Raw genomic sequence first — 72089 nt, forward strand, 5'->3', positions numbered from 1 at the left:
TTTTATTTTGTTTTTATGAGTTGGAGTCTTGATCTGTTGCCCAGGCTGGAGTACAATGGTGCTATCATAGCTCTCTGCAGGCTTAAACTCCTGGGATCAAGTGATCCTTCCACTTCAGCCTCCCAAGTAGATGGTGCATGCCACTACACTTGTATAATTTTTAAAATTGCTTTAAAGGTGGAATCTCAGTATGTTTTTCTTTGTTTTGCACCATTTCATGGATGCCAAGGAGCTTAGCTGATGTATCCAAATATGTATGTATGTGTATGTGTATGTGTGTGTGTAACTGTCCTATATATTTTTGAAGGTTGGTCAGCAGAGTATATAGACACTTGTGAGGATGGAGAATATAAACCAAAAATAAAATTATAAGCACCCCAACTTACTGAATGAACCCCTTCTCTTAGCCAAGGGCATTCCAAAGTTAACCTGAAAAACTAGTTCAAACCATGATGGGAAGGGGGCTTGAGCAAGCCTCATTATACTCTCTTCTTTTTGGAATTCGGTCACAGCTGACCAGCCTGAACATTAAAACAGAGATCTTAACACTGACAAAACATACTCTGTAGCAATAAGGTACCAAATTCTAACCTGACTCTCTAGTATAGCATCACATGATAGATAACAGACCCTGAAAGAAAGCAAAGTATGTTACCTCAAAACATATTTCTTTGACATATCTTAAAATGACCCTGCAAAGCTGTCTATTATGGGGGGAAATTTACATTTTGTAGAGAATCTCCTTCACTTACTAGGTCTTTTCAGGAGAGTCTAGCACCTTTTAAGGGCTGATAAGAAGACCTAAACCATCTATTGTCTCTGAAGCCTGCTTCCTGGAGGCTTCATCTGCATGAGAAGAATCTTGGCTTTCACAACCTAACTTATCTTAACCCCATGTATTTCTTTCTGTTGACTTGAACTCTTTAGGCAAAACTTAACTCTTTCAGCAAATTGCCAGTCAGGAATCTTTGAATCTCTCTAACACCTAGAAACCTCCTTACCTCCCCGAATGCCCTTCTTAGAGATGTCCTGCCTTTCCACCCTGAATGAATGTACACCTTACATGTATTCACTGATGTCTGCCTGTAACTTCTGCCTCCCTAAAGTGTACCAAATAAAATTGTGACCAAGCCACCTTGGGCAAATGTTCTCAGGACTTCCTAGGCTGTCTCATGGGCATGTCCTTAACCTTGGTAAAATAAACTCCCAAACTGATTGAGACTTGTCTTAGATACGTTTTGGGTTACACAGTAAAGATTTTTATGACTGGCCAAATCTTTATTTCTTGAAGGAGATATGACCCACTTTTTTAGGAATCCATGAAAAATTTTGGAGATCTGCAAATGCATTTACCATCTGTAAACATAGAATGTTATCTTCTATTGTGCATAAACATTTCTCAAAATGTTCACACCCTATTTCTTTAAAGAAAATATATATCCTCTACACCTGTTTGTGTTCCTTAATAACTTATATAATTGTCTCCTTGTGAAATCATGCACTTCTAGACTCTCCAGATATTCCTCACCTTCTGAACTTTTATATTGTGTTTTCTTGAATTATTAATCAACTCTCCAATATTCCTAATATTTCACAAATTTATTATTTATTGTTAATTTCCCTAAGTGTGACCTGGCTCTGCCTGTGTTAAGTTATATATTGCTGCAAATGATCTCAAATGCAGTGGTTTATGAGAACAAACATTTATTATCATCCAATTGCTGTGGTCAGGAATTTGAAGCTGGCTTAGCTAGGCAACTCAATGTCTTTCATTTGGTTGCAATTAGGATGTTAGCTGGGGCTGCTGTGCTCAGAAGGCATGACTAGGGCTGGCACCAAGGAGTCTCTCTCACGTGGCCATTGGCATAGAGCTCAGTCCCTTGCCACCGAGATCTGTCCACAGGCTGCTTGAATGATGTATTAGTTCATTTTCACACTGCTAATAAAGACATACCAGAAGCTGGGTAATTTGTAAAGAAAAAGAAGTTTAATGGAATCACAGTTCTACATAGCTGGGGAGGCCTCACAGTCTCAGCAGAAGGCGAAAGCGACATCTTACATCATAGCAGGCAAGAGAGAGAATGACAGCCGAGTAAAAGAGAAAACCCCTTGTAAAACCATTGGATCTCATTAGACTTATTCACTACCACATGAACAATATGGAGGAAGCCGCCCCAATGATTCAATTATCTCCCACTGGGTCCCTCTGAAAACATGTGGGAATTATGGGAACTACAATTCAAGATGAGATTTGTTTGGGGACACAGCCAAACAGTATCAAATGGCCTCTCAACATAGCAGAAAGAGCATGGCAGAAAGAACAATACAATGGATCATGTTGGAATTTGCAGTAATGCAATATTAATAATAATAATGAAGTCTCTAAAGTCACACACACCTTCACTTCTACTTTGTCCTACTCATTAGTAGTGAGTTACTAAGTCCAGCCCACTTTCTAGGATAGGGACTTAGGTTCTATCTCTTGAAGGGAGAAGCATCAGAGCTTTGGGGGTGTATTTTAAAGCCACCACACTGCCTATACTCCAGTGTGGGATCCTCGTATTTATACATCTAGGGCATCTGAAACTCTGTGATAGAAAGTTGTGAGGAAGAAGGTGATACAAGAGAAGATGGGCCCTCTCCTGGCTTCCTTCCATGTATTCCATAATTAATTTCTTTCAATTACATGAAATCCTTCTTTTGGGTCCATATGATTGTACTTAGTACTTTTCTAATCTTTTGCATCCATACTTTCTAGAAATGTCCCTTCCACTGAGAGAAGATTTTAAGTAGCTCCCTACTATGGGCGCATTCCAACTTCTACAATAATCTTGGGAGAGTTTAATGTCTCAGAAAACTCCTTAAAGGGAATGACTTTTCTTAATTTTAGTAGCCTAGATTTCTATTCCATTTGATTCACAAAGTAGATTTTCTCATGTAAATGATTCCGCCTCAGAAATTATAAAGTGTGGTATTCCTCTCTCAGGACACAACCTCTCTGCTGCTTCAGATATCTCCTTCCTTCACTTCCTCCACACCTGATCTTTAGGCTGGCTCTTACATATTCTCCACAATGCTACCAAGAAAAGAGAGCAGAAGCATTTAGAACAGGAGTTACTTTTAAAAAGAAAGTTACTTTTGTCAAATGGTGCCCCAACCTATAGACAAGATGAACTCTTTGTGGATAACTGAGATGCTCAAGTTAAAGCAAAACCAGGAGGCCCTAGCAGGATGGGGTGGGGAGGGTTGGGGGTGGGCAGTTACACTCCATGTGTGCTCACAAAATGCTGCAAAAATATCACAAGACTTCCATTCGTTTCTGCCATCAAGTTAAACCAAAATAGGCTACAGTGGGGAATCTCCCAACTGACAAAGAACTGACCACCTAGAGTCAGCCAATAAAGAGAGACTTCTGGTTTTAGGCTTAAGGGTTGTCCAATCAAGGCTCTGATCCCACTCCTCAGTCTTGCAGTTTTTGTCTTTATAATCTCTAACTCTCCAAGGTCCCCTTGAAGAGCTTTTAACTTTGTCCTGAAGGCTGCATCTCCCCATCCTATAGATTGCTTTCAGAAAATAAGGTCCGCGCCCTCTCTCTCTCTCTCTTTTTGTCTCTGCAGATTTCATGGTCTTTTGTTAACACTTTTAGAGAATGTAAGGCAATCAAACAAGAAAGTCTGGTTCACCAAATAAAAGAATACAACAACATTTAAAGAAAAAATATCTGAAAAAATATGACTAAGGTTATGAAATTTATAGTATACTCATGGTAGAAAGTGGTAATATTTTATTCACAAAGATCATGCTATAAATTCAGATATTGTCAAAGCAAATAAGGAAATTGAGGAGAAATGTCTTTGTTAAGAAGTTCAGGTTTATTGTTTCGTGTGCAAAATTTCTCCCTTTCACCTGCAACTTGGCTATGTAAGTTGTGCTTAATGATGTTGGAAGTAGAAAAAGCTACCAGTTGTTGTTTCTTCAGTGCTAAAACCACTTTCTTTGGAGTCCTCTTCACCTACCTCATGATTCATGGTATGAATTGTTGAGTCACGAGGTCTCTTAATCTTCTTAAAAAGAATCTATCACTCCAGTGTCAGTCACCAGCAACCTCAAAGCAATAAACATATGTAATATACTGAAGTGATCAGATACACCTGCTGCTGCCCTGTTCCACCTGAGACCTGAATAGATAAAAGTGAAACATCACAGAGATAAAATAAAAACAGACCCACCTGGGGAATCATGAAAGCAGCCAGGTCCTGACCTTGTTCGAGAGGCCTTGGGAGGCTCTGCCTGAGAGAACACTGAGGACTTCTTTCAATATGGGCAGCTGCTGCTAGAAGCTCTGCCTGAGAGAGGCAGCAATCGCCCAGTTGACTGATGTCTGAAGGACTTCCAGACATTTTCAACTCTTTTATTAGCATGTTGACCTTCCAAACCATGCTGTGTTTCACCACCCTAGTCTTCTTACTGCCTGTGTACTGAATACTAGTTGCACGACTGGTAGTGTGTGAAGGTCTTGCAGCAAACAATGAATTTGAGTATATATAATTGGCTTTGAGTCACTGGGAAATCCGACAACTTAGTTAGGTCAGAGTTAGCACACCTAGAAAGTGGTGAACCTAATTAACATATCAATTGGTGTGGCTAATAACAGAGATCATCCTAGATTTAGATCATCTTAAACCTAACAAGTATCTTTATAAGAGAAGCGAAGACAGACACAAATGGAAAAAAGCCAAGTGAAGATGAAAGCAGATTAGAGTGATCCTGCCACAAGCCTGGAGCCATTAGGAGCTGAAAGAAGCAAGAAAGCCTTCTCTAAAGCCTTCAGACACAGTGTGGTCCTGTCAACACATTCATTACAGACTTTGGCCTCCAGAATTGTGAAAGGGTACACTTCTGTTGTTTTAACCCACTCACAATTTGTAGTAATTTTTTATAGCCAACCCCAGGGTACTAATACAGAGTGCAAAGTGGGGGTAGGGCACGTGACTATAAGGTGAAAAGTGGTTGGGTGGGGAGGATTCTAGCTGAATCTTCTAAGGCTAAATCCTCTAAGGTTATTTAAAAGTAAATAGGCTTTTCTAATGGGTAGATATTTCACGATATTTCATCTGTTGCTGACTGTTTTTATTTTTTTTTCTGAAAATATTTTCCAAACCCAGAGGTGAGACAGAGTTTATATGCATGTCAGAGAGAATTCTGGGAGCATACCCCAGCAACATTCTGGAAGTGCCTGGGAGCGCACAAGAGCCAATGTAAAGATATTTACATATGCCCCTATTTTCGGTCCATTGCCTCATCTTTGTCTGCTTCTGTGCCATATACCCTGAAGTCAGGACCATTCTGGTTCAATATTTCCAGAGACTAAACTTCTGGTCCTCTTAGAATCCTGGGGGAAGAAATGATTCAGCCATTCATCCAGTTCTTCTAACTTCAGCCCCAAATTTTTCACCTGACCTCCACAGTCCCTCCAAACTCAAAACACCTTAAGGAGTCAAGTGAATGGGACTAGTTTTATCTCTATCATTACCCCTCTTTATCCTTAGGTTCCAGCTTTCTCTGCTCTGCTAGAGTCCATTTCCTCCCTTTCTTTTAAAATACATAGTGACATTGTTTCTTCAAGGTGTTTTCTTTTCTATTTTTTTTCTCATGGACCTGTATGCCTCTTGCCATTTCAGTTGATGTTCTAAAATGCAACAAAAATAAACAAACTTGTTCAGTCTGATGGTCATACCATCATTCTCCTCTTTATATTTTATCTAATTTACTGATACTGCTGTCCATCAACTTACCACAGCTACAAAGCTGAAATTCAAATGTATTTCTTCTCCCTTGTCTCCCATACAACTTAATCACAAAGACAGACATATCTTGCCTCATTAAAAAAAAATCAGTACACTAATCTCTGATGCTAATGATACTGCTTTAAAGGCTTCTCATCATCTGTCAGTTAACTACTGGGACCCAATGTCCCTCCTTCTAGAATGCATCCTCAAATCCATCATCCACCAATCTGCAGGGTCATCTCTCTCATATGCACAGCTGATGGTGTACCTTCTCTTTTCAAACCCTTCAAAAGCTGATCTCATGGGTCTAGATCAATGTGCAGCTTAGCATGGAACACAGGGCCTTTGTGGGAGGATCTCTTGACATTATCTCATCCATAAATTTTCACTGCTCCCAGGCTTATACTCAATGTTCTAGAATTATCTACAATCTCCATAACTTTGCCATTTCCTCAGATTAAAATGACTTTCTTACTTCATCTTTTCAGTCTCTTTCTGATTTTCCAAAACAAATCAGGCCATTTGTTTTCTCCACCATGAAGCCTTCTTTGTTCCCTGCCTCCCCTACCCAGCCTATCTTGCTCAACCTTGCAGACTTAGCCATTGATTATTTTCTTTGATCCTGGAAGCTACCTCCATTATTATCTTTATCATAATTATTTTTAAATTCTCTTTTTTCCCCCTTTGAGATGTAGCTGTTTTACAGTAGGTACTGTTCTTTATTTAAAGTTTAATTATTGCTTTTAGCGTAGTGATAAATACATAATTGAATTTAATAAAAAATTAACAGATCTCTGTGTCCTGAATAAGGAAGCAGCCAGAGAGGTGAGAGTATACTCTGACATTAAAGTAGGTAGTAATGTGTATTCCAATTCATTTTTGTCTTTTTCTAGTACTAACGATCTTCATTGCTCAATGCTATTACTTATTAGTTCTTGAAATGTTGTTTCCTACCTTCTCCTACTAAATATTCCAACTCAGGTCAGATACAATGCATTTTCAAAGCTCCCCATACAAAAAGTCTTATATTAATATGATCCATCAGAAATAATGACATTCAGAACTTATTCCTTTTCTGTGCTGCAAAGTCAATTTTCCTACCTCTATTGAAGCATTCATCACTCTAAGCAGCAAAGCAAAATCCTCTCAGAACATAAGAAGAGAATTATGGTAATATCAACTTGCAGTGGTTGACCTAGCCTTGCATAAAGTAGAATACTTCCAAGCAATAACAGACAAATGGGTGATTAAACATTTTCTTTCAAAAAAGAGGTCAGGATCTTGCTTTAGAAAAAGACTACCTGTATTTACAGGCTTAAGTCTGTTGTAAAATTAATGTCTAAAATGAGGAATGTTTCAATCAGGAACCAATGAATGTTTAGTGGAGAAAAAAGAGAAACTGTGGAATTCTAATATGCATCTAGCATTGATTGGGGAGATGACTGTGCTGAAGAGTACAGACTTTCTATAAAATTTGGAGGAGACGCACATATCATACACACAGACATGCACACACACACGTTCATTCTCAGATAGGTTGATGATATCACTGATGAATTTTGGTTCTGTTTACATAGCTCTTTCTTTCATTATCCTGAGAAAATAAAGTTGTTCTTTCCATTTGTATATCCAAGCGTATGTTAACTGCTCAAGAACTTTTATTAAGTGGGTGTGTATATGTACAATATTTTAAACACAAACATATGTTTGTATATTGATTATAAATCTCAGTTACAAACTGTGATTACATCAGTTCAATTCTTAGGTTGTGATTTTATAAACCTTATGAAAAACTATGTTGATAGTGAGATTGCTTGACAGTTTCTTTTATACTGTTTTTCTTTCTCACTTTGATTGCTATTGTGCATTCCAAGGTAACCCTTTCATAGAAGCAGAGCCAAGAGTAGCAACATTATTAATCTTCTCTATTTTCAAGTTGAAGTGTGATGTATCAGTCACTAATATTCCAAACAATATGAAATAAGTTGTCTGGAGCTTTGTGGCTCCTTCTTATTCCTACCTCCTTTGTTTTATTTGCTTTGTGGTGTATAATAACCCTTGACGTTATATTTAATTATTTTAAAACATGGTGCATCACGTGTGTCACGTCCCAGGAGGTCATGATTTAACATGGAGGACAGGAATATTCTTTGGAAATAAAAGCAGATGCTAGAGAATTGAAGATGTCCACACAATTACCCAGTGTAACAAAAATAAACTATATATATATTCTTCCTGCCTTTTCTGTCTTCATTGTGTGGAGGAGAGTTTCATGTCTAATTTTCTCTTTGGGTTCATCATTTTCATGAGCATGTTATGTGCCAAATGTGAATACATCTAGCAGATGCAGTAAAAGATGCTAATATTCTGAATATACTCCCCGAACAGCCTTAAGAATTCAATCCTTTATTACTATATCCCATTATACTTGCAATGTTGTAAATAGAGAAAAAATAAAATGGACAAGATCAAAACTGTAAATTATTGAAACTACCTCCCCCCAAAATAAGTGCTTAAACATGATAAGAATATTTCCTTTGTGTTTTAGAAACAAATGTTGCACTGTAATTCATACAATTTGTTCTAAGTCTAAAAGAGTCCCAAAATACTAATATTTAGATATTTAAAATGGAAAATAGATAGACCTATATCACTGTAAAAATATAAACACTGGACTTTGCAAATCATGAATCAACATTGGGAAACAGTCATTGTACACATCAGTGAACATATGAAATTCAAGGAGGACAAAAGAACAAACTCAATAGTAGGGATCATAATTCAAATCAACAAGTCAACAAAGTCTCACATTGCCTTTTAAATTTTTATTTACAAAAATTTTCTCACTTACTACCTTCGGTTTGCTCTGGCCTCTTGTTTTCCTTTCCTGTTTATCTTTATTCTTTTTGTATACCCTTTAAACTCATATCCTTCACCATTTTCCACAAAATTACTTTGTCTTTCATATTTAGAATAAACTTTAAATTGAAAGCCATAGGATTATTAAAAAATGTTTAAGGTGCACAGAAAGATACAGACACCTGATCATTAGGAAAACATAAACAAGAGGTCTTGAATTGGAAGGAGTCATGGAAGATCTGCAAACCCAGTAGTCTTCTGTCTGTTTCTGTCTTGCTTTCTCCATTTCTAATCCCCCATCCTTTGTCCCTTCCCCCGCTTCTCTCTCTCTCTCTCTTTGCTTTGTGGTGTGTAATAGCCTTTGACATGATATATTTAATTATTTTAAAACATGGTGCATCACATATGTCATGTCCCAGGAGGTCATGATTTAACACGGAGGAGAGGAATTTTCTTTGGAGAGGAATTTTCTTCTACCCCTCCTTCTCTCTCTCTCTCTTTCTCTCCCCCTACCTCCTTCCCTTTCTGTTTCTTTCTTCTTTCTCTTTCCCTCACTCCAGTCTCTCCCTGCAAGTGTGTCTCCATCTGGAGCATCTGCCTTTGATTTCTCTACCTTGCTCGAGGTCCAGTGTGTGATCATGCCATAAAGCACATGCCTTTCCAGCTTTAGCGCTGTCATCAGGTGACTCAATTTCTTAGCTTTTCAAGTCCATTGAGTACCATACGATTTGTCTAGCTTATCTATTTAACGGAAGCCACAAACCAAATGTAGTTAACCATGTTATTGAATGGTTGTCATTGAGTAGGATTTATACCACTTTATCAATTATCAACAGCTGCGGAGGACAGAAACACAAAGAACAAAAAAATGCAGCTTTCTTTTGAGGTGGTGATAACAAGATCTAGTACACATAGAAATCCTTCACTGCTTTATTTTCTCTATATATTTGATTTCCAGTCACAACTTGCCTTTATATCAATTCAATCAACACAGAGACTATTGACTTTATACAAAGCGATTATTCATTTCCCCATCCTCACATTTATTTCACATTGTTAAGCTGAATTTACCTTTGATATCAAATAAAGTTTATGTTCTTAATAATATTTTCAAAACAAATTATTCAAACATGTAGAGTGTGTGTCTTCAAAAAGTGACATTCAAAACAAATGGGGCTGGGTGCAGTGGCTCATGCCTGTAATCCCAGCACTTTGGGAGGCTGAGGCAGGTGGATTGCATTAGGTCAGGAAGGAGTTCAAGACCAGCTTGACCAACATGGTGAAATCCCATCTCTACTAAAAATACAAAAGTTAGCAGAGCTTGGTGGCACATGCCTGTAATCCTAGCTACTTGGGAGGCTGGGTCAACAGAATCACTTGAACCCAGGAGGCGGAGGTTGCGGTGAGCCGAGATCACGCCACTGTACTCCAGCCTGGGCGACAGAGCGACTCCCTCTTGACAACAACAAAAATTGACATTATTTTATTTTAACCCATTATACAATCTTTACCTTCAAAACGATTCCTTGATGTTTTTCACTGCAGTCAGTGATCTGGTGTTGGTTGAATATTTGACTTCTGCATCATAGAATGCATGACACTAAGGTAAGACTCTGCCACACTGTCTGATTACTTTATCCCTGCCCTTCCCTATTGGATAGGTATTTTTGACTAGTTACCTCTTGATTTCAACAGGGAGCCAATAGAAATTCAACAATTAGAAAGCCATGTAGAAATCATTAACAGCTATGTAAGTATAATACCTTGTCTAAGAAGTAGAACTAAATCAACTGCTAGCTACTACCCAGGACTTTATAACTTAAATGTAGCCCAAAGTAATCAAACAATTAATAGTGTCAACTCAGCTAAACTTCTTTCCCCCTGTGTTTTGTGAACATCAGAAGATTTTAGTCTGGGCGTGGTGGCTCGTGACTATAATCCCAGCACTTTGGGAGGCTGAGGCAGGTGGATCACCTAAGGCTGGGAGTTCGAGACCAGACTGACCAACACGGAGAAACCCCATCTCTACTAAATAAATAAAAATTGTAAAACCCATTAAATCCCACATCTCATTTCAGTCATCTTTCCCTTTCACAATTAAATCTCTTAAAAGACTTAAGTCAGTGATTCCAGGCCTTTACCACATATTGTTTATGCTACTGCAATCTGATTTCCTGCCTCCACCACTGTATTTTGCTCTTGTCCAACAGAACAGTGCTAACTTTTCTGTAAAGGGTAACTTTTCATACCTTATCTATCCTGACTTGTCAGCATTAGTTCTATTGATTGAGGACCCTTCTTCTTAAATGATTTTTTTTTCCATCCTGGATGTCCACTTTTGCTTACCGGAAATTAACCATTCATCCACCCATAGAATTTGCTGTTTCTTCAGAATTCTGTCCTAGGCTTTCATCTCTTCTCACTTGAACCCTTGTACTAGGTGATCTCCATTATTCCCATTACTTCTGTTACCATCTCTATGAGGCTGTCTTCGAAATACATCTCCAGCTCAGCCCACCTTAATGAGCTCCAAGTCCATGTATCCACGAGGCTCCTGCAGATCCCAAAGCACCATAAATATCAACTAAGTTCTTTACATGTTTCTTCTAATTTGGTTTTGTTCGTGGTTCCTGTATTTGGCAGGGCTTCCTGGAAATGGACTTATAGATGGAAATTTGTAGCTAGAAAATTTCAGGGGAACGCTGCTGGTAGGAGAGTAGGGAGAGTGGGCTTAGAAGAAAGAGGAGCTGAATTTCAATGCAGTTGCAAAATAGGCTTTAGTTAATACCACAGTAAGCTCTAAAGCTGAAACGGCCCTTCTTAGTTGTTCCAAATTGAGGCAAAACAGTTGTGTCTTTATACCAAGGCATTCACCATTTTGCCTGACCATTAAAGGATGGTTAGGAACCTTGAAAAATGTATTCCCTTTTGGAAAGACAAATCTTTAGGAAAGCCTCAGATGAGCCAACAGCTGGCCTTAGTGAGCTAGCTGGCATCATTCCTGATAGCTGGATGAATGAATGCCTCATTTCCAAAGAGTGATGTTGGAGGCTCAAGAAGTATCTATTGCAGTACACAATATCCAAAACATGAATCAACCCCAGCTTGGTACAGATTCCCTAAGATTCTTATTCTCTTTCATGGAGAAACTTAGAAGAGGAAGATTAATTGGACAGAGTAATGTTTTACAGTGGTGTAGCAATTCTGCAGGCAACTCTTATCATGTCTACCTAGTTTAGATGACCCACACCCTCTCTTCACATCTCTGTTAGCCTAAGTGCATTAGAAGGTAGAGTGAGTCATATACGCATTCCAGAGGTGTCTGGGCTTATCCATCTTCAGCATGCATTTCTCAGTATGTGACTACTGCACTTGTCCATTTGAAATACAAGTTGGACAGGAGAGTAGCAAGAGATACCCCAATGTTTCACCCAAATATGAAATTAATTCTTCACAGCCTCCACTGTATAATATCACCCCTAGTTCCTCCCTTGCTAATGGTGACACTCTTTTTTGACATGGAGGGATAAAATCACTAGGTGGCAATCACAAATTAAAGTTCAGTGGTACCCTTACTATGCTTCCTGGTGAAAGCATTCCTTCTCAAGAAACTAGAAACTTTTGACCCATGGAACCTAAAGACTTGGAGACAGGAAACATGAATTTCCCGTGTTGGAAGGGACAATGGGTGAAACACTTCTATTTTCATTCTTTGATATCTGCACCTGTGTATTCTACCTACTGGGGACACAACATCATAAAATGATAATTCCTTTAGAATGAATGCTTCACTATGGAACATGGAACCATGGAACCCCATCATTTAAAAGTATCACTTCCAAAAGGGTGCATCACCTGCAGCTTTAAAACATATTTCTTTGCTCTATCAGGATAGTAGCTTCTGGGTGTTATGACTTGCAATGCGACCAGCAGATTCCATGGTCATGAGTTCCTTGTCAAAAAAGACAGTTTTAAAAAATCAAATGTGAAATTACACATCTGCAAATCTATAAATTTTATATGACCAAAGCCCTGTGGGCAGGAAAGACAAACTCTTAGCTGGAATAGATACTGATCTCAATCAAGAAGAATCACTGACCTTTCAGATTAAAAGTAGTAATACCTAATAAATGTGCCAACAGGTTTTGGGGGTTCAACATTGATTTATTCTATTAGATATTTGAACATTAGGCTTGGGCAGTAGAAACCAATGCTGTTGGTGCCATGAATAGCTATGATTTCTGCTACTATGGCTACTCTGTTATGAATTATTTAGCCAATATGCAATGACAGAGGTTTGCTGATGCCTGTCAACTATGCCATTCTGTTTATATGGTTGCTTAGTGTCTGTATTAGTCCATTTGCATACTGCTATAAAGAACTTGCAAAGATCGGGTAATTTGTAAAGGAAAGAGGTTTAATTGACTCCCGCAGGGCTGGGGAGACATCAGAAAACTTACGTTCATGGTAAAAGGGGAAGCAAACACATCCTACTTCTCATGGTGGCAGGAAGGGGAAGAATGAGTGCTGAGCTAAGGGAGAGCACCTGATAAAATGATCAGATCTCTTGAGAACACACTCACCATCATGAGAACAGCCAACCACGCCCATGATTCAGTTACCTCCCACAGGGACCCTCCCATGACACGTGGGGATTATGAGAACTACAATTCAAGATGAGATTTGGGTGGGGACACAGCCAAAGTGTATTAGTGCCCACTCCAACTCTGAAAATTGTGTATCATCCCAATTGGTGTTCTTATCTGAATTGCAGAAAAAAACAAAAACAAAAACAACTCTACAGAAAGAGCAGAATTATTAGGTTGAGAACCCAACCTGTCCTGGAAATATTCTACACTTATAATTAAATTTTGTGCCTTATTTTAAAGTTTCTGCCCTTTAAGTACCAAAGATAAATATCTTTTTCAAGGCAGCCTTCTCACTTTCACAGTCACTTAAACTTTGATTAAAAATGTCAGTTTCTCCTTATCTTTCTCCAGTATATATTTGTAGGACTTAATAATAGCCATCTGATACCACAGTCCTTATGACTGCCAGTTCCCACCACAGCTCACAACTGTTCTGAGCTATTGCACAATTCAGTTCATTTCATTCCGTCAGTATCGCATCTGAATTCCTCAGTAGTCAATTGTGGTACAACTGTAGTGAGGGGCTATCACTACTCCATGTGCCCTCCAATTTTGAATTCTCTCTGTCTGGGTAGTTTAATGGATCCAATGAACATGAGTCAGCTTTAGAAACAGTGCTCCATATTTTATTATTGAATGCATGGTGATGCCCATGCATCAGTGACAACTTCAATAGTTTTTGAAATGTCTGAGTGCTCTAATTTTTCTACCGTATGGTTGCCATGTAATTGGCATTAGGTGCATTTTGGGGAGAATTATTGTGACAACATTTTTTTTTCAAGAGGGCCTCTACTTCAATCAAAATTTCCAAGTCTGCGTACTGGCTCAGTTCCAGAAACTGAGCAAGTAATGATGAATTTTATTGTATCTTCTGCCCTTACCTCCTGATCATTCATCTTTAGTGTATGTATATGTTTATCCTATACATTGAGAAATACTCTCATTGGCTACCCATCTCCCTCCCTCTCAGAACATTATGTTCTAATCATTATTTCCATAACCCTCTGCAGTTGAGAATTTCTGTCTCGACATTGTTTATTGCTTAATTGTACTCCTGCTTTTTCCTGTATTTAAACATAGCCAGCTGGTCTCTATTATTTTGAGATCCAATTATTCCTATTGTTTCCTGTTGTTTTTAAGAAGACCAATTCTATAATGAAATCCCTTATTGTCAGTCATGTCCTAGGGAGGACAGCCATCATTGAGCCTTGCAGCAATGCTGTTGTCCCTAATAATAGAGTGCCTTCCCAGTTCTTATGTAAAACATCATCAGCTGGTGAGTTTTCTGATCTTATGTCACATGTCTACTCTACAATGATCATTTTCTAACAAGATATTTCTGCTCCACTTTTGACACAGCCCTGACAGAATCCAGTCCCTAGATACTCTGCTGGCTTTTCCTAGTATATACTACTAGGCCCCTTTCTTCCTTTAGCAGGACCAGAACTAATTTTACTTAACCCTCATTAATAATCTGATGACCAGGAAAAGAAGAATGGATAGATCTTTAAAAAGTGGTGGGCTCTATTATCAAGGAGGAGGTATGTAATTATGCCACATAAGGGGCAAGATTCAGACTTATATGAAAAGAGTGAGCCACTCCTTCAGGCCCAGGGAGTTCTGGAGATCTGGGGTTTTGTTGTTCTCAAGGACATTGACTCAGAAGTTCCCCATTCCAACTCTGAAAATTTTGTATCATCCCAATCGGTGTTCTTATCTGAATTGCAGAATTAAAAAAAAAAAATAAAACAACTCTACAGAAAGAGCGGAATTATTAGGTTGAGAACCCAACCTGTCCTGGAAATATTCTACACTTATAATTAAATTTTGTGCCTTATTTTAAAGTTTCTGCCCTTTAAGTACCAAAGATAAATATCTTTTTCAAGGCAGCCTTCTCACTTTCACAGTCACTTAAACTTTGATTAACAATGTCAGTTTCTCCTTATCTTTCTCCAATATATATTCGTAGGACTTAATAATAGCCATCTGATACCATAGTCCTTATGACTGCCAATTCCCATGACAGCTCACAACTGTTCTGAGCTATTGCACAATTCAGTTCATTTCATTCCGTCAGTATCGCGTCTGAATTCCTCAGTAGTCAATTGTAGTACAGCTGTAGTGAGTGGCTATCACTACTCCATGTGCCTCCAATTCTCTGGTCCTCGTGGCCCATCAGCCAGCAAGGAAGTGATCCAGTTTCAAAAATTACCTCTTTACAGATTGTCTCCCAATACAGTCACAGTCTGAGGTCTTAGGACTTCAACATATAAATTTTGGTGAAATACATTACTTCTAAATGTGGATCACTCTAATGTAGGCTTATCTATATATTATTTCCTGGGTTTAACTCTCCCAGTCTTTCAGGTTTGGAATGGAATTCCATTCTCACTTTCCTTATATTTGTAAAATTGAATTAAGTGGCTTTCAATTGAATTCCCATTGCATTCTTACCATTCATGCCGTAAAACTTTTCAGATGTTATTTAATTATTTTCATACTCATTTACTTCCCCATTATACTGTAAATTCTAAAAGGAAAGAACTGTTATCTTATTTACTATCAAACCCTCAGGACCTAACACAGTACCTAACATCTATTAGAATCACCATAAATAATTTGATGATATCTTTTTATTGCATTATCAGTTACTTGAAGGCAGAGTGTGTGCATTGTTCAACATTGAATGCCAAATACTGTATTAGCCTGTTTTCATAATGCTATGAAGAAATACCCAAGACTGAGTAATTTATAAGAAAAAGAGGTTTAATGAATTCAAAGTTCCACATGGCTAGGGAGGCTCACAGTCATGGCAGAAAGCAAAGGAGGAGCAAAGGCACATCTTGCATGGTGGCAGGCAAGAGAGTGTGTGCAGGGGAACTGCCCTTTGTAAAACCATCAGATCTCATGAGATTTATTCACTCTCATGACAACAGGATGGGAAAATCTCCTCCCATGATTCAGTTATGTCCCACCAGATACCTCCCATGATACACGGGGATTATGGGAGCTACAATTAAAAATGAGATTTGATTGGGGACACAACCAAACCATATCACATAGCATCCAAAAAAAATTCCTATTTACCCAATGGTAAGTATATAACAATTGTTTATTCAAATTTACTTAACTGATTGCTTAAAATATTTTGTCAATTTTTGAAACATTTACAGAAATTTGATTGCTTCAGGGATATAGTCATTAACTCACTTTACTTGTGTACTTTTTTATAAGTTCTGATTATACTTAATTTTGTTTTCAAAAATGGGTCTTAAATGCTAGGTGAGTGAAAGAGTTGAATTTCATAAAACATTTCTTAGTGTCAATCTTTTAATATTAATTATTTTCCTCAAACTAGTGTAATGAACCTTAATAAACTATTTGTATTAAGAACCGTTTTTTCATTAAATTTTACTGAGTTTAAAAAAACACTTTAAAGGGTTTTTTTGAAAGAGTAACATAGTACACCTAAAAAGTTATTTATAATATAATAAAATAAGATATCCAGGAAAGCTGGAAGAAAGGAAGTAACTGGAAATATGGGAACAAATATCTTTGAGCATCATTTTTTTTTAACCTCTGAACTTTTTATTGGCCTCCTGCTCCCCAAAGGTACCCTGCTTCTGCAGGCTTAATGTCTGAGAACTTTGGTGTCATTGGTCTCAGACACCACTTTGCCATCCACTATCTGGCAGGTGGTGGTCTTTTGGATGGTTTGCATAGAGCTGCTGCGGTCCAGAGCATTACCAAGATTGAAGTCCTCACCATCTTCCAGCAGGGGGTGGTAGGTGGCGATCTCAGCCTCCAGCTTGACCTTATGTTCAACAGCGCCTCCTACTCCTGGGCCTGGTGCTGCGCCTCTGCCCAGGTCTGTGGCAGCTCAGACTCCAGGTGCATCAGGGTCCCGTTGAGCTGCTCCATTTGCAGGGCGTAGCGGGCCTCCACCTCCCTCAGGCTGTTCTCCAAGCTGGCCTTCAGATTTCTCATCGAGTCCAGGTCGATCTCCAAGGACTGAACTGTATGTCTCAGCTCCATGAGTATCATCTCAGCAGCTCCAACCTCGATGAACTGTGTGGTGACCACTGTGGTGCTCTCCTCAATCTGCTGAGACTAGTACTTGTCCAGCTCCTCTCAGTTTTTCTGAGCCAGCTCATCGTATTGGGCCTGGATGTCTGCCATGATCTTGGTGAAGTCCTGCAATTTGAGGGCATCTACTTCCATGGTCAACCCAGAGCTGGCAATCTGGGCTTGCAGGCCTTTTACTTCCTCTTCGTGGTTCTTCTTCATGAAGAGCAGCTCCTCCTTGAGAGCCTCCATCTCTGTCTCCAGCTGCAGCTGAGTGACATTGGTGTCATCGACGACCTTGCAGAGCCCATGGATGTTGCTCTACACAGACTGGAGTATGGCCAGCTCTGACACATAGGTGACTCTAAAGTCATTAGCAGCAATACAGGCATTGTCGATCTGCAGAACGACGCAGGAACTATCCACAGTATTTGCAAAGATATGAGCACTCAGGTCCTCGATGGTCTTGAAGTAATGGCCCCAGTCTCTGACCCGGGGTCCCTTCTTCTCCAGGGGCTCCTGGATTTTGCTCTCCAGCTTCCAGTTCTCCATCTCCAGGCTCCTCACTCTGTCCAGGTAGGAGGCCAGCCAGTTGTTCAGGCTTTGCATCGTCTCCTCATTCTGGATGCCTCCCATTCCTGCCAGAACCCCAGCCATTCGGGCAGCCAGGACCCTGGACCCCAAGCCGAAATGGAAGCTGGTGGAGCAGGACACCAAGATCCGGGAACCAGAGCCCCGGTGCCTGCATAGATCGTGGAGAAAGTGAAGCGAGTGGTGAAGCTCATGCTGTCTGGGAGGAGAGCGAGAGGAGAGGACTCAGGCTTTTTTGAGCATCATTCTAAGAAATTAATCATAGAAATTAAAAGGTAGGAATAATTTAAATAAAAACCTAAATTAATATGCTAATTTTAGACATGAATGTATGAATTAGAAAAATGTAAATATTTTCTCCTCTGAGCTACAGGTTTCATAACAGCAGCAAATCATACCCTCATACGTTTTCTATAACCCTATATTCTCAAACAAAATACATCTTGTTTTAAATACTTGAACCCCATATGCATTTATGAGACAATGCAAATCCATATCACCTTTTAGAAAATAGTTTGTTCAAAGCCTCATATTGAACATTTCTTGACAGGTAAAAATCCTGTAAAAATGAGATTTAAAGTGCAATAGATACTCCATTGGAAAGATATAAATGACATGGTTTAAAGGGAAAAGGTTAGTAAAATAATTCCTATTAACTCTCAGAAGTTTTATCTTTATTTTTAAAACACGGAGTATGAGCATCTAGATTAATGTAAGTAAGAAAAAAAAAAAAAAAAAAACAAGACCAAAAAGCATAGCAAATGGTTGTTTAATAGAGTCTATCGACAAAAAGAAAAGGTGCATGGAATGTCAACTGTTAATAATAATAGAAGATATATTATATTGCATTGTTTTTAATCCTTTACCAATTTTATGGTACTTCTGACATAATGATCTCCTATTTGAGTCACAGTCTAACGAGGCAAATGGGCCAATTAATATAACCGTTTTTATACATTTAGACTCAAGCTCAGAGCTTTTGTGATTTGTCCAAATTTACCTAAGTAAACTGCCTCTGGTCAAAATCACCAATGAATTCTGCATTGCTAAACCATTGGTTAGTTCTCCATCCTAGTCTCACTTGACCTAGAAGTCATTATGACCAGCAACTCATTATTACTCCCATATCTTTGCCACACCACTTTTATCAGCCAAGACACCACTTGCTTTTCATTTTATTCCTTCCCCACTAGCCGCTACCCCTTCTCATTCTTTTGGTTGCTTTTTCCTGTCTTTCTGATTTCTTAATATCAAATGCCCCTGCCTTAGTCTGTTTTGTGTTGTTAAAAGGGATATAGGGGCTGGGTAATTTATTAAGAAAAAAAAATGTTGTTCATTTGGCTTGCAATTGTGATGTCTGAAAAAGTTAAAGACTGGGCAACTGGTAAGGGCATCAGGCTGCTTCCACTTATGGCAAAAGGAGAAGGGGAGCCAGCATGTGCAGAGATCACATGTGGAGAGAGGAAGCAAGAGAGAGATGCAAATGCTGCCAGAACTTTTTAACAACCTGTTTTCCTGGGAACTAATAGAGTGAGAACTCACCCTTGAGGAAGGGCATTAATCTATTCATGAGGGATCTGCCCCCCCATGACCCAAATACCTCCCACTAAGCCCCACCTACCAACACCAACATGTTGGGCTTAAATTTCAACATGGAGTTTGTAGGGAACAAACATCTAAACTGTAGCAGCCCCCTTTGCTTCCTCTGAGATACTCACCCCTTATTGATTTCATTCTGTTTCCTCACTAAAAGTACCAACCATATCACTCTAAAATGTATCTCTCTAACTGAATTTTCCTCTTATACTCTGGATTTATATATTTGACTACCTATACAATATATCCATCTGTGTATCCTATAGACATCTCAGGTTACACATGCCCGGAACTGAATTCCTGATTGCCTTCCCATGACCTTTTGTACCTATTTGCTTTGTCATCACTATAGATGGATAATCTACCTTTTAATCAGGCAGCAGATCCTATGAGATGAGGGGTGAGATTTGATCACTGGCTTTAGTAATGTACAAGTCATTGCTGAATTTGACAAGAGGTAATTTACTTATGCAAATGCATGGGTTAAATATCACTAAATTTCTGTAAGAGAATATATAAAAATATTTTAAAGTACTGCTAAATGTTGTTACTTCCACTCCTCACACCCTAGTCAAAGCCACATCGTCTCTCACCTGGATTATTGCAGTAAACTCTCTCTTATTAATTTAGTGTTCTGCTTCTACATTTGTTGATCCTCCACGTAGGCTATAGATGCTCCTTAACTTACAATGGGGTTGTGTCCCAATATGCATATTGTAAGGTGAAAATCTCATAAATTAAAAAAAAAAACACGTTTAATATACTTAACCTATGAAACATCATAGCTTAGCCTAGTCTACCTTAAATGTGCTCAAAATCCTTACATTACCCTACAGTTAGGCAAAATCATCTAACACAAAGTCTACTTTATAATAAAGTGCTAATTATCTCATGTAATTTATTGAACACTAAACTGAAAGTGAAAAATGGAATCGTTGTAGAAGTACTCACCATTAATGTACAGAGTTGAAAGCATGTTGGGCCTGAAGAACATCTGAGGTATTGAATTAAAATTAATTGCAGGGTGCAGAGGATGCTACAGTGACGGGATCATCAATCTCTGTCTCTTCTGATGAGGCTCTAGAATAGCTTGCAGAGGCACTGGAACATCCACACTTGTGGATGGTTTAACAGGCATAGTGTTCTTCAAAATTATTTTAAGTATTGGTTGTTCACCCTTGTGTTAGTCCATTTTCATGCTGCTGATAAAGACATACCTGAGACTGGGCAATTTACAAAAGAAAGTTTAATTGGATTTACAGTCCCACGTGGCTGGGGTACCTTCACAATCATGGTGGAAGGCAAGGAAGAGCAAGTCCCATCTTAATGGATGACAGCAGGCAAAGAGAGAATGAGGAAGATGCAAAAGTGGAAACCCCTGATAAAACCATCAGATCTCATGAGACTTATTCATGACCATGAGAACAGTATGGGGGACCACCTGCCCCCCCAAGCTGTGATTCAGTTATCTCCCAGCAGGTCCCTCCCACAACATGTGGGAATTATGGGGGTACAATTCAAGATGAGATTTGGGTGGGGACACAGCCAAACCATATCATTATGTCCCTGGCCCCTGCCAAATTTCATGTCCTCACATTTTAAACCAACCATACTATTCAAACAGTCTCCCAAAGTCTTAGCTTATTTCAGCATTAACTCAAAAGTCCACACTCCAAAGTCTCATATGAGACAAGGCAAGTCCCTTCCACCTATGAGCCTTTAAAATCAAAAGCAAGCTAGTTATTTCCTAGATACAATGAGGGTACAGACATTGGGTAAATACAGCCATTCCAAATGGGAGAAATTGGCCACAACAAAGAGGCCACAGGGCCCATGCAAATCCGAAATCCAGCAGGGAAGTCAAATTTTAAAGCTCCAGAATGACCTCCTTTGACTTCATGTCTCACAGCTATGTCACACTGATTCAAGAGGTGGGTTCTCATGGTCTTGGGCAGCTCCACCCCTGTGGCTCTGCAGGGTACAACCTCCCTCCCTGCTGGCATGGAGTCTGTGGCTTTTCCAGGTGCATGGTGCAAGCTGTCAGAGGATCTACCATTCTAGGCTCTGGAGGACGGTGGCCCTCTTCTCACAGCTCTACTAAGTGGTGCCCCAGTAGGGACTCTGTGTCCACACTGCCCTAGCAGAGGTTCTCCATGAGAGCCTTGCCCCTGCAGCAAACTTCTGCCTGGACATCCAGGCATTTCCATACATCTTCTGAAATCCAGGTGGAGGTTCCCAAACATCAATTCTTGACTTCTGTGCACCCACAGGCTCAACACCACATGGAAGCTGCCAAGGCTTGGGGCTTCCACCCTCTGAAGCCACGGCCCAAGCTCTACATTGGCCCCTTTCAGCCATGGCTGGAGCAGCTTGAACACAGGGCACCAAGTCCTTAGGCTGCACACAGCTCGGGGACCCTGGGCCCAGCCCACAAAACCACTTTTTCCTCCTAGGCCTCTGGCCAGTGATGGGGTGCTATGAAGGCCTCTGGCATGCCCTGGAGACATTTTCTCCATTGTCTTGGGGATTAACGTTTGGTTCCTTGTTACTTATGCAAATTTCTGCAGCTGGCTTGAATTTCTCCTCAGAAAATGGGAATTTTTTTTCTATCTCATTGTCAGGCTGCAAATTTTTCAAACTTTTATTCTGTTTCCCTTCTAAAACTCAATGCTTTTAACAGCACCAAAGTCACTGCTTGAACGCTTTGTTGCTTAGAAATTTCTTCCACCACATACCCTAAATCATCTCCATCAAGTTCAAAGTTGCACAGATCTCTAGGACAGGGGCAAAATGCTGCTAGTCTCTTTGCTAAAACATAACAAGAGTCACCTTAGTTCCAGTTCCCAACAAGTTCCTCATCTCCATCTGAGACCACCTCTACCTGGACCTTATTGTCCATATCGCTATCAGTATATTGGGCAAAGCCATTCAACAAGTCTCTATGAAGTTCCAAACTTTCACACATTTTCCTGTCTTCTGAATCCTCCAAACCATTCCAACCTCTGCCTGTTACCCAGTTCCAAAGTCGCTTCCACATTTTTGGGTATCTTCTCAGCAGTGCCCCACTCCCGATATGAATTAATTGTGTTAGTCCATTTTTGTGCTGCTGATAAAGACATACCCAAGACTGCTCAATTTACAAAAGAAGGAGGTTTAACTGGACTTACAGTTCCAAGGCTGGGGAAGCCTTGCAATCCTTGCACAAGGCAAGGAGGAGCAATTTCCATCTTACAGGGATGGCAGCAGGCAAAGAGAGAATGAGGAAGATGCAAAAGTGGAAACCGCTAATAAAACCATCAGATCTTATAAGACTTATTCACAACCACGAGAACAGTATGGGGGAAACTCCACCCCCGCCCTGCCCGGCCCCACGCTATGATTCAATTATCTCCCACCGGGACCCTCCCACCACATTTGGGAATTGTGGGAGTATAATTCAAGATGAGATTTGGGAGGGGACACAGAGCCAAACCATATCAACCCTTGTGATCATGTGGCTGATGGGCAGCTGCCACTCCTCAATGCTGCCCAGCATTGCAAGAGAGTATCACACTGTACATCATTAGTCTAGGAAAAGATCACATTTCAAAATTCAGAGTATGGTTTCAACTGAACGCCTATAGCTTTCATACCACACACCACTGTAAAGTCAAAAAAATCTTAACTTGAACCAACACGGAAGGAGTCTTTATTTGCAACACAGAAGTTCTTACAATCTTTTAAAATGTAAATCGGACAATCTCCTCTTCTTGGCAAAGCCCTCTGGTGGCCTCATCTTCCCCAGACTAAAGGCCAAAGTCCTTACTGTGGCCTTAGAAGACACTGCACGACCCCACTGCCACCTTGTAACTCCATGATATCATCTCCCGCATCTTTTCCTTGCTCACTCTGCTGCAGTCATATTGATCACTAGGCTACTCTAGAAACACAGCAGGCACACACCCATTGGGGGACTTTTGCACTGGTTATTTCTCTCTGGCTCCAGAAAATTTATTGTTCTAATTTTTAATTTCTTTTTGACCATCACAAATAGGACTTTTTATTTGACACATTATAAGTCTGAACTTTAAACAAATTCTTGGACTGGTGGTTTATATTCATCAGCTTATACATCTTTAGCACCTGTCTCATCCCCAGTGGCTTTTCCAGAGCTACTGCCTTCACCATGACGCTCCATGAGTTTTCCCAATTCAAACTAGGGCTTCTTCAGCATTTTTACTTTTCTAATGAGACATCATAAAGAGGATAAATAGACTGGCAAGGCTTTTCTATGTTTTTCCAGTGCTGCCTGGAATCAATTTATGAACCCTGTCTTTCAAGGCATTTGTCAGCACCTCTTCTTGGGTCATGATTTTCATCATCTTCTTCTTGATTTGGTGTACCTGTTGGTACTGAGCACAGGAGGTATATATATATATATGTAGCTACCCAGAAATAAATACATATATAAATATATACAGCTTTATTTACATAAATAACTATATATATAAATTTATTTACATATATACTTTATATGTACGCATATTTCCTTATATATAGTCATATATATGTAACATATATATGGAAATATACATACATATAAAGTATGTATGTAAATAAATTTATAGTCATATATATGTAACATATATAGTCATAGCTATATAAAACACATGTAGTCATATATATAACATATATAGTCATATATAACATATATAGTCATATATAACACATATATAGTCATATATATATGTATAACACATATATAGTCATATATATATATATATCAATCAGCTGGGCACTGTGGCTCATGCTTGTAATCCCTGCACTTTGGGAGACAGAGGTGGGTGGATCACTTGAGTCTAGGAGTTCAAGAACAGCTTGAGCAACATAGTGAGACCCCTTTCTCTACAAAACCTACAAACAAATATAGCTGAGCATGGTGGTGCCTGTGGTCCCAGCTACTCAGGAGACTGAAGTGAGAGAATCACTTGAGCCTATAGGAGGCAGAGGTTGCAGTGAGAAACGATTCCACCACTGCACACCAACCTGGGCAACAGAGTGAGACCTACTCTCTCTCTCTGTGTATACATATATAAATATATAACATATATTAATATATTATATAATATAAGTTTTCCCATTTATATTAATATATAATATAATATATTATACTATATTATATTATATTATATATTAATATATGTGTAATATAATATATGTAATATATTATGTAATATAATATATAATATATATAATGTAATATGTTATATATATAATATATATATTACATATATGTAACCCATGGATCATATATGGATTACATATATGTAATATAATATATTATGTAATATATGTGTTATATATTATATATGTAATATAACACATATATACATATAAATCTCCTTTACTCACATATTGCCATTCTCAATTAGCCCTATCCTGAAATTTTCATCTCCCTTCCCTTTTTAATTATTATCCATATGCCTATCATGTCCTAACACACTGGATCATTTATTTATTTCTTCATTTATTGGCTTATCATCCATCCATTATAATATGAGTTCTACGAAAACACACATTTTTGCTTGTTTAGTACAATGTAGCAATCCCAGTGCCCTATAACAGCTTCTGATATGGTAGGTGAATGAATGAGTAATAAGTGGCAGAGTGGTTGTATAAAAAGAAGCAGAATAATAGAAAGATAGAAAAATATATTTTATTCAGCAACTAAAGAAACTATGAAGTCTAGAATAGGATAAAAGCAGATAAGATAGTTATTTGTTCATCAATCATCTGCAGTAGAGATAGAGGGTATGATAAGATGCTGGAATAAGTTATACATAATAGTTAAAAGTTAAAGGCAGTACTCAGTGACTATTAGATAAAAATTGGCATATCTATAGAAAAGGAAAGAGTCATGTGTTATACTGGGTTAAATGATACAAACAGAAACTAGGATGACATCTTAAGAATTTAAGAAACACAAGAAAGTATAGATAAAGCAAAAAGGGTAATGTTTAAATGTACTTATCAGAGGGTGATATAAGGTATTAATTTATAATTATTAGAGAAAAAATTGTCAAGCAAATAAAGTACACAACACATAATGATTAACAATTGAGAACAAAATACAATAAACAAGTGGATAGGTAGAATAACAATTTTTTTCATACTTAAGAAGACAGAAGACAGTACTGGTTATTTCATTATTTTCTTCCAGGAAAGAGAAACTAGTTTCATGTTTGAAACTTAGAGAGTTACATCTTAATGGAAAAGATGGCTCTGTCAATGAAGCTTATTAACAAAGCACCTGAAATACTAAAAAGCCAAGTACAAATGGTATGGTTGCTTTCACCAATTATGCGAATAAATACTCATAAGCCAAAAGAAAGCAGATAGGGTACATAATGTCTTGGGAAAGAAAAAAACATGCTTAATTATCTTGCAATACATTTTTTGTTAATAATTAAGAGTAGAGTGGGGAGGGGTCAAGATGGCCAAATAGAAACAGCTACCATCGGAGGCTCCCACTGGGAAGAGTGAAAACAGCAAGCGAACCCTGCATCGGCAACTGAGGTATCCAGGTTCTCTCATTGGGATTGACCAGGCAGTTGGTGCCACCCACAGAGTGAGGAAAAGTAGGGTGGTGCGACGGCCTACCTGGGAGCTACACGGGGCTAGGGGAACTCTCACCCCCAGCTAAAGGGAGGCAGTGAGTGATCATGCTACTTGCCTGAGAAGCCACACTTTTTCCACGGATCAGGAGTTGCAACCCATGGATCAGGAGTTCCCCCTGTGAGCCCACGCCGCTGGGGCCTTGGGTCCCAAGCACAGAGCTGTGCAGATTCTCAATGGCCACTTGGCTGGAGACTGCCTAAGACTATGGAGTTCCCAGGGGGAGGGGCAGCCATCATTACTGTGGCTGCCTGCTGCCTAAAATGACTGAGCTCCCAGGGAGAGGGGCAGCCACCATCACTGCAGGTCCAGTTTGTCGTTTTTTCTCCTGCTGCTGCCGGAGAGATTGGATGCTTTAGACCTAGGAGGAATTCTCCACAGTGCAGCACACTGGCTGTCACAGAACACAGCCTGATTACCTCTTCAGGCCAGACTCTGACCCATCTCTTTTCACTGAGTGGGGCCTCCCTGCAGGAATTTCAGCTACTCTAGCAAGGGGTTTAGGGACAGAACCCTGATCTCCCGCATCTGAGCCCCTGGGGAGAGGGGAGGCTGTGGTCTCCACAGATCAGCAGACCTAGTCTTTCTCCCTGCTGGTCCTGAGGAATCCAGGCAGTTCAGATGAATGGGATTCCCCACAGCGCAGCACATCCCTCCACAAAGGGGCAGCCACAGTGCTTCATTAAGTGGGTCCTGGATCCTGTGCCTCCTGAATGGGTGAGAGACCCCCAACAGGGGCGGCCAGGCACTTTATACAGGAGCGTTCCTGTTGGCATCAGGTCAGTGCGCCTCTGGGACAGAGATGCCAAAGGAAGAAGCAGGTAGCTATCTCGGCTATCTTTGCTGTTCTGCAGCCTCCACTGGTGACACTTCCAGGTGAGGGAGGGACCCAGGCAAATAGGATCTGGAGTGGGCCCCCGGCAAACTGCAGCAGCCCTACAGAATAGAGGAAAACAAACAAACGGAAAGCAACCATGACAATAGCATCAACAGAAAAGTCCCCGCAAAACCCCATCCAAGTGTTAGCAGCCTCAAAGATTGAAGCTAAATAAACTCACAAAGGTGAGAAGGAATCCACAAAAACATACTGAAAACTTAAAAAGCCATATTTCTTCTTCTCCTCCAAATGATCTCAACACCTCTCAGCAAGGGCACAGAACTAGGAAGAGGCTGAGATGGATGAATTGACAGAAGTAGGCTTCAGAAAGTGGATCATAATGAACTTTGCTCAGCTAAAAGAGCATGTTCTAACCCAGTGCAAAGAAGCTAAGAACCATGATAAAACATTACAGGAGCTGTTACCCAGAATAACCAGTTAGTGAGGAACATACATGACCTGATAGAGCTGAAAAACACAACACGAGAACTTCACAATGCAACCACGAATATCAACAACTGAATAGACCAAACAGAGGAAAGAATTTCAGATCTTTAAGGCTGTCTGGCTGAGTAAGACAGGCAGAGAAAAAGGAATGAAAAGGAATAAATGAAGCCTCTGAGGACTATCGGGTTGTGTAAAAAGACTAAACCTATGACTGGTTGGGGTACCTGAAAGAGATGGGGAGAATGGAACCAAGCTGGAAAACATACTTCAGAATATCATCCAGGAGAACTTCCCCAGACTAACAAGACAGACCAACATTCAAATTAAGGAAGTCCAGAGAACCCCAGTAAGATACTCCATGAGAAGATCAACCCCAAGACACATAATCATCAGATTCTAAAGTTGAAATGAAGGAAAAAATGTTAAGGGCAACCAGGAGAAAAGCCAGGTCACCTACAAAGGGAAGCCCATCACACTCATATGGATCTCTCATCAGAAAACCTACAAGCTGGAAGAGATTGGGGGTCAATTTTCAATATTCTTAAAGAAAAGAATTTCCAACCTAGAGTTTCATCTCCAGCCAAACTAAGCTTCATAAGTGAAGGAGAAATAAAACCGTTTTCTGACAAGTAAATGCGAGGGAATTCGTCATCACCAGGCCTGCCTTGCAAGAGCTCCTGAAGGAAGCATTAAATATAGAAAGGAAAAACTGGTGCCAGTCACTGCAAAAACACACTGAAGTACAAGGACCAATGACACTATGAAGCTACTGCATCAACAAGTGTGCAAAATAACCAGCTGGCATCATGATGACAGGGTCTAATTCACACAAAACAATATTAACCTTAAATGTAAATGGGCTAAATACCCCAGTTGAAAGGCACAAAATGGCAAGCTAGATAAAGAGTCAAGACTCACTGGTGTGCTATATTCAAGAGACCCAGCCGGGCTTGGTGGTTCATGCCTGTAATCCCAGCACTTTGGGAGGCTAAGGCAGGCAGATCATGAGGTCAGGAGACTGAGACCATCCTGGCTAAAATGGTGAAACACCGTCTCTACTAAAAATACAAAAAAATTAGCCAGGCATGGTGGCGGGCACCTGTAGTCCCAGCTACTCGGGAGGCTGAGTCAGGAGAATGGCGTGAACCTGGGAGGTGGAGCTTGCAGTGAGCCGAGATCGCGCCACTGCACTACTCCAGCCTGGGCGACAGAGCAAGACTCTGTCTCAAAAAAAAAAAAAAAAGGGACCCATCTTATGTGCAAAGACACAATTTGGCTCCAAATAAAGGGATGGAGGAAACTTTATCAAGCAAATGGAAAGCAGAAAAAAGCAGGGGTTGAAATCCTAGTTTCTGACAAAACAGACTTTAAACCAACAAAGATGAAAAACAGACAAAGAAGAGCATTACATAATGGTAAAGAGATCAATTCAACATGAAAAGCTAACTATCCTAAATATATATCCACTCAATACAGGAGCACCCAGATTCATAAAACAAGTTCTTAGGGACCTACAAAGAGACTTATATTCCCACACAATAATAGCGGGAGACCTTAACACACCACTGTGAATATTAAACAGATCATCAAGACAGAAAATTAACAAGGATATTCAGGACTTGAACTCTGTCTGCCCTGGATCAAGTGGACCTGATAGATATGTACAGAACTCTCCATCCAAAAACAACAGAATATACATTCTTCTTGGCGCCACATGTCATTTACTCTAAAATTGATCACATAATTGGAAGTAAATACTTTTCAGCAGATGCAAAAGAACTGAAATCATAATAGTCTCTCAGACCACAGCACAATCAAATTACAACTCAAAATTAAGAAACTTACTTAAAACCACACAACTACATGGAAATAGAACACCCTACTCCTCAGTGACTCCTGGGTAAATAATAAAATTAAGGCAGATATCAAGAAGTGTTTTGAAACAAATGAGAACAAAAAGACAACGTTCCAGATCTCTAGGACGCAGCTAAAGCAGTGTTAAGACAGAAATTTATAGCACTAAATGCCCACATAAAAAAGCTAAAAAGATCTCAAATTGACACAACTAACATAACAACTAAAAGAACTAGAGAAGCAAGAGCAAACAAACTGCAAAATTAGCAGAAGACAAAAAATAACCAAAATCAGAACAGAACTGAAGAGGATACAGACATAAAAAAAAATTCAAAAAAATCAGTGAATCCAGGAGCTAGTTTTTTGAAAAAATTAATAAAATAGATAGACTAATAAAGAAGAATCAAATAGACACAATGCAAAATGATAAAGGGTGTATCAACACTGACTTTGCAGAAATACAAACAACCATATAAACACCTTCATGCAAATAAACTGGAAAATCTAGAAAAAAATTGATAAATTCCTGGACACGTACACCATCCCAAGACCGAACCAGGAAGAAGTTGAATCCCTGAATAGAATGATAAAAAGTTGTGAAACTGAGGCAGTAATAAATAGCCTTCCAGCCAAAAAAAAAAAAGCCCAAGACCAGATGGATTCACAGCCAAATTCTACCAGAGGTACAAAGAGGATCTGGTACCATTTCTTCTGAAACTATTCCAAACAATTGAAAAGGAGGGACTTCTTCCTAACTCATTCTATGAGGCCAACATCACCCTGATACCAAAATCTGGCACAGGTACAACCAAAAATGAAAACTTAAAGGCAATAACCCTAACGAACATTGATGCAAAAAATCCTCAATAAAATACTGGTAAACCAAATCCAGCAGCACATCAAAAAAGCTTATCCACCATGATCAAGTCAACTTCATCCTTGGGATGTAGGTCAACATACGTAAATTAATGAACATAATTCATCACATAAACAGAACTAAAGACAAAAACCACATGACTATCTCAATAGATGCAGAAAAGGCCTTTGATAAAATTCAACATCCTTTTATGTTAAAAACTCTCGATAAACTAGGTATTTATGGAACATAACTCAAAATAATAAGAGCCATTTATGACAAACCCAGAGCCAATATCATACTAAATGGGCTGAAAACATTCCCCTCAAAAACTTGCACAATACAAGGATATCATCTCTCACCACTCCTATTCAACATTGTATTGAAAGTTCTGGCCAGGGAAGTCAGGCAAAGGAAATAAGTAAAGAGTATTCAAATGGAATAGAGGAAGTCAAAATGTCTCTGTTTGCAGATGACATGATGCTACATCTAGAAAACCCCATCATCTCTGCCCAAAAGGTTTGTAAGCTGACAAGCAAATTCAGCAATGTCTCAGGATACAAAATCAATGTTCAGAAAACACAAGCATTCCTATACACCAACAATAGACAAGCATAGAGGCAAATTATGAATGAACTCTCATTCACAATTGCTACAAAGAGAATAAAATACCTAGGAATACAGCTAACAAGGGAAGTGAAGGACCTCTTCAAGGAGAACTACAAAACACTGCTCAAGGACACAAATAAATGAAAAAAAAATTCCAAGCTCATGGATAGGAAGAATTAATATCACTAAAATGGCCATATTGCCTAAAGAAATTTATGGATTCAATGCTATTTTCATTAAACTACCATTGACATTCCTCACAGATTTAGAAAAAACTAATTTAATATTCATATGGAACCAAAAAAGAGCCTGTATAGCAAAGACAATCCTAAGCAAAAAGAAAAAAGCTGGAAGCATCACGCTACCCGATTTCAAACTATACAAGGCTACAGTAACCAAAACAGCATGGTACTGGTACAAAAACAGATAGACCAATAGAAAAGAATAGAGATCTCGGAAATAAAACCACACATCTTCAACCATCTTGTCTTTGACAAAACTGACAAAAAAAGCTATGGGGACAGGATTCCCTATTGAATAAATGGTGCTAGGAAAACTAGATAGCTACATGCAGAAAATTGAAACTGGACCCGTTCCTCACACCTTATACACAAATTAACTGAAGATGGATTCCAGACTTAAATGTAAAACCCAAAACTATAAAAACCCTAGAAGAAAATCTAGGCACTACCATTCAATACATAGTCTTGGGCAAAAATTTCATAATGAAAACATCAAAAACAATTCCTACAAAAGCTACAGTAGACAAATGGGATCTAATTAAACTAAACAGCTTCTGCATAGCAAAAGAAACTACTATCAGAGTGAACAGAGAACCTACAGAATGGGAGAACAATTTTGCAATCTACCCATCTGACAAAGGTCTAATATCCAGAATCTACGAGGACTTTAAATAAACTTAAATGAAAAAAAAAAACTCCATTAAAAAGTGGGCAAAGGACAAGAACAGACACTTCTCAAAAAAAGATATTTATGTGGCCAAGAAACATATGGAAAAAAGCTCAACATCACTGATCATTAGAGAAATGCCAATCAAAACCACAATGAGATATCATCTCTAGCCAGTCAAAATGGCAATTGTTAAAATGTCAAGAAACAACAGATGCTGGTGAGGATGTGGAGAAATAGGAACAGTTTTACACTGTTGGTGGGAATGTAAATTAGTTCAACCATTATGGAAGACAGTGTGACGATTCCTCAAAGACCTACAATGAGGAATACAATTTGACCTAGCAATCCCATTACTGGTTATATACCCAAAAGAATTTAAATCATTTTATTATAAAGATACATGCACACATATGTTCATTGCAGCACTATTCATAACAGCAAAGACATGGAATTAACCCAAATGCTCATCAATGATAGACTAGATAAAGAAAATGTGATACATATACACCATGGAATACTATGTAGCCATAAAAAACAAATGAAGTCATGTCCTTTGCAGGGACATGGATGGAGCTGGAGACCATTATCTTCAGCAAACTAACACAGGAACAGAAAACCAAACACTGCATGTTCTCACTTGTAAGTGGGAGCTGAACAATGACAACACATCCACACAGGGAGGGGAACCACCCACACTGGGGCCTGCTGGGGGTGGCGGAGACAGGGAGAGCATCGGGATTAATAGCTAATGGATGTGAGGCTTAATACCTAGATGATTGGTTGATAAGTGTAGCAAACCACCATGACAAACATATACCTATGTAACAAGCCTGCACATCCTGCACATGTATCCTGGAACTTAAAATAAAATAAAATTAAAAAACAAACAAACAATAAAGCTCAAGTTTCATGATAAAATAAAGAATAGAGCCAAAAAGCTTATATATCTTAGGGATTATTTAACAGAATAATATACTATCTTAACAATCTATAAAGCAATTATTGAGAACAGAGTAAGGTGTACTTCCTCCCATGAAGCTCTTTTAAAGGTTTATTTAATGATTATCTATTTTGGGGATGGGAAAAGTTAAACAAATTTATAATCTTATGAATTAGAATTTGAGTACCAGAAATCATTACAATTTCCTCCATTTCAAAGGAGAAAGCAAAACACGCACACTGATATTAAGAATGCCTTGGCTTAAATTTATCAAAAATTAAATTTATATTGTACATATGATTGAGACCTATCTGGAAAATATTCTCAAACTTCTCTTGCAAGTGTCAGTAAATACTTATCTGAGTCTTAGAAATAAGTTAGTTAACAATAATTTCTGGTGTGGGCAGGAAAGTTCAGGGAACATCACCTTGATATTATGGGAAGAAATTAAGAAAAGTCCGCTATAAAATATCTGAATGATGTCCTCAGATTGGAGCTCTGTCAACTGGCCTTATTGCTTTCTTATTTGGATATCATCTAGAGGTTGAATAGCTCCACTCTGACTCCCAGGAGAAACTTGGTAGGGATTTATCCAGCAGTATCAAGGGCCACAAATGGCTTAAACAAAGCAACATCCTTACTAAAAGTAGAAGAAGTAGAAGGGTTAGAACTTGAATCAATGTTCACCATGTCTAGATATATTTATTTTTCTCTTCATTTTTGAGTGGTTAGCATTGAAAAGCCCATCATATATTCCAAGTATAAATTTAGATTAAGAAGAACTGAAATAGATTATTTCTAATTTGCTTATCTTTTTCAGAAATCAACCAAGAAAGTCTCCTAAGACTTGAAATTAAAATATCCTCCCAACAGTGGTGAGCATACCTTAAAAATTAATGTCAATCAGAAATCTCAGAATGTGACCTTATAGAGGGACTCTGCAGATATGATTAGTTAAAATGAGGTCATCCCGAATTATGATGGACCCTAAATCCAATGACTGGTGTCCTATTGAGAAGAGAAGAGGACACATGAATACATGAATACTGAAAAAAAAAAAAAAGCGGGACGGAGGGGGAAATGAAAGTATGCTGCCAGGAACTAAAGAACGCCATGGTACATTAGAAGCCCTTACAGTTGGACAAAGCAAGAAAGAATTATTCCCCAGAGCCTTCGGAAGAAGCATAGCCCTGCCACTACCTTTATTTCAGACTTCCAGTCTCCATAACTGTGAAAGAATAAATTCCTGCTTTTTAAAATATTTTGTATTTATTTTTTTGAGACAAAGTCTCACTGTGTCGCCCAGGCTGGAGAGCAGTGGCACAATCTCAGCTCACTGAAACCTCTGCCTCTCCGGTTCAAGCAATTCTCTGCATCAGCCTCCTGAGTAGCTGGAATTGTAGGTGCCCGCAACCATGCCCAGCTCATTTTCGTATGTTTAGTAGAGACAGGGTTTCACCATCTTGGCCAGGTTGGTCTTGAACTCCTGACCTCATGATCCACCTGCCTTGGCCTCCCAAAGTGCTGGGATTACAGGCATAAGCCACAGCGCCCGGCCCAATTACTGTTGTTTTAAGCCACCCAGTTTGTGATAATTTGTTACAGCAGCACTAGGAAGCTAATACACACACTGTAAATAAAATGAGGATACATGATATGTATAATCATCAATCTGTGACAATTATCCCACCAAAAAATAATTTATAAATAAATACTTGAAAATGTTTAGAACCATCCAATTTCTATTCTATGTGCTCTAGAAGCAGAGCATAACAAATATGCTCAAACCTAAGTAATGACATTGTCCTCTAGGGAGGAAAGAACAATATAAAAGAAGGTGATAATCAATAGAGCCTAGTGAAGCAAGAACCAAACAGCAAATTTTTATTGGGAAATTCTTCGTAACTTCAAAGACAAAAGACATTCCAACCTGCTGATTTCAGCATATATTTCACATATATTTGATAAGCTGTCAGTAACATTATGCCATCCTAGAAAGTTATATTTTCTTTGTAAATAAATTAACACCTATAAAATCATGAACGTATCGCAAATGTGATTAATGTATTTATCCTTTCTGAATACATTAATAATTTCAAACTAAAAACTTTGAAGTGAGGACTGGAACATGGAATGCAATGACCAAGTCATCATTCATTAGCTTTACTTAGTTAGTTATCGGCTGGGAAGTCAAGTATTTATTAAGCATCCTTTTTTTTTTTTTTTTTTTTTGAGATGGAGTCTCACTCTGTAGCCCAGGCTGGGGTGCAGTGGTGCGATCTTGGCTCACTGCAACTTCTGTCTCCCGGGTTCAAACAATTCTCTGCCTCAGCCTCCAGAGTATCTGGGATTATAAGAGCCCGCCACCACACCCAGTATTTTTTTAGTAGAGACGGGGTTTCACCATCTTAACCAGGCTGGTCTTGAACTCCTGACCTCGTGATCCACCTGCCTCAGCATCCCAAAGCGCTGGGACTACAGGCGTGAGCCACCGCGCCTGACCCTATTAAGCATCTTTTTTATTAGGCAACGAAAGAAGTATGCTAACAATTATTTCACTAATTTCCTTTATAACTTTCCCAGAATTCATTGCGTTGTTACTCTTTCAAATTGCAAAAAAACACAAACTCCAATTCTCTAACTCACAGTTATCTTAAATTCAATTATGTATCTTACATGTAATAGCTGGCCTCCAATTCACCCTTTCTTCCACCTTTGATCTTCCTTGCATCAGTGTCCAATTGAGAGGCAGCTATCACAATTCAACTTGAACAATAGAAGTTTAATATAAATAATCATTAATAAGGAGAGCGAAGTAACTGTAGAGTAGTAAAGAGAAATTTAAAGTACACAAGGAAGGAAGGACAAAATTTGGAGAGTGTTCCCTTCCCAAAAACTAGGTTACTGACTTCCTTTGGGGAAGACGTGGCAGCAGCCCATTGGATGGCAGAAAAGTTCACGGGGCTGCCCCAGCCAGAGTTGGCCCACTATTTCCATGTTAACTGGAAACACCCCATAGAGTGTGTTGATGAGTGAGGCTGGCAGAAAGGTGTGCAGAAGTATGGGTTTCAGGGCGCTGGGTGCATTGCACATTGTTGGTAGAGCTGCCTAAAGCTATCCTCTTACCTTCATAGGTGCAGGCCTACTGATGCTGGCAAGCAAGAGTGTAGGGCAAGCTGGAGCTTAGGGAACCTCCTAGCTGACAAAGCAGTGTGAGGTCTTGGGAGCACAATGTCTGTTTCAGGAGGGCCATAGAAAGATGGTCACCAGGCCAGGGACGGGGCTGTAAGCTTGCTGAGAGACTGTGCTCTAGGCTTTAACAGAGTCCCTCTCACAGTGATGCAGCACCAGCAAGAAGAAACAAAAATAGCAACAAAACAGTGTTAGATGATGTGATGGTTAATATTGAATGTCAACTTGATTGGATTGAAAGATGCAAAGTCTTGTTCCTGGATGTGTCTGTGAGGGTGTTGCTAAAGAAGATTAACATTTGAGTCAGTGGACTGGGAGAAGCAGACCTGCCCTCAACCCAGGTGGGCACCGTCTAATCAGCTGCCAGCATGGCTAGGATAAAAGCAGGGAGAGGAACGTGGAAAGTCTAGACTAGCTGAGTTTTTTGGCCTCCATCTTTCCCCCGTGTTGGATGCTTCCTGCCCTTAAACAACAGACTCCAAGTTCTTCAGCTTTTGGACTCTTGATCTTACACTGGTGGTTTGCCAAGGGCTCTTGGGCTTTCAACCACACACTGAAGGCTGCACGGTCGGCTTCCAGAGTTTTGAAGTTTTGGGACTCCGACTGGCTTCCTGGCTCCTCAGCTTGCAGACAGCCTATTGTGGGACTTCACCTTGTGATCATGTGAAGTTATCAATTATCCATGTGAGTCAATTATCCTAATAAACTCCCCTTCATATACTCATCTATCCTACTAGTTCTGTCCCTTTAGAGGACCCTGACTAAAACAGTTGACAAACACCTTGGTTTTGCAATGCAGTGTCTCTCTATCGCCCTCTACCGGCAAAGATTAATATTATGTGTTTAAAAAGCTCTGTTATTGCAGAACAGATAAAGAAATGTGCGTTTAGAGCCAAGAGCAATTCACTGAAAACTAGAACATGCTTCATTGGTTCTCGGAAACAAGTATTTATAAAACCACTATCTCAAATTCACATGGGTAGGTGCTTTGTGACTAGGTCTCATGTTTCCATTGTCACTGCTATTTTTATATATCCCTTTCTCTGAAAATAGTTATCTTCAGAGCCAGCATCTCACACAATTCCAAGGGGCCGCGGGGGAGGTCGCGGAGGGTGGGGATAGTAATTTACATTGGATTCTATATGAATGATCCACACTATTTTGAGTTATTCAGTGAAAAGTTTGCCTGAACACGCACTAAGACGTTAAATATTCGCATGGATTTTACCTTGGATCACAGTTTAATTCCTTATAGATATTCATCACTTCCTTAAGAACAAAGCTGAAAGGTTATGCTATTTTTTCTCTTATTAATGTTTAAGTAATATTTCAAGCCTCTTCGATCACTACCTACCGTATGCTACAGGTACTCTAAATGCAACTTGTACCATTTTGCCATTGGGTTTTGAAATATTATCCCAAAATTAGGTTATTACTGTTTTATGTTTCTGCCTATACATGTATTCTACTAAATTGCCTCATAATTGGGCTCACATGACATCTGGTTCATTGACATTCTAAAACAGAAACTATCACTCCTGATGAAGATCACGCATCTTAACTGTATCCTCATTTTAATACATGCTTGAGTTACTATGTGACATCAACATTAAAATACCTGTCTCCAAATTTGTTCTTTGAGATCAGGGACTGTGTGTTTCAGTTACATAACAATTTGGACAAAGAAGATGTCATTCTATATATTTTAATCTGATGATAGATTAATTTCTGATAAATTTTAAAAGTACAATTTTAAAATATTACTCACCTTTTTATTTATTTTAAATAAAAATAAAGAGGAAATATATTAAACATTTAAGCAAAATTCCACAAATATATACATATTTTTCTCATGTGTATATTAATTGGCATAATCCATCTCTACCCATATACTGTTTGGTTGGAAGAACATAGACAAATTTCAGCTACTTTCACTATAAAGAACAATTTCTGAGAAGACATGTCTTTTAAAAGTGTGGGCCCAGGATCAGCCTTTAAGCATCTCAATTTTGGCTCCAGCACTTTCTAGCTATGCGGTCTTTGGAAGTTAGTAAGTCACATTGAGCCTTGTTTTCTTCATCTATCAAACAAGGCATGCTAGTCTGAAGATGCAGTATATACAAATAGCAAGTTACGAATGCACATGTGGAAACAATGTTCTTAATTTATCCATAATTATGTGTTAAATAAATTCTTTATTCCACTGGCTGATACATAAAATCTCACTTTAGTTATGTTCCTTTTCTAATTTCCTGAGCCAGCACCTCAATTCTGGATAAGAGAGTGATTGGAAAAATCAGACACTCAAATGGCATGGCAAGAGTATGTGTTTGTGTGCCTGGGGACCAAGGCACATCGCGTGAGGCCCAGTCCTTGCTTTTACCTGCTGATATCTGCCCAGTGAGTCTTTTGTTTCAAGCTGCAGATGTTTTTCATGTGATTTTCCTCAGGTTCATTATCTCTCAGTGCTAACTACATGTAGTTTTTGGCATAAGATTAATACTACTACACAACTCTGCACACTCTTTGTCTTGTGGATTTAGACATCTTAGCTAATTTTGAGGCTCCTGAACTATGGTAGGCTGAGGAGATCTCTTGGATCTTAACACTTTTCTTGAATCATAAGGGCAGAGGTTTCCTAAGCTCTTTGGAATCTACCTGTATTAGGATCCTCTCTCCCATTTATTGCCCCACAAGACTTGGCTCAATGTGGATTGCAGCCTTGGACACCTTCTCAGGGATCCATCAGTGACTAAGATCTTTTTGTTTTCTTCTACATCTTCCTCCCTATTTCCAAAATCAAAGGAATTTGTGTGCGTGTGTATGTGTGTATGTAAAAAGGGAGTGTAGGAGCTATGAGAAAATACAGAGTTGCTAGATAAATCTTTTTTTGATAAATAGCATCTTCCAAATTTAGTGATTTCATCCAAAGTTTTATATTTTTAACACATAGGCTAAGAAAGTAATTCTTTTTGGTTAGCCTTCTCTGAGTCAATGACTGCAGAAAGTTCAACTCCCCAAATGACAAAAAGAGAAGGTGTGAAATGCAATATTAAAAGGTATAAATAGGGAGGAATGGTTAATGTATAAATTTTTTTTCTACTCAGTAGAAAATTAAAATAGAAGAGGGATATAAAACACAACGAACAGTGCCCACAACATTGAAATTGCTTAATAAGTATTAGTCATTGCAAACCTGCAATCATAGCCTCAGAGAGCAAAGAATGGTTTGCAAAACGCAACTGAACAGGATAGAAAAACAGAGCTTTTTCCCACTTGTTGTATCCTCATTGGAACTTTTGGAATCAAACTTCAAAATGTGAGAAACACACACACTCTAACTGAAAGAAAAAATATATTTTTCATAATTACAATGAACTTTTGTAGAAATGAAACACTGTAAAACAATGACATAAAATAGAAAAACAGGTAAACTTAGCCAAGCACTGTGGCTCAAACCTGTAATCCCAGCACTTTGGGAGGGCAAGATGGGTGAATCACTTGAGTCCAGGAGTTGGGGACCAGACTGGGCAACATGGTGAAACTCTGTCTCCACTAAAAATAAAGAAATTAGCTGGGCGGGGTGGCATGCACCTGTAGTCCCAGCTACTTGGGAGGCTGAGGTGGGAGGATCACCAGAGCCTGGGAGGTCAAGGCTGCCGTGAGCTGTGATAATGCCACTGCATTCTATCCTGGGCAACAGAGTGAGAGACCCTGTCTCAAAAAAAGAAAAGGAAAAAGTAAAACAGAGAAACTTTTTAAAAAAGACCAAAAAGAAGTTCGTATTCTAAAAAAATAGTTTTAAAAATGGAAATTTAACAGATTGAGCGAAATGTAAAAAGCTAAACCGTGAGATGAAAGTGAACAAGATAGAGCTGAAGGAAAGACAAATAAAAATAAAGCCCATAAATAGGAACTGAGAAATAGTTTTGATCAACAAATTTTCTTATTCATAAAATCAGAAAATTAGAGAAAATATATAATTTAGAAGACATTATAATTGCAGAAAATTTATAGTGCACTATTTCAGCATTATAGTTAGATGTGATCACCACCTTTCTACTTTGTTAATACTAAAAGGCATATATTATCTAACTATTTATTGTAGCTGTTGCTGAAGGAGGCATTTTTGTTCATTACCAGTGAACAAGGAGGCAGGAGAATTGTTAATATGAACTAGCTAACTTTAATGTTTTCAATCAGTTGAGAACTAATTTATTTTCTTCCACTTTCTATTTTTGTTCATGAAATATTTCTCAAACATATTATAACCAGAACAATGAAAAAAACTAGTGTGTATGTGTGTGTGTGAGTGTGGATGTGTGAGAAATTTTAAACATTTGGGTAAATCAGACTCCTCAGGCTAAGCATTAATGTCAAAGGGAATTAATTTGATTATTTATCCTGGATTCTGCTTGATACATTTAATCAGATTGAAAGAATTCATAAATTTTTCTTATAGCTTCTTCTAAATATTAGAAAACATGTAATTAATAAGCAGTAAAATGGATCAATTCTAAAGTTAACGTTTAATGGATCATTTTAGCAAGCAAATTATTTACAGATGTTACCGATGGAAAATAATAAACTATTCAAATATTTCTTGGAAGATTTTAAAGGAATTCACAAACTAGCAGGAGATATCTTAGTTAACATGATGATGCCCCCTTTCTGGCATTGTAGGTGAGAACATTCATTTAATCCAATTTTAAAACTCTCCAACGATGCTAACTGGCAGAAACCAGTAAAGGAACACTAGAAGTAGAAACATATTTATGTTCCCATTTCTTACAAAGTCAGTGGACAAAAGTCTTTATTATTGCCCTCTCCCTTGTTTTCTGATTTTCTTTTTCTTCTTTTAATAGATTTTATTTTATCTTAGAGCAGTTTTAGATTCACAAAAAACCTTGAGAGGAAGGTACACAGGTTTTTCATATACCCTGGTCCTTACACATGCATAGCCTTCACAATTATCAACATCCCCCAACAGAGTGATACACTGGTTACGACTGAGGAACCTGCATTGAGGCATCACTGTCACTCAAAGTCCATAATTAACAGTGAGGTTTATTCTTGATGTTGTATATTGATTTGGTTTATCGCCAAAAATCTAAAAAGAGTTGTCCACATATAGTATCCCCTTTTGACCTCCCATTCACTCTTAACTGGTTATATTTATTGTCAATTAAAATAATATTGGCTGGTACTTTTGTTTATAAAACAGATTTTGTGTATAATTAGTTTTTAATAGAGGAAAACGTTTTTTAAAAGATTTGTAAATACACTATTCGTATGTAATCACTTCTAACATGCTGCCATTCTCCTTTAGTTATATGTTTTTCTATGTAACTGCGATCGTGGTGGTTATATTGTCAGGTAACACTTTTATTTTTTCTGTTTAACAATGTAATATGACCATTTTTCATATTATTATATATGCTGTGTCAATAATGGGCTGTTTATTCTATTCCACTGGGCTATGTATGCATTACTATTGTATGTCTGTGCACAAAATTTTAATTGTTACAGCTTTAAAATAAGCCATAACATGTGGTTGGATAAGATCAACAAATTGTTTATCTTCCTCTATTTTGGTGTGCTTAAAATCACTTCAACATTGTAATAGTCTCTATTGAGTTCTTTCACATCATTTTTAGATTTATTCCAAGATTCATTTTATGTTTTTTAATTGAAAATGGTATCTATTATTTTTTAACATTTGTTACTGAGAAAAAGAAATTCAATTGATTCTTTAACCTTATATACAGCAACAAGGTTGCACTCATTAATTTGAAAGATCTTAGTAGACATCATCTGTGAGTAATGATACTTTTTGAATTATCTCTTCTACTCGTTAACCACTTTGCCTTTTTAAAAAAAAAATTAGCCAATCTTAACTTGTTTTTGAACATTTAAATCATTCTTAATAGAGGCTTTCTCTATCTCAAATAATGTTTTTTATAGTCAAGTTAATTTTGTCTGATGTTTATTATATCTGTTCTGGATTTTATCTGGTTGGTGTGTGCTAGTTGTATTTTTTTGCCTGCTATTACACTTTCCATTCTCTTTTATGCCAGTCTTTTGTAAATAGTATCAGATTATTTACAGTCCAATCTGATGATTTCTATACTCCAATCAAAAATATTGATACATTTATATTTCTTGTGATTACTAAAACATACCTACATACATATATATGCATAGATATAATCCATTCCACATATATATGTGTGTGTGTAAAGGAATTCTCCTCCTTTCTAAGGAGGAGAATGGCAATATATGATTAATGAAGACCATTAGCACAAAAGGATATCAGAAAGAAGAAATAAAAAAGAGAATAAAGAAAAAGCAAGAAAAATAGAGAGTTCATAGTAAGAGAATTTATATATACACACACACACATACATGCTCTTTGGATATACACACACATATATGTGTATATGTGCAGTAATCTTCTGAATTTATATATATGTAGGTATGTTTTAGTAATCATAAGATTACTACACATATACATATATAGTGTGTGTATGTATATACATCCAAAGGTGAGATATATATATATCTCCATTCTCTTACTATGAACTCTGTATTTTTCTTGCATTTTCTTTATTCTCTTTTTTATTTCTTCTTTCTGATCTCCTTTTGTGCTAATAGTCTTTATTAATCATATGTTGCCATTCTCCTCCTTGGAAAGAGACACCCTGAATCTCAATATTTTAGTTCAAATATTGAAACTTTTAGTATCCATACTTTAATTCTTAATTTTAGTTGTATATGTTTTTGTTTTTCAGTTTAGCTCTAATTTTTATAGTTTTGACTACTGCTCACTCTCCCTCTTGGAAATTACCTTCTCATGACTTGTCATATATGTGTGTGTGTGTATATATATGTACACATATACGCATATGTGTGTGTGTGTTTATATATATGTGTATATATATATACACAGAGAGAGAGAGAGAGTTATATTTCCCCACCTCCAGTTTTTTATATCTTTCTAATTTCTACCAATAATTCTGGTCAAATACCTCTAGTACGGCTGCTCTCAATTTTATTATTCTGCATATTGTACATTTAATGGCCTTCATTACTATTCTTTTACCTGACCAAAGTCAGTTTATTTTCAGTCCCTTGGGGAATGCCTCAATATCTCTCATACATCAAAGCACTCTGTTTTCTGATTCTGGCCCTGGAGCCCCTCAGTGTGTGATACAGTTTCCTGCATTTTTTCCTGGCATTGAATGTTAGATAGGCAGTCAGAGCCTGTGCTTCCTTTTCACTCAAATCTATCTTTTGGACTCCACCACCAAAAAATGTGCTCTTTCATATATCAACTAGGTTGTCCATGCTATTCAATCCAATAGAAGCTTTCCTGGCAAAAACTGTCTTGGCAGCCATGGACATTTTTTAACTGTGTTTTTTTTCTTTTTTAAACATGTTTCTGTCTTGGTTCCAGTGGCTCAACATTTTGATAATTTACTTTGACCTCCTGGAATATGCCACCACGTCTGAGGGCCAGCAACTCACTTGCCATCACAGTCCTGGGCCGGCAGGTGTTGTAGTTCATGCCTTGAAATTCTAGCACTTAGGGAGGCTGGGGGGGGTGGATCACTTGAGCTCAGGAGTTTGAGACTAGACTTTGCAACATGGTGAAACCCCATCCCTACAGAAAAAGAGAAAGAAAAAATTAGCAGGGCCTGGTGGTGCATGCCTGTAGTCCCAGCCACCTTGGGGACTCAGGTGGGAGGACTGCCTGAGCCCAAGCAGTCAGGGCTGCAGTGAGCTGAGATCGCGCCACTGCACTCCAGCTTGGGCGGCAAAGTGAGATCCTGTCTCAAAAATAAAAAAAACTCCTGGGCCTTTCCTCTTGGCCATTTCTGTAGAGCTGGCCCAACCAGCAATATCACGGAATTTTAGACTTTTCACCTGTTAATAGATGTGGCTGAAGCAACACATCACAAAGAGTCCAAAGCACTATGTATTGTATTCCAGCAGTGAGGGCAAGGTATTTCCCTATGGGGTAAACTGTAACCAATGAGAAGCAGGAGATAGGAAGGAGATTGACACCTGATTTCTCTCTAACTTTTCTCCTATTTACCGCTACGAGGCCTGAGTGCACCTTGCAGTCTGAGCAGAGATGTTTTCCCTATGGGCCAAACAGCACACCTGTGAGCCACCTGTAGAAGTGAGTCAGTTCTGGGTCATCTGTCAAATAGCAGGCAGCAAACTCATGCATCATGATACAATTGTTTGCATTTTCCTTTATCTCACTTTTTGTTTGTCACACGAATGCCCTGAATTCTCACCCACTGTGATGGTTAATATTGAGTGTCAACCTGATTGGATTGAAGGATGCAAAGTATTGATCCTGGGTGTGTCTGTGAGGTTGTTGCCAAAGGAGATTAACATTTGCATCAGTGAACTGGGAAAGGCAGACCCACCCTCAATCTGGGTTGAGCTGCCAGTGCAGCCAGAACAAAAGCAGGCAGAAGAACTTGGAAAGACTAGACTGGCTTAGCCTTCCAGCCTACATCTTTCTCTCATGCCGGATGCTTCCTGCACTCGAACATCAGACTCCAGGTCCTTCAGCTTTGGGACTCAGACTGGCTTCCTTACTCCTCAGCTTGCAGACAGCCTATTATGGGACCTCACCTTGTGATTGTGTGAGTTAATACTCCTCCTTAATAAATTCCTCTTTATATCTTTATACCTACATCTATCCTATTAGTTCTGTCATTCTAGAGAACCCTAATACACCCCCTAAATAAATTATGAGCATCTTTATTTTCTTCCATCTCTGTTTTCTAGAGGATTAAAGCTAATATCTTGTCTTGTAGATCATAATTTGATCAAGTATCTAGATATGGTGTCTGGAACATAATAACTACTGTGTTACCTTTTGCTGAATGATTGACTTAATATGTGTTTGGAGGTTAGAGAAATAGGCAAAAAGTTTAAAAAAGCAGCACCTAACATGCCCTTGGATGTTTTTGTGAGCTGGCCACTAACAAGCATGCTAAAATATTGTTTTAGTTAATCTTCGTAACAACGCTATGAATGTGATTTTTTAAATCTGTTTTATGGATGAGAGTTTGGTAGCTTAGAGAGGTTAACGTGACCTACATAAGGCTACACAACTCATGATTGATAGAGTTGGGAATTGTGCACAAGAAATTTCATGTTCTTCTGCTATTTGGTGCTATTTTAGAGGCTTATCTTTATTCCTTATGACTCTGGGTTGGAAATACATGACTGAAAATTTTTCATAGACATTGACACAAAATCCCATGGCTTAGAAAAAGTCATTTCTCCCCCTCTGCTGTTCTCTACCACTTAACATGATATATTAAAAGAAGAATCTTTGGAGAAAAGGAGAAATTGCTTGCCATTTACTTACTCGGTGACCTTGGGCAAGTAACTGAGACACCCAGGGCCACTGTTTTCTTAAAGCTAACAAGAAGAAAATAAAAACTACCTTAGGAATTTGTTGCCAACGTTTTAATACACATTATAAATCTTCAAGAATATCCTACCCTGTTTCTTTAAAATGCATTTCTTGGCTTTCTTGAAATAAAGGAAAGTATAATTTTGCTCCATGTGAAATAGAGTTAGAACAAGTTAGAGTGTAACTTAAAGCAGTGAATATTTCAAAGGTTACAAATGGCTTTCAAATTCAACACAAGATATATTTTGCCCCAAAATGTTTTAATTTATTTAAAATGTATTTGCATTTCCTCAATGCATGTGTTCATTAAAACTAAATTAAGAAATTTTAAAACTACAGTGCTAAGAACTGATTATTCCAAGTTGAGTAAGGCAATTTTTACTTTGTGAAGTTCAAAGACATGTGCTGAGAAGTTCTGCAGTAAAGTGAAGTGTAACAGATCAGGTAAAAGTGGGAAGAATTGTGGAAGCACAAAATGAATTTTAAGTTAAGTAGCAAATCTAATCCCACTCAGAAATGACTTCCTATCTTTCTGTACCTTGTTTTCTTTCATCCTTCAGCACTGGCTTAAAATCTGCTGACTATGAAATATATCTGCTGCTTGAGAAACATGCAATGTTGTTTACTCCTATGATCTTGTGTAATATACATGATTTCTCCCACTGTTTTATCTTGTTTTTGGCATGGTTTTAACGGACAGTGTTGTTTTGCTTCTTTTAAGCCTTGCTGTCTATGTCATGTATGAACAAAAGACATTACAGTTATTTAATTGTGGTTACAAAACATGTATCCCATTCCTTATATTATGTACATTTTCTAGCTCATATTTGTGTCTTCAAAATATATCTGATGAAGAAATAAATGAATGTGTAATTATCTAGTTGTATTATTGTGTGTGCATTTCTTTGTTTTTTCTTACATTTACATGATACTGAAAACACTATTTTACTCTGTCATGTATGGAACACATCAGGGGGTTCTTTGCAACAAAATGTGGGTACAAATAACCCAAAATATTTAGTTGATTTTGTGGGTAAAGAATTTTGGTAGACTTTGCAATGCATTAGAATCTGGGAATAAGGTCTTTTAACCTAGAGCAGATACATGATTCCTATCATGCAACCTGGTAACTGCACCCCTTGCAGCTGACAGGGATTGCTTTTGTGGTACTGTAACACATCTACTCCCATCCTCTGGTTGACCTGAGCCAAATTTATTTTAGTCCCATATGAGCCAATGTTTACTCCTGTGAGTTTCATCATAGTTATTACCACCATGTGTGGTCTCACTCATTCTCTTCTGCTGAACTCCAAGACACAAATAATTTGAAGATCAGTTCTAATTCACCTTCCTCTATTATCAAAGAGTATTTGTAACTATGTCCACTTTAATTTTTCCCATTTATTCGTGTATTCAGTCACATACAATGCACTTACCATGTTCTAGGCACTGTACAGTTCCCTGGAGATACAGCAGTTAGTTAACCAGTCAAAAATAATTGCTCCGAAGGAAATTACATCATACAAGGGAAGACCGATGGTAACTTTATTAGTAGGTGAAATGGTAGTTTGTGCTGTGGTAAAGTATAATTAGAAACAGTGAACGAGGAGTTTCAGGTTTGGGGAGATGTAAATTGGGTGATCAGGGAAGACTTCATAAAGACCATATTGTTTAGTCTGTGTACAATTCACTGTAGTATTTAACTTTTAAAATATATTTTCTCTTAGCTACTGCATAAATTAAATTTAAATATAATCCATTGATCCAGCAGGCATAGATTTTCAAAATTGACCATAAGCAGATGACTTGTACTTGTAGTCCTTTTTTGGGGAGTAGATTGGTTATTTTTATTTTTGGTTATTATACTTTATTTTTCAGAGCACTTTTAAGAGAAAAATTGAACAGAAAGTACAGAGTTTCCCTATATTCTCTCCCTCCATCCTCTCCAGGTTCCCCTATGAACATCTTGCCGTGGTGTGATACATTTGTTATAACTGAAGAACCAGTACTGATACATCATCATTGACTGAATTCTATGGTTTACATTAGTGTTCCACTCTTTTGTTGTATAGTTCTATACATAGTCATTTGTTCACCATTATAGTGTCATACAGAATAGAATGCTACTATACTCTACTATACTGTCTTAAAAATCCCTGTACTCCGCCTACTCATCCCTTCCCCTCATCCCAACCACTGATTGGGATGGCAACCACTGATCTTTTTACTCTCCTTTTCATTCTGTCTTTTCCATACATAATATGGTTAGAATCATGCAGATTTTCAGATGTGGCTTGTCTCACTTAGCAATACTTACTTAAGATATCCATGTCCTTTTGAGGCTAGATAGCTCTTTTCTTTTTTTTTCTTTTTTTTTAAAGACAGAGTTTTTGCTCTGTTGCCCAGGCTGGAGTGCTGTGGCACGATTTCAGCTCAGTGCAAACTCCGCCTCCCAGGTTCAAGCCATTCTCCTGCCTTAGCCTCCCAAGTAGCTAGGATTGCAGGCATGAGCCACCACACCTGGCTAATTTTGTATTTTTAGTAGAGATGGGATTTTGCCATGCTGGCCAGGCTGGTCTCAAACTCCTGACCTCAAGTGATCCACCCACCTCGGCCTCCCAGAGTGCTGGGAGCCACCATGCCCAGCCACTCCTTTCTTTTTATCATGAGATAATTTTCTACTATATGGCTATAACCAGTTTGTTTATCCATTCTCCTATGAAAGAACATCTTAGTTACTTTCAATTTGGGGCAATTATGATATAAACTGCTTATAAACAGTTGTGTGCATGTTTTTTGTACAGACTTAAGTTTTCATCTCATTGTAGTAAATACAGAAAAGAGTGGACTATGGGCTCATACCTAAGCTATGTTCAATTTTGTAAGAAACTGCCAAAGTGTCTTCCAGAGTGGCTGTACCATTTTAGAGTACCAGAAAAAATGAATGAGAATTTCTACTGCATTTTACAGTCCCAGAAACAATGAATGAGAATTTCTACTGCATTTTACAGTCCCAGAAACAATGAATGAGAATTTCTACTGCATTTTACAGTCCCAGAAACAATGAATGAGAATTTCTACTGCATTGTACAGTCCCAGAAACAATGAATGAGAATTTCTACTGCATTTCACAGTCCCAGAAACAATGAATAAGAATTTCTACTGCATTTTACAGTACCAGAAACAATGAATGAGAATTTCTACTGCTCCTTATCCTCACTAGCATTTGGGTTGTCAGTTTCTAGGATGTTAGCCATTTGAATAGATGTGTAGTGGTATCTTGGCATTGTTTTGATTTACAATTCCCTAATGACATATAATGTGGAACACCTTTTCATATGCTTATTTGTCATTTGTATACCTTCTTTTGTTAGGTGTCTGTTCAGATTGTTGCCTACTTTTTAACTTTTCAACTTTTCAATTTGTTCAATTAGGACATTTGTTTTCTGAACTGTTGAGTTTTAGGTTTTAAGAGAGCTTTTTTTGAGGAGGTGGTTATTGCGGATACAAGTCTTTTACTGATATATGTTTTGCAAATATTAGCTCCTAATCTGTGGCTTAACTTGTAGATATCCAGATATTTTAATACCATTTGTTAAAATGTTTTTAATCATTATTTGCTGCTTTTTCAAAGGTCAGTTGACTGTATTCATTTGAGACTACTTCTATTTCACTATTCTGTTGTTCATTGATCTATTTGTCCATTATTTTGCCAGTATTACACTCCTTGAGTAGTGAGACTTGAAGTTGGGGCATGGCAGTCCTCTGACTTTGTCCTTCTTCAATATTGTGATAGCTATTCTGGGTATTTTTCCTTTCCATAGAAACTTTAGAATTGGTTTGTTGATATCACAAAATAGCTTTCTGTGATTTTGTTTGAGATTGCATTAAACCTATAGATCAAGTTGAGAATAACTGACATCTTAACTATAACATGTTTTTCTATTCATGAACATGGACTATTTCCCCATTTATTTAGATATTATTTTATTTTATTCATCAGAGTATTATACATTTTCTCATATAGACATTGTATATATTTTGCTATATTTATAACTAAGTATCTGACTTTTATGTTGCTAAAGGGTGTCATGTTTATTTCAAATTCCAATTGCTTATTGCTAGCATATAGGAACACAATTGACTCTTATATATTAACTTCATATCCTGCAGCCTAAGTTCTAGGAGTTTTTTGTTGTTGTTGTTTCTTTTGGAAATTTCTACTTTGGCAATTACGTTATTTGTGAAAAATAATATGTTTATGTCTTCCTCCCAAATTGTATTTCTTGTTTTAATTGACTTACTGCGTTAGCAAGGACTTCTAGTACAATGATGAATAGAGGCAATGGCAGGAACATTTTTCCTTGTTCCTGATCTTTGTAGGAAAGATTCTAGTTTCTCACCACTATGATATGAATGTAGGATTTTTGCATATGTTCTTTATCGTGTTGAAAAAGTTGCCTTCTATTCCTATTTTACCCAGTGTGGTTTTCACGGATAGGTGTTGGATTTTGTCAAATGCTTCTTCATCATCTATTGAGATGATTTATAAATTTTCTTTTTCAGCCTACTGATGTTATGGATTATAAAAATTGATTTTTGAATGTAGAATCAGTCTTGCATTCTTGGAATAAATCCACATTTGTTGTGGTGTATAATTATTTTATACACTTTTGGATTTAATTTGCTGCTACTTTCTTAAAGGAGTGTTGCATCTTTGTTCATTATAAATATTGATCTGTAGTTTTCCTTTCTTGTAATGTATTTGTCTGCTTTTGGAGTTAAGATAGTGATGGCTTCATAGAATGAGCTAGAAAATGTTTTCTGTGCTTCTGTTTTTTACAAAGAGATTGTAAATAATCGACGTACTATAATTTATTTTCTAAATGTCTGGAGAATTTACCAGTGAAATCATCTGGGTCTGGTGCTTAATAGTTTTGAAAGTCATTTATTACTGATTAAATTATAGGTAGGCAGCTATGTAGATAGATAGACGGATAGATGACAGGTGTGTAAGTTTTGACAGATTGTAATTTTTCAAGGAACTAGTCCATTTCATACAAGTGATCAAACTTGAGTTGTTTATAATATTCTTTTATTTTTATTTTTTAGTGTTCATGGGATTGGTAGTGTGGCCCTTTTATGTCTTAAGCTGGTAATGTGTCTGTTCTCTGCTTTTCTTAGTTGGGCTAGGAGTTGATCCATTGTATTAATATTTTCAAAAAATCAATTTTTGCTTCCTTTAATTCTCTCTAAGGTTTTCCTGCTTTCAATGTTATTTATGTACACTCTGCTTTTTATTCTACCTTCTACTTACATTGTATTTAATTTCCTCTTCTTTGTCTATTTTCCTAAGGGTAGTGATACAAATACTGATTTTACATCTTTTTGTTTTCTAATATATGCATTCAGTGCTATAATTTTTCTTTCATTAACAGATTTTGCTGCATCTAACAAACTTTTGTAGGTTCTTTTTCATTTTCATTTAGTTTGAAATATATTTTAATTTCTCTTGGAACTTTTAACTTGACCCGGTTTTATTTAAAAGTGTGCTGTTTCAGCTATATGTCTGATATCAATTTCTAGTTTAATTTCCTAGTGGTCTAAGAGCATACTGTGTATGACATCTATTCTTTTAAGTTTGTTAAAAATGTATTTATGGCCCTGACTGTGGTCTAGTGTTATGAAAGTGTCATATGAAATTGTAACTCTTTTTGAATACTATTACAACTCATGAAGAGTGCCTAAGAACAATGTTGTAAATCATGAAGAGTATCTAAGAAGGTCTTGAGGTCTATCCCCATAATTGGCACAACACTGAGCTCCTGTTAGTGCTGGTAACCTTGTTTAATTAAAGTGAGTAAATTTAAAACGAATAGGTTTGTGAACTTGATGAAATATTCTAAATTAAATAATTAACATAGTATATAGATGGGTAATATATTACATGAATATGTTTCTTGTGACTACCAGGTATCATTGGCTTCAGTTGATGTATAATAGTTAAGAATAGGAATCTTAATTCCACAGAAAAAGTGAAAACATAGCAAATGAACACATCTCGAAATTATCCTATTTGAGGGCAAAGATAGCTAGAATATGTTTACACAAAATACGAAGTCATTGTTTGGGGGTTCTGATGGTGCCAGCACTTTAGACTGGCAGTTCTGCATGCAACAGTTATAGCAATAAAAGCCTTCAGGCCATTGAAATTGTATCCTGGAAGATCTTCAGGCTATATATGGGCCAAGGAGAGCAGCTGCCACACAAAAAAATCATGATGATGATTTATGGTAAGTAATTTGCCCAAGCTCTTACATATCAAATGTAGATTGGAATGGCAAGATAGTTTACAAACTAGGTAAGATTGTGATTGTGATTTTTAAACTAAAAGAATTTAGGCATCCTTTCCATTAAATTCCAAGCACTTTCTTTTATAATGCCCATTCTCTTTCCAATTCCATGACTTTACATTTTCCCTACATATTTTCTTCCGCATTTCAAATTCCTTTTGATAATGTTGATTTAATATTGGATAATCAAAACAAGGATGAGTGAGCGAAGTTGAAATGCCTTCTATAAAACAATTGGAATCTTCTTGTCACATTTTGTTTTACCTTAAATTTATTGAAACTCATTTTTTAGAATCATGCAGTTCTATTTCTTAATGGAAAAGAAAGTGTTCTATAATAAATGTTGAATTAAAGGTAACTTTGTATCTTCTGCTTTATCATTTTAATCCTTATTGAACATTCTGTTGACATTGCATAAATACATTCTTATAATCTTTATATAAAATTTATTGTAACAAATTACATATTTGTAAATAAAATTTTAAAAATTTCCCTAAATTTAAATGGAATAATTTTAATTTCTTGATTTTTTGAAACCAATATTGTGTGTGGTATTTAAATAGAAATCTTTGAAAATACATTCGTTAAATGTGTTATCTCATTATAAAATATTTTCAATTACTGTTTTAAATAATGAAGAACATTTTATACTTTTCCCTTATTTTCACTATTTTAAAAATTTCATTAAGATGTGAGCAAAATGGTGAAACAGGAGGTACCACATTCATATCTCCCCACAGCAACAATAATCTGGCAGCCATCCATGGATAAAAGTGTCTTCGTGGGATCTTTGGGATCCAGGTAGGAAAAAGGCGTGAATCCAAAGTAGAGCCCAAGACCAACGAGGGCCATTTTGAGAAGACGGATCCTCACTCGTGACAGGCTCACTGATCAGAGTCCAGGATACAGACCTGGAAAGAGTCCATCCCATTGTGGGCTTAACTACATCCCCTGCTATGAGCATCATCCTCCAAGAGACCCTGGAGAAGCCAATCCTGCCAGCTCCTTAGGTATAAAGACTACTGACCTTGGTCCTAGCTGTGGACCCTGAAGCGTCTTGTGACCCACCCTCAGCTCCTCTCAGCCTCAATCTGGGAACAATCCTGTTCAAACAGGGACGCAGCAGGAGACACACCCATGTATGCCTCAAAGTTGAGGCTGCCAAACTTAGTAGAACTGTGGATCCTGAAGCAGCCTTGTAGACCATAGCCAGACACTCTATTTTATAGTCCCACCTACCCAGGGCCCAGGGGAAAGAGATACCAATCCTTGCCCCCAGAGGCAGGCCTGCTTACTTTGATCTAACCACAGATCTTAACGGGGCCCTGTGACTCACTTTTGATGTCATCGCTGAAACAAATCATTGCCACGGTTAATGTCCAGGAGCTTTTTCCCTATGTTTTCTTCTGGAAATTGTATGTTTCCAGGTCTTACATTTAAGTAACTGCCCCTCCCATCTATGGTCTGAGAGTTGTCCTGTCTACCTAGGGACCCAACAAGAGACACGCCTGGCCATGCCCCAGGAGGCAGGCCCACTGACCTTGGCCCTATTGCCAGCCCTACTGATCAAGGTCCTGCAGACAGTCTAGTCTGCCTAGAGATCAGGCGGGATCCCTGCCTGCCTGAACCCCTGGTAATAGGCCTGTGGATATAGCAGCCTCAATGTCACTAAGCTCCACCCCCACAATCCCAGAAGCAAGCACATAATCTCAGAGACCTGAGAGCAGTAGGTCTTTAACTGCCAAAAGAAATCTGTAAAGACTGGAAGAGGTGTTTGATCCTTCAAATAAACAGACACCAATGCAATAGTACACAAATAATGAAGAATCAAGCAAACATGACATTACCAAGGAAACCAATAAAGCTCTAATAATGGATACACACATACACACACACACACACATACACACACACACACACACACAGAGAGAGAGAGAAGAGATTTTGGCTTTCCTGGAAAATAATTCAAAATAATTATCTTAAGGAAGTGCAATGAGATGCAACAGAGCACAGATAAAAAAGCTAAACAATTTTTAAATGCATAACAAAATTAGAAGTTTAAAAACAAATAGAAAAAATAAAAAAGGACCAGGCAGAATCCTGAGCTAAAGAGTACAGTGACAGGACTGAAAATTTTAATAGACAGTTGCAATAGCAGACTGTCACTCAGAAGAAAGAATCATCAAACTTGAAGTCAGGTCATTTGAAATTAGCCAGTTGGAGCATAAGAAAAGTGAAGAAATATACTAGACCTAAAATTAGTATGGAACTACAAAGGACCCTGAAGAGCCAAAGCAATCTTGAGTAAGAAGAACAAAGCTGGAGTCATCACACTTACTGATTTCAAACTACATTACAAGCCTTTAGTAATCCAAACAGTATGGTACTGGCATAAAAACAGATACACAGAACAATGGAACAAAATACAGACTCAGAAATAAGCTCATGCATACACAACCAATTTTTGAGAGTCTACAATGATCTTTGAGAAGAGCTCTGAAAGTACCCAAGTAGGAAAGTTTCATCTCTTCAATAAATGGTGTTTGGAAAACTACATACCCACATACAAATGATGAAACTGGATCCTTTTATCATATATAAGTTAACCCAAATGGATTACAGACTTAAAATTAAGATCTGAAATGGTAAAACTCCTAGAAGAAAATGTAGAGAAAAACTCCTTGACATTGGTCTTGGAAATAATTTTTTGGATATGGCATCAAAAGCACTGGTTAAACAAAACAAAACAAAAATAAACAAGTGGGACTTCATCAATCTAAAAACTTACTGCAGAGCAAAGAAAACAATCAACAAAATGAAAAGGCAATCTCAGACTGGGAAAAATATATGCAAACCACATATACAATAAGGGATAATATCCAAAATATATAAAGAACTAAATTCAATAGCAAAAAAATAAATAAATAACCTAATTAAGAATGGGTAAAGGACCTGAATCAATATTTCCCGAAAGAAGACATACAAATGGTCAACAGGTATAGGGGAAGGTGCTTCAAATCAACCATCACCGGAGAAATATACACTAAAACTATAAGCTACTACCTCACATCTGTTAGAATGGTGGTTATCACAAAGACAGGATAACAAAAGTTGATTAGGGTAAGGAGAAAAGAGAACTCCTGTACACTGTTGGTGGGAATTGCATATTGGTACAGCCATTATGGAAAACAGTGTGGAAATTCCACAAAAAAAATTCAAAATAGATCTGTCATATGATCCAGTATTCCATTTCTGGGTATATAACCAAAACAACTGAAAATAGAATCACGAGGAATTATTTGTACTCTCATGTTCATTGTAGCAGTATTCACAATACCCAAGCTATGGAAATAACACAAACATCCATCAACAGATAAATAGATAAAGAAAATGTAATAAAGATTGTCTGTGTGTATATATACATGCAGTGGAATATAATTCAGACTTTAAAGGAAGTAAATCATGTCATTCTCAATAACACGGATGAACCTAGATTGTGCTAAGTTAAATAAGACAAAGACCAATATTGCATACTACACTTATCAATGGAATCTAAAGAAGTCAAACTCAGAAAGAAAACTATCGCAAGGACAGAAAACAAAACACCGCATGTTCTCATTCATAGGTGGGAATTGAAAAATGAGAACACCTGGACACAGGGCAGGGAACATCACACACCAGGGCCTGTTGTGGGGTGGGGCGAGGCGGGAGGGATAGCATTCTGAGAAATACCTAATGTAAATGACAAGTTAATGGGTGCAACAAACCAACATGGCACATGTATACATATGTAACAAACCTGCACGTTGTGCACATGTACCCTGGAACTTAAAGTATAATAAATAAATTAATTAATTAATTTAAAAAAAAGAAGTCAAACTCATGGAAATAGAGAACAGAACGATGGTTGCCAGGGGCTGGGTTTGTGAGTGGGGTGGATGGGGAGATGTTGGTCAAAAATTATAAACTTTCGGTTATAAGGTAAGTTCTGGCAGTCTAACTTACATCATGGTGACTATAATTAGTAACACTGTATTATATACTTGAATTTTGAGTCTTATATATCTTAAGTGTTCTCATCACTCACACATATAAATGATAATTATGTGAAGTGATGAATGTGTTAATTAGCTTGATTATAGTCTTCATTTTAAAATGTATGTTTATATACATATAAAGTGTATATTATATACTATGTATGTATATATCTCAAATCATCACATTTTATACTTTAATTATACCTTTTTGTCAGTTATATCTAAATAAAATCAGAAAACATCATTATTCTATAAAATCCATAGAACTGTAAAATACCAAATACATCTATTTTCGCCTTTTTTAATATTTGATAACTTACCAATCATATTCTTATAATATTAGGTGTATTATTAACATTTTTGTGAAGTTGTTTAAGGTTGAAATACATAAAGAGTAATTCAGCCAATATCAAGGAATTGATTTTGAAATATCTTTAAGATCCATTATACATTTTGTCAGATGTAGTTTAAGTAACATTTTCATATTAAATAAAATTTACCTATATTCAACCTTTTATTTATCAATGAAAATATTCAGCGTTAGAAGTACTTTGACTTAAGTAATACATGCTGAATCAGTTTATTTTGAATGTAAATTCTTTGCAAGTATAGGTAGAGACATCACATTAAAAGGAAAAAAGCTTATGTTTTCTACTCTATTAAAAAGAAATCTCATCTATTAGATTGTTTTGCTAAGTAATAAAATATTCTCAGCATAGTTATCATTACAATGCTGTTCCCAGAAGCTCTTCAAAATCTTAGGCAAAACAGATTTATAAAGGTGGCTTTTAAGATAAGTCAGCATTTTTTATTTAACTAAAACTCAAGTTATCAACACAGTTTGGGCACACAGTTTTACTCTTCGGCATTTATTTAGATCCTTCAAATCACTTACAGTGCTTGTTTTAATCCACACATTTCTTTGGTCATAAACATTTGTATTAAAATACAAACAGCTAGAGGATTCATAAAATGTACTGTGGAAAGCAGAAAACCAATTCTGAGATAAGAAGAGTTTCTCAATTTAAATATGCTATACAATTTTAGTTAAAATTCTGTCCTTGTGAGTCACTGTGAAAAATCAGCCATAAAAACAAATTTTCCCTTTTACTTCAGATGTGTTTATGTACAATATTTTAATAAGGAAAATAATATCTCTGTAAGTTTACTGATATACTTTCAAGCCATCACAAAATGAAAAAGGAAAAGCTCAGAATTTTAATCACATCTGTAAAACGAAGAATGCTTTAATAATGCAAACTGAATTATTATTTACCAATGAATTCTGTCAGGTTATTTCATCAACCTTTCTACTCACATTTGACGAAAAGACTGTGTTTTAAAAACTGACAAAACTACTTTGAATAGTTTGACAGCATTTGGGTTATTTGAACAAAGAAAGATTAAATAATGTATTACCTGAGCTCCTATTGAGGATAATTAGTGTTTTCATTAAAAACTAAAGTAACAAAGAAAGTGAAATTTTAAGTTATTTTCTGTCATATTCTTATAAGGAAATAAAAGTTCATTTCAGCTGGTGACTTGGCTCAGACACATAGCTTTGTCATTGCCGTGTGTCCATCAACTATGAATAAAAATGCAATGAAGGATTTTCTAGTGACATTTTAAAGCAAATATTCAAACAGTTCTTTTCTTGGATTGGAGATAATTTCTCCATAAACCTACAAATAAAGAGAATATAAAACTTTTAAAATGTTATTTTTCTCTCCAATACCTTTTCTCACAGTGTAATATTAGTGATGACTATTTCTTGTCTTTCCACTAACAAGAGTTTGCAGAACTGGATGTTAGTATTTTGAAACAGTCAAACTTTCTTCTTTGAAATGCACTAATGCAGTGCACTAATGCATTTCAAATAAGAATGAATATTTTATATATGTATTCATATATATATATGAAACTCACTATTACTGCAAGACAATTACTCTTTTATTCTCTACTTTTCACAACTCTATACATATACATCATCTTTAAGAAATTATAGCATTAAGTCTGATATATACACTGTTTCAAGCTGTGCACTGGCCAAATACACTGAGTGACACATAAGAGCTTAAATCCAACTTGTGTTCTTCACTAAGCAATGAAAAGAGGGATGGGTCTGTTTGCACCTGCAAGAAGTGATATGTATTTTAATTTATATGAGATTCCATATGGGCTACTCATGTACAAGTACAATATCATATGTACTTTTAAAACTAATAGAATGCAAACCACATATGAAATTTCCTTTATTTTCAAGTTTTATATTTACATTGAAATTGAAGACTTGATTCTGCCCTTGATTACATTTGAATTTTCAGCTCTTGGACCCATAGAAAAAAACTGAAATTGCATAAGAATATAACTAGTACTTTACCAGTTTTAAAAGATCGCCATATTCTGAACCCACTGGGAAAGAGCCACTTCCCAGAGCTTCCCAATTATGTGCCTATGGATCTGAACACCTCTATTTAACCTAAGAACTCATAGACTATTCCATAATAAAGCTACAAAGGGATCAATTCATAGCTCAATAGGGTGCTTATAGGATCCTGCTGAAGCTAAGAGTGGTGTATATTCTGATTATGTTATTGTGTTCTAAATAACATCCTGGCTAAAAGATTAGGAAAAAAAATTATTTTTTAAATTTAAATTTCTAAATTAAACTTAAATTTAAATTTTTATTTGTATGTTTCTAGAAACACCCTAACTTTATTTAACGCACTCCATTCACACTGGGATTTTTTTTTCTACGTGCGTTTTTTTTTTGTTTGGTTAATTAATTGACAAATTAATATTGTATATATGGTGGGCAATGTAAAACTTTGATATATATATATGTTGTAGAATAATTGTCAAGCTGGTTAACATATTCATCACCTCACATATTGATAATTTGGGAGAAAGGTAAAATGATTTAAAAATCTACTCTCAGCAATTTTCAAGTATACAATACATTATTGTTAACTGTAGTCATCATGCTGTTGAACAAATTTCCCATACTTATGCCTCCTAACTTAAACTTTGCACCCTTTCACAGCATCATCTCCTCATATTTCCAGCCTCAACCCCCAGCTCCTGATAACCACCATTCTACTTTTTACTTCTCTGAGTTTGAATATTTCCAATTCCACAAAAAAGTGAGATCATGCAATATTTATCTTTCTGTGCTTGGCTTATCTCCCTTAGCATCATGTCCTCTAGGTTCATCCATATTGTCACAAATGAGAGGATTTTCTTCTTTTAGACTGAACACTATTGTGTCGTGTATATATGCCACATTTCTTTTGTCCTTTCATCTGCTGATGGACACTTATTCCATATGTTGGCTGTTATGAATGATGCTGAAATGACCGTGGGAATGCCCCCGAAAGTCCGTGTGTCAGTACACTTTTTATTTAAAATTACTCCGTTTCCATGTGTGTTTTCAAAAAGCAATACCAAGGGGCACACTTTTCAAAATGCAGCATTTGCTTTTTGTCTCATTTCCTAAACTTGAAATTTTTTTAATTGTAGTGTTTATATTTTAGGATTTTCTATAACTATTCATTGACATAATGTGGGATTTTGCTATTTATACTACTTTGTGGATTTGACAAATCTTCCCATTCTTAGTGAACAACAACAAAAATACATAGTTGAGAGCTGTAAATCTTGCATTACATTTTCTTTTTTTTCTTAAATATGATTTTTAAAAATTCAATACAATTAAAATTTTGAGACTTTTTTGAAATTTTGAGAATGTTGTAATTTTTGTGATCTAATAATTTCTTCTCAGCAAGAACATCATACAGTACGGTTCCAAAGATTCTGAACTTCATCATTCTCTTTTATAAAAAAAGGTTTTTAATGGCATATTTAATATGCATTTAATGTGTATAATGCATATTTACAAAATTATGTAGCTGTTATTACTCTAGGATGGGAAACTCTCAGATATTATGTGAATTTATGTTTTTAAATGCTGAAACCCTTAGAAGTATTTCAGATGTTACAGTGTTCTTACTAAAACTGTCATATGATGTCACAGAGAAAAACAATGAGGCATTTTTTCTCTATCTTCTTCCTCGTAATAGTTTAGTGATCAAGATAAACTGATGCATCTTTGTAAGCCTCCATTCCACTGACGTAAAATACAAAAAAAACACAGTTATTGTAAAGGTTTAATGAAATACTCTCTGTAAATATAGTTTATACATTGAAAAGAACTATAAAATTGAAATTATACACACATATGTGCATGTATGAACACACATGTTATAGATATATGCATATATACTCACTAAATTAGTGACAGTTTAGAAACTTACTTGTGTGCAAAATTCAACAAAATGTCAGAATATTATTGTTTTTGTTTAAAGCCATTTGAAAACCTTCAAAACAAAGAAGAGCTGCAAAGTAGTTTTCAGATTTTGATATGTGAGGAATTTGACTTAGTTTTTCCAGGCAGATGCTGAAAACATTGAAAATATATTAAGACTTCTCCTAACTATCTAATCAGAGACTGAGAATAAGTAAAGAGAATTTTGATTTTGATCCCATATAATTTGCTGCACATTTCAGAAAGTCCTGGAAAATGCAAATAATATGTATATATTTTTAAAGCGTTTTCTTTAGTTAAAGAAAAATGGTTTCCTTCTGTGATTATGAGACTTATATGTTAATTCTTACACAGGTCAAAGCCATAAACCATGGTCTTATCCATAATGTAGGAAACAATGATTAGATTACAAAGTATCACCAAAGGATGCATGGTTATACATTTCCATTTAGGAAAAGAAAGCATTACAGTACTCATGTTAATGGTTATTTTTACCTTTAATTTATTCTGTTATCCTCATCACCATATCTCATGTACTCAACAAAAGTGAAATGGAATGAAAAGCCCTTTGCTTTCTTAATGCTGGCCTAAAGCCCTAACACTTAGATTTCCAATACAATTTAAATATGTATACAAGTGTCTTTGTTACATTTTTAAACATATGATACATGACCATCCATTTATTGATGTGACAGCTGTGTCTGAAACATTTAGGTTGCTTAAAAAAATTCTACTAAAAAAGTATCTTAAATAGCATTGAGTCCATTGTTGTATCAAATAACATTCTGTGTATTAGTAACTAAGAGCCAGAATCACAGCTCTGTGGCATTAAGGATCCAGAGTCCTTTTTCTGTTTATCTTTGGTATCCGTGGGTTTTGTCTTTTTTAAAATTATGTTCATGAAGACTCTTCACCTGTGTGCATTCCTGCCAACAGGAACGGAATAAAGAGAAAAAATAACATTTTTTTTTTAAAAAAGGGTCAGAAAACATAATTGCCTATACTACCTCCACCTCGTCCCGCTAGCCATATCCATAATCTACTGTCAGGGCAGTCTTTACGTGAATATTCATGTGTCCAGTCCCAGCTAGCAACTCTATTGCCATAGAAGAACGGGCTAAAAATGCAAAATAACTTGCCATCTCTGTCAAAGTGTTGAACACAATCTAAAATATAGGGTTGCTCTGAATTTCTGATAGTCTGTTAGTGTTGACTGTTACACTACAGTCTCAATAAAAATGGAATCTATATGTTTTCATGCCCAGAATTGTTTCATGCATATACGTTGAAAGAAAAATGAATTTACAGTGACCCTACTTTGCTTCAGCTGTTTTCATTCAAACAAGTATGTGTGTGTGTGTATATATATAAACTATATTATATATAATAATATATAAGATATATTATATAATTATATAATATGTATTACATTATATATAAATATCTAATAATATATAATATATAATTACATAATATATAATTATAAAACATATAATAATATATACTATGTAATTATATAATAGATATTATTTTATATAATATATAAAATAATATCTATTATATTTTATAATTATATAATAATTACATATATAATTATATATATTTTATATATTATTATATATAAATAATTATATATATTATTGTATATAAATAATTATATATATAATTATATAATGTATAATTATATATACATTATATATGATTATATATTATACATATATAATACATATACATATATTATACATATATTATACATATACATATATTATACAAATTATACATATATATTATACCTATACATATATTATATATGTATATAATTATATACATATATAATTATATAATATAATATATTATATATAATATGTGTGTATATATAGCATTCAATATGTACATACGCAGACTTATAAACAATTTATCCAAATGATGCATAATTAATGACTCAAATTTAAACAAAACTTGCATGTGGGATGTCTAGTATCATTAAAAGTGATTCAGAATAAGCAGAACTCTTAGAAAGATCAAGTTGCTCTTCTCTATCACAAAATATGTATCTACCACAAAATATTGAATCATGTTAAGGGCTAATAAAAGCAGACTCTTCTTGTATCCATTCTCGGCCATTGCAGAATTTTAACATATATATTTTTAAACTTTACTTTTTGTACTTTATTCCTGGTAATCTGATACCTCTTTTCAAAAAGATGTATTGATCCCATAGGGAAGTTTGTTCTTTAGGAAGGATGCTCAAAAAAGTAGAAGGAAGCAAAAAGATCTCTTCAGGGAGACCTGACAAAATCTTTTAGGTAACATTTGTGTTATTGGACACTTCTAGTAGCATCTCTAATATACTATATACATGAATTCAATAGCGAACAGAAATGAAGCATATCAAGTAAGGAGAAGAAAATCATACTAGGTTAATGATGAGTGCTAATCTTTAGTTGTATTTTCAAAGTTTCTAACATTTACAAATGAAATTATATGAGTAGACATTACTAAGAATTAAAGTAGTGGAACATGAGGTGACTAAAATAAGTACAGCTGTTTCATTTCATTTTATTCTTCTTAATTTTGCTCCTGACTGATTCCCATTAAATGCTAGATGATTAACAAAATATTTAGATAGTTGAAGGAAGATATCACTTAAAAGCATTCTGCACAAGATTGCTGATCATTTCAAAAGGACAAAATAGTAGAGAACGTAACACATACATTAATTGAAATGATTTTCGTGTGTGAGAATGGGAGCATACTAAAGAAATAAAATAAATCTTGGCAGAATTTCCACTTATATTACTCTCTGCCTTTACTCCTATATAAATAAGAAAGATTGTAAAGAAACAAAAAAACCTCTTGAACCATCTGAAATCATGCCAATTTTTTTTAGAATACTAATGAATCTTGGAAATCTTATCATTCAAAATATAGCTGTACTACTTAGCAGATCATCAATAGACATTTTTTTTTAATCTCTGTATTCTGAGGCCACATGGTCTTTCTCCTTTTTGCTTTCCTTTCAATCTAATCTCTACAGAACACTTTCTGTACAAAACCCTTCCTTTCTGTTGAGGTTAATATGGCTTGTGTGTGGCTTAGGGTAGATATCATATTGCCTTAGGGGTGCTCCACCATCTCACACTGTTAACTCCAATTCCCCATGTTGTTTGGTCAGATACTATGAGTTGGCTCATTAAGAATGCACTTTCAATTCCTTTCTCAGTATCTTTTCTCTATTATAGAGGTTTAGAAGTGAAAAACATAATTTCTTTCTTTTAATAAGGGTCTCCATGTCACGTATTTCTGCCAAATGAAACACAGGGTAAAATCTAACAAGGTTTTTTGAGAAAAACTTGTGTTTGAAAAAGACATCTATGTTGAATTTTATGAGTCAACTTCACAGGGCTGAGGGATGCCCAGATAGCTGCTAAAACATTACTTCTGAGTGTCTCTGTGAAGGTGTTTCTAGAAGGGATGGACATTTGTGTTGGCAGACTGAATAAAAAAGATCACTCTTCCTAGTGTGGATGGGCGTTATCCAATTGGTTGAGGGCTGGAATAGAGCAAAAAGGCAGAGGAAGGCTGAATTCACTCTCACTTGCTGTGTTGGAACATCATCTTCCGCCCTCAGACATTGAAGCTCCTAGTTCTTGGCCGTTTAGATATTAGGATTTACACCAGTGTCCGCCACCCAATTTCCAGCTTTCAGGCCCACAAGCTCTTCTGGTTCTTAGGCCTTTGGACTGAATTACAGCACTGGCTTTCCTGGTTCCCCAGCTTACATACTTCTCAGCCTCCAAGGTTATGTAAGTCAATTACTATAGTAAATCATATGTATGAATTAACAGAATGAGACATATTTATAGGTCCTTTTGGTTCTGTTTCTGTGGAGAACTTAATACAATATCATTACTTCCTAATTTTTCTTTGTCTTGCCTGAAATGCAAACACAATGACAGAGGAAGAGCAACTGAAGATATTTCTAAGACATACATTCTCTCCGTTTGAGTCGAGTTCTCCATAATGCAGTCATTTATGACTATGGTTTAGGCTGACATACTACATATGACGTCTTAACTAAATGCTGGTCAGAAAAGGAAACGTTATGAGTAGAGAAGAAATGATGAGTAATACTAATAAGGCTCAGTCTGTGATCACATTTCTTTGATCTCTGTGAATACTGTTGATAGCTTATTAATTTACAAATGATAAACATATTTTATCCATCATATAAGATTGCAAATGTTATTGGGAAAAAGTCTCATTTTTAAAGAGAAAGTATGACAAAATAAAGAAATTTATGAGAAAATTAAACAAATATTTTATATTTCAATGTAAACATTAAGTATTGCAAAGCGTTAATCTTGCAGGTGCAAAAAGAAAAGTCATCACAATGTTAATGCATTAAAATTTTTCGGACAAATGTAATTTATTAGATTCTAAAAAAAAAATTCTTTCATGTATTTAAAATTTATTAAGAACTGACAATAACCCATTCACTGTGCTCATTGACTTGGTCCTTGCCTTGAAGGAGTTCAATTTCTTAAAAGAAACACAAAACATATTATGTAAGTATTTTACTAATATTATGGTTACTCACTGTAAAGCAATTCAGTCTATCTGCACATCAAAAAAATTTTCCCCCAAAATTATACATTAGTATTGGCTTCCTAAGATGTTAAGAATTCTCAGACGTAGAATTATTAGGGGAGAGAGGGTGAGCAAGAACATTCAGGCAAACGCAATAACATGAACAAGGTTTAGTGACCTGAAGTTACTCCATGTGTTAAAAACTGATATTGAATATATGCAACTTTATAGCTAAAAGTTAGGGGCATGGCTGAAGACGAACCTGGAACATTATGCCAGTGCTAGATTGTGGAAGTACTTGAAGGTCATGCTGAGGGGGTTAATTAAGTCTTTTACTGCTGGCAGTGGGGAGCATTAGAGACTAAAAATTGCAAGAGACATAAATATATCGAAGCTTTTGGAAGGGCACTATAGTAGTCAGTTGCTTATGAGCTCTCAGATCCACTCACTGCCCCAGCCCAGTCCTGCTTGGCATAACATCTGGAGTGGCGCACATTTCCCAGGTTCCCTTGCCTATTCATTGCCTTCTAGGGAGGGTCAACCAATAGAAGGCACTAGAAGAAGATTCAGAGATAGAAGGACATTTGAAGGTTGGGTGTTTCTCACACATTTCTCTCTCTGACGGTCTCTGGCAGAAGCTGCATCTTCTCTACATCTCCAGCTCCCATACAACCACAACATGTTTCCATTGTCCCAGCTCCCTTCAGGCTGATTTGCTACAACCCCACATGTTCTAGGAACCCCCTGAAGTTGTTATCACCACATTTTCCTATGTTTATTCAGTCCTATGAGTGGTAGTAACCTCCTGTATTTGTTGGAATTGATGTTTCTTCATTTTTGCATTTTCTTCTTATAAAAATTAGGAATTTATTTTCCATATTAAATTCTCTCTATTGAATTACATGGCTTGCATTTGGGTACCTAGTTGTACTCTGGCAAGCAGAAAATTAAGACAGCTTTGAAAAAAATAGATTTAAAAGTATTTTTCATCTCTTTATATGCTTTTGAATGAGCAGTGTCATAAGCAACTTCATATATTAAGTTGTCACCATGAGAATGATCTCAAAGTTGAACTGGACCATTAACTGGACCAAAGTTGTTTTTATTGTTGTTGTTGTTGTTGTTGTTGTTTTAAAAAAGAAGAATTTTTCTTTTTTGTTTTGCCAATCTCTCCATTAAAGCCTCTGCACAGCTTGACTTATGATTTTAATATTACCTGGTGCTCTTTGAAAATGTCAATACAAACAACCAAAATAGGGCTGTCTTATTTTCCTGTTTTCTTCTTTGTATGTCTTTCTTTTTCACATCAGTCTTCTTTTTAAAGACATTAAAAATTTAATGGCTCAATGGTTAAAACAAACAAGTACTTCAAGCTTACCTGGCTTCATTTTCAAGACAAAAATGTTTGTCCCAGTTGCTATGCAGGTGTAACATAAACACATCAATAGTAACAACATACTATGTTTAACTTTTAAGTCGTTGTTGTCACCACTATATTTATAACGTGAATTTAGTAACTTTACCACAGAGACAGTGGGTGAGGTTGATAGAAAACAGGAAGGAAGTGATTTGTTCTAAGTTAGATAATACAATTTATTTAAAAATACCAGTTGTAATCATTTTATTTAACTTTTAACAAATAAAATAGCTCATTCATAAATATTTCAGATATACAAAAGCATTAATATTTAATCTTATCTTTGAAATATCATATTTGACTTCTCTGGAATTCAGTATTTTTTAGATAAATTGGGAGATGAACCTTATATTAGAAATACTTTAAAGGTCTTTAGAAATAAAAATGGTTCTGTTCTCAGTCAATAACGTATCTTCCTTCATATTATGTAAATGAAGAAGTTTCAATGTAAGACCAATGTAAAGTTTGGATGGATAGATAGGTGGATAAATAAGTACATTTATCTTCATTAAACTTTCTCTAATTGTTTAAGGTAAAAGTATATTTTTAAAAGCATTTTAATAATTTATTTTATTTCTAAAACAATGCTAATCCTGGAGCACATAATAGAACATTGTAAATTTTAATAAGATGTCCTTTAGATTTCTGAATTTGTCAGTTAAGTTGAAGACTCCCTTTGAAAAAAATTCTTAAATGTTCCAAATATTCCCAAACATTTCCTCAATGCATATCATCAAAAATAGCTACAATGTTTGGTTGGATAGTATCTCAAGCCCATGACTTCTCATTGAAACTCTGATGGTTATACGTGATTATGATAGTGTTGAATCACCCTCAGAGCTACTTACATTTTAAGTTTTACCTTTTTCAATAATAACAATGGAATAGTGTTCACATATAATCACCATGTTCCACGTTTCATGGTTTAGCAAAATACATGGACAGATAAAAAGTAAAGTTTGGCCAATATAACTTGGCTATAAAAGTCAGGCCGAGGTTTCTGTTTTCAGTAATCTAAGTAAATGGTCCACCAATAAAACACAAAAACTGAACTGACATACTTTAAATCACCACAATACTCAATAAACGTAATGACTCACTATAAATTGTTATGCACACATTTGTATTTGTATCTATTGTTTTCACGCATGTGGGTGTGTGCAATTTACAGAACGTTTAGTTTCCCTTTCCAAATGAGTTTACTCTCTTTGCATTTTAAATGGAAAATACAAGCAGACTGAGTTCTTTTACCTTCCATGGAGACTATAAAGACATGCTCTTTCCTTTATTCCATCTACAGTAGTCCGTCCTGTTTTCAAACACTTTTTAACAAAAAGAAGTGTCAGCATTAATTCATTCATTATTTCCAATATTAGTAATATTCATAGATTATTTCAATGATATAATCAAGTTGCCCTGGAATCTCCTTTCCTCAACTGATTGTGGAGTGACAGCCATATTTTTAACCACAAAACATTTCAAATCATGGATTATTTTGTTTAAACATAAGAATTTTTCTAGGGGTCACTAGAGGAATCTGAGTAGACCGATAAAGGTATATACCAAAACAAGCAGCTGTTTGCACTCTGTAATTGATGAAGTATCATAATCTATTACTCACCAAGGACATTAGACCATGGATAATTTGCTCACTGCTCTATGCCTGCAATATGTAGTGCCTAATATAACATAGATGCTCAAGCACTATTTTTGAGTTGATGTGTAAGATACTTCTCCCAATTTGTCTAATAGTAGAATTTATGAATGACTTGGGTCAACATAGGTGGAGTCATGGAACCATAACTCCAATCCATGTGTGCTTACATATAATAAGATCTCAGTTATTTTTTTCTTGAATAATTAGGAGATTAAACATAAACATGGCAAGTATTTACAAACCCCAAATTACTTATAAGGGAAAAAAACTCTCAAAGCTACTTAGTGAATTATTTGAAAACAAATAAGTGTTAAGAGAAGAATGTTTTTTAAAATTCATAGTCCAGTGTTCTTCATTTACATAACAGAAAGGCAAGGCAATGTTCTCTTACTCTTCCAAACCATAGCATTAGAAAATCAAGTCTCATATAGTCACAATTTTTAAAGAATTTGAGAGCTAGGATGAAACTTATCTCAAAAAAATTTTCTCAGTAAAGAGAGGAACTTGCAATATTGTGGTACTTTTCTGTCACAAACATGTCTGGTCTTCAGCACAGTCAATCCTCATTATAAGCAAATACATATTTGCAAATATGCTTACTCACTAAAATTTATTTGTAACCCTAAAATCAATAGTCACAGCCTGTTGTGGTCATTTGCAAATATACACGAAATAGTGAAAAGTTTGATTCATTTGTCACTCTCTTCACCAGCTGAGGTACAACAAGGCAATCTTCTAGCTTCTTGTTTCATAACTCATAATGTAAATGTGCCTTTTTGTGAGATATTTAGTGCTACAGTTTTCACTTCTTTGGGGGGTGATTCCAGCTGTTTCAAGAGACCCCTAAACAACATTGGAGTGCTATGAAGTTTTTGTATGGGCAAGAAGATTGTGATGTGCCTTACAGAGAAATTATGTGTTTAGTTAAGCCTCATTCAAGCATGAGTTAAGGTATTGGCTGTGAGTTCAAAGTTAATTAATCAACAATATATATTAAGTAAGATAACTTTACAAAGAAATTTGTAAAAGAGGTTGCGTACTGATCAGTTGATGAAATGTGACCAGAGGCTCCCAGGACCCCAAACTTGTATTTTCCTTGGGAACAATGATTCGGTATTCACTAATTCAGTGTTCATGGTGACTTTATAGAGCATAACTACCACAAACAATAAGATATGGCCAGGCGCAGTGGCTCACACCCGTAATCCCAGCACTTTGGGAGGCTGAGGTCAGGAGATCGAGACCATCCCAGCTAACACGGTGAAACCACATCTCTACTAAAAATACAAAAAAATCAGCTAGGCGTGGTGGCGGGCACCTGTAGTCCCAGCTACTCGGGAGGCTGAGGCAGGAGAATGGTGTGAACTCGGGAGTCAGAGCTTGCAGTGAGACGAGATCGTGCCACTACACTCCAGCCTGGGCAACAGAGCGAGACTCCATCTCAAAAAAAAAAAAAAAGTGACTATATCTCTTTACTTCATCTTGTGACTTGTTTGTAATAACTGAGATCTCACCTCACCTACACACACTCACACACAAACATAAATGCATTCGCATATACTTACTGCAAGAATATGAATTTATTCTGTATTTTTACCTCAACTGTGTATTATATTCACTATAAGAGGATTAACAGTCTGGCACAGTGGCTCATGCATGTAATCCTAGCACTTGAGGAGGCCAAGGCAAGAGAATGGCTTGAAGCCAGGAGTTCAAGACCAGCTTAAGCAACAATGTTGTGTTTTTAAATTAGCCAGGTGTGGTAATACATACCTGTAGTACCAACTACTCAGCAGGCTGAGGTGGGAGGATCACTTGAGCCCAGGACTTCAAGGCTGCAGTGAGCTATGATCATGCCACTGCTCTCTAACCTGGGCAACAGAGACAGAGGGAAATCATGTCTCAAAAAAGAAAGAAGAAGAACAAGAAGATTAATAGCTACATAATTATTTCTTCTGGTAAAGTTATTATCTTTGTCATAGCTATGCTACAGCATTTTAGGTACCACATGTAATCAATTCCAAATTACTAATACTAGAGAGAAAAGGTAGACTATAGTGAATTGTTCCATCATTCTTACTGTAGAGAGCTATTGAGGCTCCCAATGAACTAAACTATGAGATCTTAGAGAAAGCTAATAACATAAAAAAGGCGTACAAGTATACCTTGTTTTATTGCACTTTTCAGATGTTCCTTTTTTTGTTTTCTACAAATTGAAGATTTGTGGCAACATCTGTCTAGTAAGTCTATCAGCACCATTTTTCCAACAGTGTGTGCTCACTTCATATCCCTGTGTCACGTTTTTGTAATTCTTACAATATTTCAATCTTTATTATTATTACTGTACCTAATATTTGAAGTTACTATTGTAATTGTTTTGGAGCACAACAAACTACACCCATATAAGATGGCAAACTTAATCAATAAATGTGTATGTTCTCACTGCTCCAGCTGCTGTTTATCTTCCAGTTTCTCTCTCTCTGTGGCCTTCTCCACTCCCCAAAACATAAAAATATTGAATTTAGACAAATTAATAATCCTACGATAGCTTCTAAATTTTCAAGTGAAAGGAAGAGTTGTGCCTATCTCACATTAAGTCAAACACTAGAAATAATTAAGCTTAGTGAGAAAGGTGTGTCAAAAGCAGAGACAAGCTGAAAGCTAGGCTTCCTGTGATAAAGAGTTGGCCAAGTTATGAATGTAAATAAAAAATTATTGAAGAAAATTAAAAGTGCTATTCGAGTGATCACATGAATGATAAGAAGGTGAAATGGCCTTGTTATTGATATGGAGAAAGTTTGAGTGGTCTAGACGGAAGATCAAACTAGCCACAACATTCCCTTAAGCCAAAGCCTATCCAGATCAAGGCCTTACCTCTTTTCAATTCTATGATGGTAGGCTGCAAGAGGTAAGGAAGCTGAAGAAGAAAAGGTGGAAGGTAGCAGAGGTTGGTCCATGAAATGTAAGGAAAGAAGCCATCTCTATAACATAAAAGTGTGGCAGCAAGTGTTGATGTAGAAGGTACAGCAAGTTTTTCAGAAGATCTGGCTGAGATAATTGATGAAGAAAGCTCACTAAAAAATAGATTTTCAGTGTAGCCAAAACATCCTTCTATTGGAAGAAGTGAAACCTAGGACTTCATAGCCAGAGAAGAGAAGTCAATGCCTGGCTTCAAATCTTCAAAGGATAGGCTGACTCTCTTGATAAGACTAATGCAGATGACAAATGTAAGTTGAAGTGAATCTTCATTTACTATCTGAAAATACTAGAGCCCTTACAAATTATGCTAAATCTACTTTGCCTTTGCTCTAGAAATGAAAGAACAAAGTCTGGAGAACAGCACATCTGGCCACAGAATGGCTTACTGAATAATTTAAGTCCATTGTTGAGACCTACAGCTCAGAAAAAAAAAAATGTTTCAAAATATTCCTTCTCTTTAGCAATGCCCCTGGTCACCCAAGAGCTCTGATGAAGAAGTACAAAAGATTAATGTTGTTCAAACTGCAAAAACATCATCCATATTGTATATTATGGATCAAGGAGTAATTACAACTTTCAAGTTTTATTATTTAAGAAATACATTTTGTAAGACTTTAGCTAGCATAGGTAATCATTTCTTAGATAGATGAGCAAAGTAAATTGAACCCTGAAAAGGGTTCATCATTCTAAATGTCATTAAGGACATTTGTGTATCACAGTAGAAGGTCAAAATACCTACTTTAACAGAAGTCTGAAAACAGTTGGTTACAACCCTCAAGGAAGACTTGACGGGTTCAAGACTTCAACAGAGGAAGAAGTAATTGCAGATGTGGTGGAAATAGCAAGATAAATAGAATAAGAAGTGGAGCCTTAAGATGTGACTTAATTGCTACTATTTCACAATTAAACTGGAATGCGCAAGGAATTGGTTTATATGGATGAGCAAAGAAAGTGGTTTCTTGAGATGGAATCTACTCCTGGTGAAGATGCTGTGAATGTTGCCAAAATGACAGCAAAGGGTTTAGAATATGGCTTAATTGATAACACAGTGGCAGGGTTTGAGAGGATGGACTCTGATTTTAAAAGAGGTTCTATTGTGAGTAAAATGCTGTCAAATAGTGTGGCATGCTACAGAGAAATCTTGCATGAAGGAAACAATCGATGTTCCAAACTTCATTGTCTTATTTTAAGACACTGTCTCAGCCACCCTAAACTTCACCAACAACCACCCTGATCATTCAGCTGCCATCAACATCGAGGCATCTTCCTCCATAAGCATACAGATTGTGACTGGCTGAAGGCTCAGATAATTGTTAGCATTTTTAACAATTAAGGATTGTACATTTTTTTAGACACAATGCTATTACACCCTTAATAGAGTACAGTATAGTGTAAAT

The 72089-nt window shown here is 36.6% G+C and overlaps 1 pseudogene; it reads right to left on the reverse strand.

Moving 5' to 3' along the window:
- Nucleotides 1-16928: 16928 nt before the first annotated feature.
- Nucleotides 16929-35791, reverse strand: LOC129022717 (keratin, type I cytoskeletal 18-like; annotated as a pseudogene).
- Between the last annotated feature and the right edge of the window lie 36298 nt (nt 35792-72089).

The sequence above is a fragment of the Pongo pygmaeus genome, chromosome 22 (genome assembly GCF_028885625.2).
Source record: "Pongo pygmaeus isolate AG05252 chromosome 22, NHGRI_mPonPyg2-v2.0_pri, whole genome shotgun sequence".
Classification (NCBI taxonomy): Eukaryota; Metazoa; Chordata; class Mammalia; order Primates; family Hominidae; genus Pongo; species Pongo pygmaeus.